At 41.6% G+C, this 70,854-nt stretch overlaps 1 protein-coding gene across 2 annotated transcripts; it reads left to right on the top strand.

Moving 5' to 3' along the window:
* The first annotated feature begins 10,220 nt into the window (after positions 1-10,220).
* Positions 10,221-34,885, top strand: tut4 (terminal uridylyl transferase 4). 2 transcript variants are annotated; one of them, XM_034080514.1, is made up of 30 exons: positions 10,221-10,356; positions 11,706-12,253; positions 12,340-12,482; positions 12,938-13,054; positions 13,158-13,335; positions 16,075-16,163; positions 16,289-16,340; positions 17,113-17,182; positions 17,440-17,566; positions 18,019-18,138; positions 18,563-18,745; positions 18,851-19,025; positions 19,106-19,611; positions 21,792-21,942; positions 22,123-22,209; positions 22,674-22,777; positions 22,897-22,954; positions 23,049-23,152; positions 23,247-23,336; positions 23,734-23,847; positions 24,684-24,761; positions 24,899-25,067; positions 25,158-25,205; positions 26,141-26,223; positions 27,352-27,467; positions 28,696-28,850; positions 28,969-29,066; positions 32,712-33,255; positions 34,112-34,279; positions 34,384-34,885. In XM_034080514.1, exons 2-30 carry the CDS (start codon positions 11,773-11,775, stop codon positions 34,470-34,472), a joined length of 4,497 nt encoding a protein of 1,498 aa, XP_033936405.1. In that variant the 5' UTR covers positions 10,221-10,356; positions 11,706-11,772; the 3' UTR covers positions 34,473-34,885. The 2 variants fall into 2 exon arrangements, with proteins under 2 accessions (XP_033936405.1, XP_033936407.1); XM_034080516.1 differs by having other exon boundaries at positions 11,677-12,253.
* The last annotated feature ends 35,969 nt before the right edge of the window (positions 34,886-70,854 follow it).

Raw genomic sequence — 70,854 nt, 5'->3', positions numbered from 1 at the left:
AGGAGTCCAGAATGAAGACGCCAGCTTTGGCCCCAACCCATGCCAGATAGGCATTCACAATCTATGAAAACACCAGTATCTTTTGAACTCATTTTCAGAATGATCAGTTTGCCCTTACATTTTTCATATACAGTACGCTTACCTCTCCCTCCAACTCCTCTCCCGGGGCCAAGACCAACAGATTGTGACTGTATATTTTGTATGGGCCATATTTGGCCCACAGTGTCTCTCGTCTCCTCCCTGACCATATGTCTCGGATTACTATAAAGAAAGGCATGTTAGTTATGAATGAAATGCATACTTTAAGGTGTACTTTGTTTCAGTTTACTTACAAGTCTCTACATCAGAGGATGCTCCTCGTGCCTGGCACTCTGTTGTGGAGGTGGGTGTGGAGGGCAGTGGAGCAGCCAGAGGAGAAGGATCCAACACTTTTTGTAATTTAGCAGGGATCCTCTCCTCTGGCTGGATATAGTGTTTCAAATGATCAATGTTCACTCTCCTTGTCTTCTTTCCTTTTTTTGTAGCAAGGTCCGCTACCTTCCCCTCAATGTTTAGGATCCTGAATGGTCCCAACATGTCTGCGTCTAGCTTTCCTCCTTTCCTCTGTTCCGACCTTTTGTTGCGTTGTAAAACCAAATCCCCCACTTGAAAATTGTCCACTTGCCCACCTTCTTTCTTTTTGCGGATCTTGTTCTGGCTTTTTGTTATGTTACTTTTCACCTCTGCGAAAACTGCCTCCTGTTTTTTGAGTCCCTCGAAGACTTCCTCCATTTGCACCAAGCTGCTAACTTTCTCTTCCGTTATCTGCCACAGAAAAGCGTTAGAATGTTGAGAAAACATAGATGTTTGAAATACTATGAATAATTAAAAAGGATGAGGACATTATCAGATCTTACTTCATACTCCTTGGGCACCTCTGACGGGTACCTCGCCTCCCTCCCAAACATAAGAAAATAAGGGCTGAACTTGGTGGTCAGCTGAGTTTTTGTTCTCAGAGCAAACATCGTCCCTTGGAGGAGTTGGTCCCACCGTTTGGGCTCACCCTCCACCAGTTTGTTCAGGGACCTAAATTCAGGTAAAGTACAAACACAAGAAGGTAAAACAGAAATTGGTTTCTAATATATGATAAAGCAGCTGATTTATTGACTTTTGTTGTATTTTTAGCTATCAATTCTGATTAGTTAATATAGGAACAGTAATGTTTGTTATTCTATGAACAAATATACCTTTGTATTGTGCCATTTAGTTTTTCCACCAAACCATTTGTTTGTGGGTGGTACGGCGAACACAGGCTTCTTTTGATGGCCAGCTTCTCACAAAGGTTATAGTTCACCTTCAAGTGAACATTGGGACAAACAGGAAATAAGTTTGTTAGCACAGCACAGTTACATAATGGGGAGTCATAATTCTTCAAAGTAGTACCTTATTGCAAAATGCACTGCCTTGATCTGTTAGCAGTCTTTTGGGTGCACCAAATTTGTAAAAAAAAATCAAGAATACACTTGGTCACCTCATCTGCTGTTTTATTTTTAAGTGGGTATGCCTCTGCCCATTTGGTGAAATAATCAACCATTACACAAATGTACTGATTGCCACCATCGGTTACTGTGAGTTTACCCACTAGGTCCATGCCGACAAGCTCCAGAGGCTCTGTTACCTGAGAAGAAGAAAATACACATGAGCATTGCAGTACATTACTGTTGGCATGTTTGAAAGCTGAAACTGTCTGCAAATGTGTCCTGTACTTCAATAGGAGTGTACTCTTTCTTCTCTTTGATAAAGGCCCTCTTTGACTGGCACTGGGGACACTGAGCAATCTGAACAAAAAAACACACGATACACTTTTATGTGTTGCACTTTTGTACCATAATGTGTAATTTACCTCATTATTTTGAACTCACCCACTTGCGGATGTCCTCCGTCATGCCAGGCCAATAGAACCGCTGAATGATGGCCAGATGAGTTTTCTCCATTCCAGCATGTCCACCAATTAGGCTGCAGTGGAACTCTATGAAGAGCTCGTTGGCTTCTTCACTTGATAAGACCACTTTTGCAAGGTGCATACTCCCGTTTTTTTTCCTCCTGCATATGTAGTGCAGGTCTCCGTCTGGTATTGAAATGTGATAATTATACATATTAACAGTGTTATCAAAGCAGATGATGTTCTGAAGACCACATGTCTGAAATGGTTACCTTTAATCCTGAAGGACTCAGCTCTTCTCTTGATACCAAACCTTTGTTTGCTAGTCAAGCCTTCAGGATATATATGACGGATATGGAAATCCAACAGTTCTTTCACCATGTTTGCATCCATGGTTTGCTGGCCCTCTCTAATATGAAGCCCTACACAAATGCTGTCCCTCCAACACACACAGGCAAACAACTACTCACTAAATTACCACACAACAAACAAGGACAAACAAACAATCACATTCAGTACTCACGCACAATCAATCTTTCTCTGTCGAATCTCACTATTATATCGTTATGTATCTGTCTCTCTCTCTAAATGTCTCTCTCGCTCTGACTCTAAATGTCTCTCTCGCTGTCTCTCTCGCTCTAACTCTAAATGTCTCTCTCGCTCTGAATGTCTCTCTCAAAATGTCTCTCTCGCTGTATCTCTCGCTCTAACTCTAAATGTCTCTCTCGCTCTCAATGTCTCTCTCAAAATGTCTCTCTCGCTCTAACTCTAAATGTCTCTCTCAAAATGTCTCTCTCGCTGTATCTCTCGCTCTAACTCTAAATGTCTCTCTCGCTATGTCTCTCTCGCTATCCTCATGCAGTTGTGTAATTTCCACCAGTTTATATAGCCCTAGAGACAATCAAGGAGCAGATCACAGTTTGTCCCAGGTGGTCAGCTGTGGCCAGCTGTGATCGATCCGTGTGATGAACATGTGCTTCAGTTACAGTTTTCCGTTACAAAAGTAACGGAGTTACAGTAATGTATAACCTTTTGCTGTAACGAAGTAATGTAATGCATTTCTAATGAAATGTGGGTAATATATTACCCGTTACAATTCTCAGTAACGCAGTTACAACACATTTTAACCCGAAATTAAATGGTATTTTGTTTTTGAACCATTTACCAACATCGCAAGATATTCTGACACCAGAGACAAATTGTGCGGGTAGATTAGTAAACCTGGCGTTTACCCTTCAGGCTCATCAAGATCCAGGCTGTCGGATGTTCTTTCCCCCATGACCGCCTCGCTGCATAAATATCCCGCTTATTACACGGCCATACTAAACAAACAGAGCCCATTCCGTGTTCCTGTTATTGTTTACTTCCTCTCTGCCTTCTTCTGGTGATTTATCTGACGTTCAGCGCTCCGTCTTTTAACCTCTTTTGCTTTCTCTTTCTTGATCCTCCTTAGCAACCTTCATTGTAGTCCTTGACAGTGGTCTGTAGGCTACTACTGTATTAACAACGTGTCACATGTTGGAGTATTCAACTAAGCCGTGTAATACAAGTTGTTAGTAGCCTTAAGGGCCTACACAGTTGTTATGCTATACCACATTGTCCTTCACTGGATGTAGTGTAAGTCATTACATTTCAGAGACAGTAATATTGTAATGTAACGTAGCCTATCACTTTAAAAAGACAGTAATAAGTAATGTAGCTACTGTATTACATTTTGGAAGTAACTTGCCCAACACTGCAGATGATCCAGTCATCTCGATGCTGCTTTCGGGCTGTGAATAAACAACTTGTGTTTTACTTTTAGGCTGTCTGAAGGTATGGACAGCTATCAAAGCTACTATACATCACAATAAGAACGATGTAAACATGTTTTATATGTATTCAACGTGTGCCCCGCTGGACTTATGTTTCTGTGGTTGACCGCTGTGACATATCAGTATAGCCACGGAAGATAGTTTGTGTGATTCATTCCCATGCATCAAGGTTATTTTCATGTATGTAATTGTTTTTCCTGCACAGTGTAGAGTCTTGTTGTGATGAGAGGGATACAGGTATTTCATAAAAAACGTGATCCCTGGAGAATAGGTAGGCTACAGCATTGATATCACAATTTAATCGGAGCTGATCACAACCTGTCATGAGTGATCCAGTCATCTCGATGAGCGCTCGGGCTGTGAATAAACGACTTGTGTTTTACTTTGAGGCTGTCTGAAGGTATGGACAGCTATCAGAGCTACTATACATCACATTAAGAACGATGTACAAATGAAAGTCGGACACAATTATATAATTTCAATGATTTATTCAAGTTTGCAATATTTTGAACAGGCATCCACACAGTCACCTACTTTGTAATGTTCGATACCTCCCTGTAAGCGTCACGATATCCACCTCTCACCCACAACCTCACATACGAGTACTGAATGTGCATCAAAGTGATCTTAGGAAGGCAGATATAGCAAAAGATGAACGTAAACGACAAACGAGGCGATCGACATGGTAAATCAACAATGGGTCCTCAATGTACACGCCCCGGATTCCTATGACGAAAATAATAGAATGTCGCCAGTTGTCATGACTCACGTTATACTGCAACACCGGCCGTCTTTCCTGCGACGGCAGTTTTTCTGTATTTCCTTTCTCCTGTAATATGACTTGATCGCTTTAAACTCCGCACACTGAGCTCTGATTGGTCAGCAGGCGGTGCTTTCACTGAGTTGAGCTCTTAGCCTGCAACCTAACCTGGTCCCGACCAGGTTAGCTGCTTAGCATAAGTTACCATGGAGATCTAGCCTGCTAAAAAGAGAACCAGCTTCGGATGACCGGAAAGCCGGAGTTTTCCCTGAATTTAGCCGGCTAAGCGAAAATCCTGCTTCGCAGTATACCCCCCAGATGAAACAGAACTGTAAGCAGATTTTCTTTTTCTTTGTGGATATTTTACAAATCACTCCCCTTTCAAACTGTATTCTTGTTTATTAATACTTTTTTTTTACTGTCATATAGTATTTTATACCTGTTTACTTTATTCTCTTGTTTTTTTACAACTATAATGATCATATAAAGATGTGCCTTTACCTCACTGGTTGGAGAAAAAGCTTCTTATATCCGTTAGCATAGCTAGCTAACCAGATGCTAATAACAACAAAGTTATTGACTGTATGATCAGTATGACAGATGAACAGATCGCCACCGGGCTTTCAGCTAAAGACACAGCCACGCAGAAACTGCGGCATGTGTACGGCTCCTTATGTGTACTGCAATTGTTGGAAGTGCCGGAGCGGCGTTCTGGTGCTCTCCAGCATAACTGCACCCCTCTCAGACCAGAGCCCTCTGTGTCAGACGAGACATATACCACGTGATGACACGTTAGGCTCGTGTTGTGTTCAAGGACCCTGACCTTGGCCAGGAAAAACAGCCGCTCGTTTGTTTAATTTTTTTGCGGTCTAGATTTCTTTAATGTTTTTCTTTTTTTCGTGTGTACATAAATTACCTCGAGGGCCGTACCAAATTGTCTCGCGGGCCGTATACGGCCCGGGGGCCGGAGGTTCCCCACCCCTGGTCTAAGTGAACGGTGACTGCAAAAACTACACTGCGCATGCTCAGAGTATTTTCCTATTTAATGTGTGTGGCAAAAAATAATGACCATAGGGGCAAAGTGCTGCCATCCCCACCATACGTCATCTCACATAATTCAGAGCTGATTGGCTGTAAGTACGTGTGCCGCGAAAAGTGTGTTGTGTGAAGAGGAGGAGAGAGAGCTGCAGTGAGGCGTCCTAAAACCAGGAAGTAAGCTGCGCATGGCTTCCCTCCACAAAAAAGCAACGAGATTTCTCCATAGGATTTTAGAAAATAGCTCAAAATAAGATCTGTGGGAAACGTAGCTGTTAGATAAATGTACGTTTTGTTCAGCCGGATAATATCCACATGTCTACCCTACTTTTATCATTTTCGAATAAAAAATCTATTGATTAGATTAGATTTATGGTAGACTTTTGAAACTACAAGAAGATAAGGAGGACTTTTACAAAAAAGTAATAGAGATTTTTGTCCAGAGGGATAGGCAAATGGACTTAATCTTCAAGTCAAGGTAAGACTGCAATTTTATTGAAAATGGGATCTTACTAAGAGAGAACAATTCAATATTTAAATGATAAAATTACATTTGTTTGGGTATCCTTCTGTTGAACTGTCTGTTTAAAAGTAATTGAAGCATCAGACAAAAAAAGCTTTTGAAAATAATATTATATTTGTAAACCTGAAGAGCCAGTGCCTCACCAGCCATGAACCTCTCTGCAGAAGCTTATATATAGAAACGCCACTGAATATATCCATTATTACAGCTCCGTGGGATGGCAGTAAGGCAATATGGTCCGTTGTTATTGTGCATCCATGGGTAAAGAGAAACTCATGTAGTACTGAACACGTAACATGAACGTACCGGGCGGCGCGGTCCCGTGGGTTAGATGCGCGTTCATAATGCCGAGGGAAATAACTCTCAGAATAACGTTATTACAACTTGAGGAACGAATTTTTTTAATAAGGGCTATACAAACGTTCATATTGGGTAGTTTATTTAGTTTAAAAAAAAATATCCAACGAGTTACAGACCACTCTTTCCCCATGTAAGTCAATGGGAAAAAGTGTTTCCGGGCCCAGCAACCTAAAGGAAGTGTAGTACCGCCGTTTGACCAGTACGAATATTCTCATCAGACTCCGGCGCACTTCCTGGGGGCTTGGGCTGGGCACCGTGGTCAAGTTACAGACCGGAAGTACACCACTTCCTGATCTGCTTCCGGCTGACTTTCAAAATAAAAGACTCGTTGAAGGATTTGTCTTGGGCTCTTTTACACAAGGAGTCAATGGTTGCAGCCAGAGCCATATAATAGAAGAGTTACGACAACGGAAGTCCAAAAACGGTTATCGTCACGTGGTTCATGTAGACGAGGATCGTTCCCCAGAAGTTCATGGCAGGCAATGTGAATGCATTGATAACAGAAGATAGAACTACGATTTTTGGTAATTATTAGTGAATAAAGGTTTTGATTTGCAATATTTATACAACAAATCGATATTTGTATGTATTTACATCAATATGTTTTAAAAAATAAAATAGAATTTGCTAATATTAAGTGATAATATTAGGATTAGTGTGAATCAATCAATCAATCAATGTTTATTTATATAGCCCAATATCACAAATGTTACATTTGTCTCAGTGGTCTTCACAGTGTGTACAGAATATCAGTATGACAATACGACACCCTCTGTCCTTAGACCCTCACATCGTACAAGGAAAAACTTCCAAAGAAAACCCAGTTTAAAGGGAAAAATGGGAGAAACCTCAGGGAGGTGTGAACAACTAGTTTACATGTTAGGCTAACAGTGCCTTGGTTAAAGAGCCTGTTGCTGTTTATTTATAGCTTTGAATTCTTTCAAACCAATATTATCTTCTTAAACTTGTATGGTAGTCAGGAGCATCACTTTCTAATGTTTATTGATACATTTAGAGGGAGGGGATCTAAAGTAATGCTTTAAAATTCAGATTAGATTCATTTCTACCATTTTCTTAAATTCATGGTAGTTTCAGTAATCCCATGGTAATTGAAGACACAAGTTATCTAAATGACTAATGTCATCTTTATGGCTTTCAGAAAGGACAGGAGACCGACAGGTGACTATCAAAGGACTAGCAGCAGCAGCATGATGATGATGATGATGATGAAATGTGTTGTTTTAGGAACATCCATTGAAAATACATGGAATTCAATAAACATTGAATAGCATATCATGCAGTTTGTCGATGCCTTTTCCTCCGTGTTGTCCTGGTTTGCTGTGCTGCCTCCTAGTCGCCACCATGGTTTGCTGTGCTGCCTGGGGATGCTCAAATCGCTCAGAGAAAGGAGTACGAATGTACGGCTTCCCCACTGACACAGAGCGGAGGAAAAAATGGCTGGCTCAAGTCAGCAGGAGCAATTTCACGACCAACAGCAACAAAATATGTGATATAATTATATACAAACACTGCATTTTCACTTTTTCACAAAACGAAAACCACACCATTGGGAAAGCTTAATGTTTTGTTTAATACAAAAAAACAGGGAAAGGCTTGAAAAACACTGAATGTTGAGACTCAGGGTGCAGGGTGAGGGTCTCAGTGCAGGTATTCAGGCTCCATTGAATCCCCCTCTGGTTCTTGTGCTGAAAGAGGGATTAACAGACAGGAGAAAGGGTTATACACACACAGCACACCTATTGGATGGGAAATGCGGAGGAGATAAGGTGTTTACTTATATAAAACAGGAGTATTAAACTTACCTTGTGTTTTCACTCTCACTTAAGTCCCTCTCCCTTTGCCATCAATCCAAAATCAGCTGAGCTGCAACATTATACAGACAGGTAATAATCAACAGAATCACAAGGACACAATAGGGCTCTGCTAAAAACACTCACTCTTACACGCACCAAAGTTATATTTATCTAATATTTAACTCCCTCCACCCCCGCATACAATCCCGTTTAGAAGCCCCTCTTCTCTAATTCAACATGTTGGACGAAATGACATTAAGAGAACGGAATTTACAATTAAAAGGCTGTTCAACGTGTGTTCCTAACTTGCTTCGGTATGCTAGCTTAATCTGTTATCTGTAAACGTTCCCTAAATCTACTAATTTAGGGATAATCCACTGACATCCTTTAATACACATGTTAATTTGAATCAGATGTACTGATAATATCTGCAATATAAATCTTTAAACTTCTTCTTACCTTTAAAAGTCCGTCACGAACGGTCTATTATGCTGCAACTCTACAGCTCTGCTAGCCTTGGCGCTAAAGGCCCTGACACACCAACCCGATTTTGGGAGTCAGAGGCCGTCAGAGGCTGTCGGGCATTCGCGGCGCCGTAGTCAGGTTGGTGTGTCCCGCACCGTCGACCGTGACACGCCTTATTTGGACTGCCAGACCCGATGCATGGCCGATTCAACATGTTGAATCGGCCATGCATCGGGTCTGGCAGTCGGACCAAATAATCACTCTGATTGGCTGTTCAGCTAGCAAATCAGTGCATGAGAAGCGAAGCGGAAGTGAGGGACGTAAACAAACGATTTAAGAAGGCACACACAGACTGCTATTCATTTTCATCTCATCATGGCGATCTGGAATGATGCAAACGAAGACCTGCTCATCACCTTGATCCAGGAGAGGCCAGCTCTGTATGATATTACGGAGAAAAGATACTCTTCTTCTTCTCTGTCTTCCGGTTGTTGCCTCTTTTGAATGACGAATACACACTACTGCTGGTAAGGAGAGTTATTGCCACTCACGCACTGAAGTCGGTGCGGTGTGTTCCCGTGCGACACATGGCCAAAACGCAGGAGAACACGGCCAGGCAACAGCCGACTTCAGCGTTGGCTAGTCCTCTGGTGACTGCTTGGTGTGTCAGGGCCTTAACTTCCGGGGAACGATTGAGAGGCTCCACGATCCGCCATTGCTGTAAAAAAGTGGTCCATTGGAGTGAACGGAGATGTCGTAACTCTTCTATTGTATGGCTCTGGTTGCAGCCAGTGCACTGTAAAAAGAATTGTTGTTGTTTAAGTCAGAGAAAGTCTAACATTTTATAAAATATCATGACAAATGTCATTACAATGTAAGGGGGAATTTTTGTAAATAAAGTATGCACTCCACATAGATTTTTTCCAGTGATTTTTTTGTTGAATTACAACAATTTAAATATTGAATTAATACTTTAAATGTGCATTTTTGTGTCAAAAAAACAATCATTGGTGTTACTTTGTTTTTGAAGTGTCCCTGTATATTATGAAAAAGTACACTTTTTACTTTTGGCAAAGTGTCTCAACATTATAAACTGATCATTGCATAATTATTTTGAACTCTTATTTAAGGAGTGCTGAATAGAGAGAGCTGGAACTCTAACAACAACGTTTCACTCGCAGCTCATTAGGCAAATGAAGGCATGCATGCCATGGCCTACTTTTTCTTCAGGGATACAACAAATGGACACAAGCCAAAAATACGAAACAAAACCTAATCTCAACCACTAGCTGTGTGTTCATGCATAGACTAGGACTGATGCATAGAATGAAGTGGTGAACAATACAATGTAATACTTGTTTTCGGACCACAAATAATTTGGAAAAAATTATGATTTTTCTGTCCCTATTTTCATATTTGGAAGAAAATAAAAAGTCAAGAAATGTAAATGCTGTATTCACTGTTAAGATTTTCTGAGCGGTATTTGAATCCAGCACGCCCCTCTTCATCATTACTGGCATTCCCACAATGCAGCGGGGTGATGTATTAACATGGCGTCAATGGTTGCTATTTTGAGCAGGGCCGTGGGATTTGAAAAACATTATGTCTAACAGAACCATGGAGGCAGCTAAACAATAATCCACAATCAACTTAAGAGCCTGAAAGTAAGTCAATACGTGCTCCTGTGTGTTGTTCTTGTCGAGGGAGTGTTTTCTGTGTTTAGTTACTCGCTGCTATGTGGCAGCTGGGTGCCAGTGTTATTTATCTGCCCGTTAACGTTAGCTAGCTCAGCCGGACGACCGGGGGCAGCTAACGGTAGCTTAACAAGGACAGCTAAAGGGTCCGCTGGAAGTCACCGTGAATCGTTCCTATAACAGAGGAAATGCCTTTCGGTTTTAATGGTGAGCATTACTTTTAGTCGGTAATGGCTGCTTTCGTGGTGAACGCCTCTTTCGTTTCTGTTTTGGTAGTGCAGCTAACCTTAGGTCACGTCGTCAGTCTCCCCATCAGTTTCGTTTCGTCTGAACTACCTGAAATAAACATTAGCCATTTCTCCAAACAGTCACGTTCGAGACGCCTAACCATAACACAATATTTCCCTGGATTTATCTCTAAAACACCGACCATGTAAGGTTTTGGTACGGAATACACTAAGTTAGGGGAAACGGTCTTGAACACAACATCTGTAACATTACCTGTCTGCTCAAGAGATGTGTTCTGTTCAGGGCTCTCCGTTTTACCTTAATAAAAGCCGCTCTTCTTTAATGATATAAAGTCAGTTAAACGCGAGAAATGTTATGCTAAACACTTTTTTAAAGTATGTTTAATAGAGAAAATAAATAAAAAGTGCAACTTAATTATAAATACTCGTTGCTTTCATGACTTTAAGAAACCACATAGACGAGATAAAGATACATTGTAAAAATTGTATTTAACCAAGATCCCACTGCTTTTCACAAATACAGTTGGACATGTTAGTGAGGTGTAACTTTTCCATGTTTGTCAACCTCAAAATTACTTCTGACGACACCAACACTTACATTTTTCCATGTTTTGTTATATTGTAACCACACCATGTAATTCAGTAGTATGTGATTTTTAATTAAATGGTTTATTATTGAACATACCAGTATTATCTATTACTATTTAATCAAATTCCAAACACTTGTTCCCCCATTGGAATAATAACAATTTAGTAGATGCAGAAATACTGTCTGAAACATTTGTACAAAACACATAATCACAACTTTTACATTTTGGTTAGCCATATTATTTTTATTGTAAGACCTATACTTTCCTAATTTTCATTTGAGCGTTTCTTCTTCTTTTTATATTCATTTCTGTTGGCATAATAGGCAAATGTGTACCAACCACAGTAAGACACGTGAAATGTAAATCAACTCGTGTATTTGGTTAGTTGGCATCACCTGAATTGGTAAACAAACCATGCTGTCCAAATATATTCATGCTAATTAAACTTATAGCTATAATTTCCTCTCTTTTCCTTACCAAGGCTTTAGCGGACCTGCCTCTGTCGTCGTCCTCAGCGTGGTGTTAACTCCACCAGCAGGACAGGAGGAATGGACGAGTCCAAAAGTCCAGTAAAAACAAAACTGTCTCAACCGAGGGGACCCAAAGCTTCGTCCGCTGAGAAGTCTAATAAAGAGGCTCCTGCGCAGAGAGAGGCTCCCAAGTCTGCAACCCGCAGCAAAGAAAACCTCACTGCTACAAAGGATGAACATAATATAGGCAGTCAGGGAAGCCGCGGGCCAGGCAAGACTTTCACAGACATTCCCCAGGACAAGAGGAGAGGACGGCCCCCCAGGACAACGAGACTGACTGGAAGAACAAGTTCAGGGGAGAGGGGGAAAGGCAAAGCTCCAGGCTCGCAACAGAAGCTGGTGGCATACACTCCGGACTCCAATGTGTCTTTATCTGCAGACAACAGCCCCTTGGCAAACAGAGAAACCAGCTTTCCTGTAGGGCCTGGCACATGTAAAAAAGACTTCACAGAGCAGGCCAGAAGCTCAAGTGCAACTCCAGCAAAGGAAAAGTCCTATGGTAGGTTCTCACAGTTAATGTTCTTAGAGGATGAATCCTTCTTTATTAAATACTAGTGAATTAAACGTTGTCTCTGTTGTTTGTAGGGGGGAAAGCTGCTGCGTTGATGCATCAGCCTGTTGAAGAGGTGAGGCCGACTGTTGAAGAAGGGCCCCTGACAGAGCAACAGCTGGGCCTCCAACAGGCAGAGGAGCGCCTCTACAGAGACTACATCCATCGCCTGCTGAAAGTGAGGAAACAATGTAGTCACGCCTGATAAAGAGCAAACATATCACATGACACAGCTCATGTCATGTACTGCATTAGTGCTTCATAATTATGCTTTGTTACTTAAAAAACAACATCTGAGATGTTAAATGCCTTTTTATTTTTGAATCCAAAGTTCTGGTACGGCTGTTATATCTTGAGACAAAATAAAAGATGGGGAACTAGAAAATGTAAGGATGGAGTCTAAAGAAGTCTTGCTCTTTTTGTGAAAAAGGTAAATAATGGAGAAGTAGCCCTTCCTTTTTTTCCAATCTAATTTCATCATCACCAGCCTTTGTTTTTCCTGACCTATGGATTTGTTTGTTTTATCTCCACCTTGCAGGAGCAGGTTGGATCAATAATGATGTCAAAGTGACAAATCCAAAAATGTAAAGAGAACATGCATAAACTAAACTTTTTGCCTCGTTGTTTTCACAGCAGTCCATCGAGTACCCAAACTATCAATACTTATGCAAGCTCTGTTCGGTGCACATCGAGAACATTCAAGGAGCACACAAACACATCAAAGAGAAGAGACACAAGAAGAACATCATGGTATGAGAGCCTCCAAGTGTGTGTTGTCCCTCATCCCGTCATTCACGTGCTTTATTTCAAATAGACACGACGTATTTAACATTTTCTCTTTCTGGCGTGTCAGGAGAAACAGGAGGAGAATGAGCTGCGTTCCCTCCCCCCCCCGTCTGCTGCCCAGATGAGGGCCTTGGACGCAGCAGTCCTGGAAACAGCTACACAGTATGGCATCTCAGAGGAGGACTTCGAGGTTCGGAAGGCCTTGGTCATCAAGATGGAAGAGATCATAAAGAAGCACCTCTCAGGTTGTTTGCTGTGATGTCACCCAGTCTTGTCTATGTTGCCTGCAGCTAGGGATGTAAAGGGAGGAAACGCTTAGGAAAGTTTAAAGCTGGAGGGTGCACTTTATGTGTGGCTTTGTAGGGAAAACATTCCTATAGCTTTTAGCATAATGTATGTTTAGTTGTCCCCCAGGGGATGTTGCGTTCCCCTCTCTGTCCTCAGCCCCTACCACCAGACAAGCATGCACTTCATAAAGTAACCTGTTTGAATCATTATTTCATAGATAATGGTAATTGTTATCCAAATGCCTGATATCATGCACATAGAGGTGACTTACAATGTTTTTTTGGGGATGAAATACTGTAATTTAAGACTCCCTGCAATACCTCCAAAGTGTTCCAGAGCTGGAGAGGAATTGTTGCTCACCGTTTAGACTTCTTCTACCTACTAAGCCTTAGCAACAGTCATTTAGCTGTGCGTATAACATTATTAATTGTTAGCAATGTTACATCTCTGAATTGCTTTGCTGGTATTGTCAGACTCTAACTTTTTCACAATCCTTCATTTTTTGGGTTCCTTTGAAATGATGCAGTTGTTATCAATGATTGTCTCAGGCTTTCACAGACGGGATGTGAAGACGCAACTGAATTTGTGAAACAGCCAATAGGAACAGTTTCTGACATTCCTGTCACAAGTTAGATTTTTAAACCAGAAATCAAACCAAGAGCAGGTGAAGAAGGCTGGTTTCTAGTCTAGCCAAAAAAATATAGCTTACCCAGCTTGAAGTGCTGCGGAGATCAGACCACGCTAGTCATTACTGATTTTCCAATATGTTCTCTTTACTTTCTATTTCATTTTTCATTAAAACAGGCAACAGATACTAGGGATGTAACGATACCAAAAAACTCACGGTACGATATTTATCGCGATAATGAAAAATAAAGAAAAAAAATGTGAATTTTCTTTTACTTCTTTTTTTTTTCTTTATTAAATAATAAATCTGATTTGTACAGCATTTCAGTAGGATAGTAGTATTTTTTAAAGTGTCAACAATATAATAATCAGACCCGGCAATAGAATAAATCGTCACTTTAGTTTTTCAAGTAACTCAACTCTAACTCACTCACTCAGCATCATCAAGGTTATCTTTTAGGAATATGAGCATGTCCACATTTCCAGGTAGAAGCTGGGATGTTTGGGCGTTTGCAAAATCCCCTGCTGTGGAAAAAACTCTCTTGCTTGGTACTGATGTTGCTGGGACAGAGAGATATGCTTTGGCCATGGGTGACAGCAGTGGGTCAAACTGTGCATTGTCTCTCCACCACTTCAAAAACAATACAGTGTTTGCCAAGAAGGTGAGGCTTATTGACAGGGCGAGATATATATATATATATATATATATATATATATATATATATGTTTGTAGCCTTTATTTAACCAGTTGAAGCCCCTTGAGATCAAAAGATCTCTTTTTCAAGGGTGACCTGCAGGACATTAGTTACACATGTAACATAAAAACAACAGAACAACAATACGGATGACATACAACATAATGTACAGGGTACAGTTTACAAAACTCTATTTACAGTGACAGGTACCATGAGTATCAAACAGCATGTCACCCAGCCGAGTTCTAAAATGATGCAGGGGAACCAAAGTGCTCAGTTTTAAACAGGTTTGCAGACTGTTCCAATTTAGTGCAGCTGCACATCTAAAAGCTTTCTTCCCTAAGACAGTCCTAGCACTTGGCACATTTAATAAAACAACATCATGAGATCTCAGGCAATACGTACTTTCAATTCGTCGAGACATCAGAGAGCAGATATAAAAAGGTAGTTTACCCAACATGGCTTTATAAATGAACATGTACCAGTGACTGAGCCTCCGTACAGTTAGTGAAGGCAGACAGGGGACAGTGATGAGTAAGTGCTTTACAGTTAGTAACACATCTCAGAGCGCTGTGATACGCAGCATCTAACTTTTCCAGGCAATGGGCGGGTGCATTCATATAGACCAGATCCCCATAGTCCAGCACAGGTAAAAAGGTCACAGTGACTAGCCTTTTCCTGGCCTCAAGCGAGAAACAGGACTTGTTTCTGAAAAAGAACCCTAGCCTAACCCTCAGTTTTTTAAGCAGGTTATTGACATGAAGTTTAAAAGAGAGACAATCATCAAGCCAAGGTATTTGTAACAGGCAACAACTTCAAGTTGTGTTCCTTGCGTAGTTGCAATATCAAAAACAGGCTCTGGTGTCTTTTTTGCTTTTGAAAAGAGCATTACCTTGGTTTTATCCACATTTAAAAGAAGCTTTCATTCAGAGAGCTGAGTCTGAATAGTGTTAAAAACATATATATATATATATACTTTTGGTACTTTTCAATGTTTCTAGGTATGTACATGTAGCCCTGTAAATACAATGTCCTTTTGTGTTATCTGTTTTATGTTCATGTTGTAACCTACTTGCTGCCATGTTGGACAGGTCTCCCTTGAAAAAGAGATCGATGATCTCAATGGGACCATCTGGTTAAATAAAGGTTTACAAAAAAAAGATTTTGTCAGTCTCACAACGGTATTGAGACTTTTATTTACCGCGATATATCGTTACATCCCTAACAGATACACTTAAACAGACATGAAAGTATGATAACGTGAAAACCATTCACAGATTTAAAACAAAAACAATTGTGAAAAAAAAGAAGAAAATCCCCCAAATGATCAATTTAAAACCCAAACACTAAAATATATTTTCTTTGATTTTCCAGCTTGTGCTCTCCGTCTTTATGGTTCATGTCTTACCCGATTTGCCTTCAAGACGAGTGATATCAACATCGATGTCACCCACCCCTCCTCAGTAAGTCTGCTATTACACAGAATGGTGATATTATTTCTCTATAAAAGAGGACATTCTAAATCAGCCGTGACATTTAGTCTTATATTTGATGACTCACTTTTTCATTTCACTTTTAATCTGTTCAGATGACACAACCTGAGGTCTTGATTCAAGTGCTGGAAATCCTCAAGAAAAGCTGTAAGTTTTGCTCGGTGCATTTTATATTCTCCGCAGGCTTACATACGATTAATTTCTACTTAATTGTGTGAATTTGTTTCTCTGGATTATTGTATCTATCTTGATGTTATTTGTCTGTTAGCAGCAGCCCAATTAGGTCTGGGCAACATGAAGACCATCTAATTCCACAATATTTTGACCAAAGAGTATCTTATCAATATTGTGATGATATTGTAGGGGTTTAAAAGTATTAACACAATATAAACTCAGATAATTAGTCACTGTGGAACACTTAAAATCACAGATGTCAAAAACAGAAGAAGAATTTGTCTACTCTCCCAGAAAAGGTGACCGAGTAAATAAATGATTTGTTTTGTCCTTTCACAGATAGATAATTTGACAGGAGATGGTCTATCATTACACCCAAGTGTTTTTATGAACAATATACAGATATTAAACCATTCTCCTGATATGACACTAGATTTTAGTTAGCTAGTTTTAAAGAGGATACATTACACTTAAGTTCTAAAATATTCTGTAATGTACCAGTTATTTTAGTAGTTGTCTTTACAATAATGTCAATAAATCCACTTTACAGGACTAACCAATCTTTACATTACATACAGAGTTTATAGCCAGGTCAGATGTACGTTTAAAGGGTCCTGAGCATGTTTCTCTTTCCTTTTTGTTATGTATTAACGATCGTATTGTATCGTATGGTCAGCCCTTCTCACAATTATTGTGTCTTTTTTAACTCAAGCTCATTAACTGTTTTTTTCTTTCTCCTCTCTAGCGGAGTTTTCTGAGGTCGAATCAGATTTTCATGCCAAAGTTCCTGCTGTGTTCTGTCGAGATGTTGGCAGGTGAGTGGCTTTAAAACCCCTAACCCTTAGTCAGTTCACTCTAATTGTTTAAATTATTTGTAATTCATGTGTATAAAACACGGTAGTTACTTTAGTGATAGCATGTAGTTCTCAGTAACTTACAGAACTAACTCTTTTACAGCCAGATCAAAATTAGAATACATCATTGATGCATATTTTCATGTTTTATGGCTATATCTTTAAGATTTTGATCCAACTTTTCATTTGGGTCTTCCCTAACTTGTGTTCCTGTGCAGCGGCCTGATGTGTAAAGTGAGTGCCGGTAACAACGTGGCCTGGCTCACCACCAATCACATGGCTGTCCTCTCTAGACTGGAACCCAGGTTGATCCCTCTGGTGCTGGCCTTCCGCTACTGGGCGAGGGTAAGGCTGCGACTGACACTTACTCCACAGCTGAAATGCAAAAAGATTAAAAAGCCACTTATAGAGTTGGGCAGGAATGAGTGCTCAAACCAGGAACTGCGTAACCATTTGATCACTTTCGTTTCCCTAGTCTGATGGTCAATGGTTTCTTGAACGTGTTTCACTTTAGATGCCTGAAATAAGATCTGTGGTTAACCAAAGCTTTAGAGATGTTGATGTTTTGTTTTACAACATATAATACATCACTATTGATCCCACCCAACACTTCACTGATCCCGCTGAACAAACGTATCGCTAATGTGTGTTGCCACAGAGCGGTTTCTTTTGACCAATTTCCCTGTCGGCCTACACAAATAAGTCATCACTGCACCTCTCCACAAACCCTACTTGTTTTAGTAATGACCAACAGACATTCATTGCATTTTCCCCCCCCTGCCTGTTCATCTCTGCAGCTGTGTCACGTTGACTGTCAGTCTGAAGGAGGCCTCCCCTCGTACTCCTTCGCCCTCATGGTCATCTTCTTCCTGCAGCAGAGGAAACAGCCCATCCTCCCTGTCTACCTGGGCCGCTGGGTAGGTAAACTGTTGGCTATTTCAGGTCCTTAACATTCTCCATACTTACTGAAAGGGATGTTTTTAATTTAGTTGAATTTGTAATTCTTACTTGCCTCGTCTATTTTTTTTTGGCTCACATTTAATGGTCGGCTTCAAATCGGCTTTAGCTTCTTTGACACTGTAGGGGCCGTCAATTGAATGTTGTAGATGTAAATGTGCAGGAGGCACGCTCAAATGCCAGACCAACAGCTGCGCCCGGAGATAAAATAAGTTAGACTTTTGGAACATACACAACGGTGTAGGGCTGTACCCGAATATTCGTTCGCTGGAGTACTATTCGGGTTTCAAAACAAACAAACTTTTTCAGAGCAGGACAGTCGTCACCTCTTTGTGTAGCGCTATTTTTTTCCCCATATTATTTTAAAATGAATTCCCCTCTTAGATTGAAGGCTTCGATGTGAAACGTGTGGACGAGTATCACCTAACTGGAATTTCGCTGGACTCGTTTGTCCGGTGGGAGCGCAGACCTCCGAGCTCCACGGACAACCGAAACGACAACCGAGGAGAAGGCAGACCCAAACCAGAGCAGAAAAAAATCGATGACTCTCATTTCTCAGAAGGCTTGGTGAGTCTCACTATTGACATTTGATTCCGATTTCACGGCATGTGTTTGCAATGTGTTTGTTGGCACCCTGCTTTTAACTAACTCCAATACCGTCCCTTTTCAAAGACGCGCCTCACCTTGGACATGGGTAGAGATGTGACGCTGGGTCAGCTGTGGTTGGACCTCCTTCGTTTTTACACACTGGAGTTTGCTCTTGAAGAACACATCATCAGCATCCGCTTGAAGGAGCTCCTCTCTAGGGAGGGGAAGAACTGGCCTCGCCGCAGGCTCGGTATTGAAGGTAAGAGAACACTGTTGGAAAAGTCATCTAACAAGTCATGAGAAATATCAGAAATTCACACTTTTTAAATGTATTTTTAGATCCTTTTGCCTTGAAGAGGAACGTCGCACGAAGCTTGAACAGCCAGATGGTGTTTGAGTACCTCCAGGAGCGCTTCCGTACGGCTTACAAGTACTTCGCTTGCCCTCAAAGAAGGGGCTGCGGGGGGCGCCAGAGAGGCAAGAAGGGAGGCAGGCATGGAGCAAAGTTAGAGGAGGTTGACAAAAAGCAAGAAGATGAGAAAGTTGAAAGAGCGTTTAAAGAAGACGAGGAGCCTGACAGTGATGATGCAGATGGATCTGATCCGTCCAGAAAGAAGGATGAGAAGACTTTAGACGACAGGCTCACAGACATGGTTTTAAATGAGGGGGGTAAACCTCCCTCCCTCTGCCCCAACGGCCTGCTGGACAGTGACAATGAGGAAGAGGAGGAAGAAGAGGAGGAGGAGGAGGAGGAGGAGGAAATGAGTGTTTCAGATAAAGAAGGGCCTGTTCTACCTGAGGATCTTCACTATGTGTTTGATAAGATGATTTTCACCGGTGGAAAGGTAATAATCTCCATTCACCCGTAGTGATGATGCGGTTTTGAACGGTTTGTGATAGAGGTAATTTAAGATAAGATACACCTTTATTAATCCCCGTACGGAAATTCAGAGCAGCAACAGCAGTAAGACTGAGACGCAGGATAGGAAAGGTAAGAGTTCACACAAGGATAATAAGAAAGAAGAGTTCAAAGTATGAGGAACCGTATAAATACAAATTAAGGATTGTTTACAGATATGAATATATTAAACATTTATACTTATCATCAGCACCCAGAGTTCTACAATACCTCATACTTAAACAAAGACCAGACAAAAACTGATGTTTATAAATGTATGTGTACAAACCATACACTTTATATGGTAAATTGCTACTGTCTTTATGTCAGATCACGTTATGTTGAGTGCAGACAGAGAAGCTAGCATGATCGATACATTTTGGGTCAAGTCAACAGACTTGTGACTTGCTAGATACAGCTTTCACTGTGCTGTGTGTCTTCGAAGAAGTTACTTTGGGCTATAATGCAGGTTTGTTTTACTTTTTTACACTTTGTTGTTCTCCTCCTTTCCTCTGTGTGTGTGTGTGTGTGTGTGTGTGTGTGTGTGTGTGTGTGTGTGTGTGTGTGTGTGTGTGTGTGTGTGTGTGTGTGTGTGTGTGTGTGTGTGTGTGTGTGTGTGGTGTGTGTGTGTGTGTGTGTGTGTGTGTGTGTGTGTGTGTGTGTGTGTGTGTGTGTGTGTGTGTGTGTGTGTGTGTGTGTGTGTGTGTGTGTGTGTGTGTGTGTGTGTGTGTGTGGAATCAGAGCGGAGGAGAGAATTTGAATGTGCAAATAGGGCTGCAACAAACGACTCATTTGATAATCGATTAATTAAACGATTATTCGGATCGTTAAGGTTTTAACTGTACTACTACTTTTATCGATCCGGTCCTTTAACGGTACTCTTAACAGTTCTTTTGAAAAAAAACAAGGTAGGTTAACTAAATAAATTGTTAACACAATTAACATTGCTTTTTATTTAAATAAATAATATTTCACATCAAAAGAAACAACAGTGTTTTAAGAAATCATATTAAATAATGTGATGACAGAACTGGAAACAGAATAGCTGAAACTTTAACAAAATACATAACTCAGTTACCTCTAATCATTAACCCATGTTTGTATAATGTAGTTAACTCTGTGTGTTGCTGCTAGCATACATAACACCTGACGTGGAAACGTTACTCGTGGACGGGGCTACAGGGCTGCTAGAAAGACAGTCGAACCCGGTGCATTCCTCTGTCTGGATGTGGAGCACTTTTGCAAAAAAAAAATTAGACAAATTGCTCGTGTTACCGCCCCTTACATGCTAAACTCTTATTGCACTTTTGGCAACGAGCATTGTCCACATTGAGACGGGTAAAGTTTAACCACACCTTGGAGCGCTTCTCTCTGCCATCTCCGTCGTGTGTGTGTTGCATGGATGTTGCAGAGCGTGTGTGTAAATTGCCCCGCCCCCTCGCACACAGACAGGGGAGAAATCTCGTCTGGATTGGAAAGATCGAAAATACATAATTTTGTAGTCTTATTGCATATTAGAAACTGAGTTGGCGACACTAAAACTGCGATATAATGTTTATGTAGCAATAATACATATAACATATATGTTTTAAATGTCTCCAGTACCGATAACGTTGGAACTTAACTGCCTGTGAAACACACGTGATGACGTCACCAACGAATCGACGACTGAATTAGTTGGCAACTAACTTGGTAATCGATTAAGTCGATTAGTTGTTGCACCCCTATGTGCAAAGCAATGCAGTGGACACTGAAACATGCACATAAATTGGATAAATAACATAAGCGTTTATTTTATTTAATAAAAGAGCACATGTTCAATGTGAAAAGTGACCGTAGATAGATTATTTCAGTTTCGATTTGGCATATATATGTTCCGTTGCGCCACCGCAAAAAGGTGTTTTATATTTTTATATATAAAAAAAAAAACCTTGACATTTAATGGGGGCGCGGTGTTCCGTTGCGGTGGCGCAGTGCCCCCCCAAGACAATGGTAGGGGAAACACTGCAGTAACACATGCAGGATTGTTAAAAACATTTTGGAATGATGCCACTATTTTGCTCTTACTTTTTAAAAGCCGTCTTGTGTAATCATGTCATTCATGCTCTTCAAACATTTTTCCCTCAGCCTCCAACTGTCGTGTGCAGCATCTGCAAGCGGGACGGCCACCTGAAGGACGAGTGTCCTGAAGACTTCAAGAAGATCGAGCTGAAGCCCCTGCCTCCGATGAACGAGCGCTTCAGAGAGATCCTCGATGGGCTCTGCAGATTGTGCTTCTGTACGTCATCAAAATGCATCTCTGACTTCTCTATCAATTTCCTTTTTTATTCTGAGATGTGTGTTCACTTACACATTTTGAACAGCTGGCATGAAAGACAAAGACATATTTTCTGCCTACATTAAAATCAATCAATTTCCATACCTCTGTATGATTGATCTTTTATTTTCTTATTTGCAGTTGAATTGTCTCCCTCACACGCTGAGCAGCAGAAGAGGGAGCAGATCCTCTGCAGCCTGGAGAGGTTTATAAGGAAGGAGTACAACGGTGAGCATTAAGTACATGCCTTTTTCTTTTCAGTGGGTCAAACCAGCCCATCATTTGGTCACACCTCCTTTTTGGTACAATATGGTAGGTGGCCCTTTCATCCTCAGTGACTTCGGAGTTGGAAACTTCTCAGATATGGACCAAAGCCTTTATGCATGTTCCTCCTATAAAAAGAGAATCAGGCCTTTATTTCTAATGCAATCGTTCATTCAAAAAGTAAATAGAAAAGCTGCAGCAGTCTGTAAAGGGTCACCAGTTCAAGTCCTGATCGGACCGTGTACAGATTGTATTTGTGGCTGAAGAGCTGATGGTTCACCTCCTGGGAAATGCCGAGGTGCAGAACGTTTGCAGAATTTGTTGACAGAATATCTTATTCTCATTAAAAGGATTTCCAATCATGACGGAGAATGCGTGTTTGGTAATTGGATAGAAATAAGAACCTCTCCCTGTGTCTGTATCCTCAGATAAAGCTCAGCTCTGCTTGTTCGGCTCCTCTAAGAACGGCTTCGGCTTCCGTGACAGCGACCTTGACATCTGCATGACTCTGGAGGGCCATGACACTGCAGAGGTAGGCCCACTAAGCAAACACACACTGCCATGTAATGCAACTCACGTATCCGTAATGGGATGAGATATGTGACCCTTACATTCTTTCCGTTAAAAATCCATTTTGATCTGTCCAAACAGATGCTGAACTGCAAAGAGATCATTGAAGGACTTGCGAAAGTGCTTAAAAGGCATACAGGTGACTTAATGTTTTACTGATTATGTCTTTAATAATTGTTCTTTTTGTGCCACAAACGGACTGGTTTTTATCTCCCATGTACCCAATATCACAGGTTTGAGGAACATCTTGCCTATCACAACAGCTAAAGTGCCTATTGTGAAGTTTGAACACAGACAGAGTGGTTTGGAGGGAGATATTAGCCTTTATAACACGCTGGTGAGTGCACAAGAACCTTGCTACGGTGCTATCGAACATGCTTTGACAAGCTTTTTATTTATTGAAAGTGCTGTCGTCGCAATCGTCCCTGTAGGCTCAACACAACACCAGGATGCTGGCTGCGTATGCAGCCCTTGATCTACGCGTGCAATTCCTCGGATACACGATGAAGGTCTTTGCAAAGGTATGTGAAAGTGAACAAACTGAGAAAGGAACAGTTCTGTTTGCAGTGGTCTGTGTGAGTTCTTCCCCAACAGAAAGGTGTCTGTCTTCATTTAAAGGATATTTAGGAGCCTGGAAATGTCTGATAACTACATCATCCTGTAAAGAATTTACAAATTGCTGATGCAACTCTATACCTGGATAGAGTTGCATCAGCAATTTGTAAATTCTTTACTAAATGTATGTGTAAAGTTCCTGATCTTCCAACTAGTGGTTCACTTTTTATGTGTGCTACATTAAAACTCCAGCGTTAAGCCAGTATATTCATTTGTAACAGCCAGCCCTTGTCAATTAGAATTAGAATCTTCTGAAAATCTTTTGTCCCCTGCTGTGTTGCTAACCTGCCTCTGCACTCACAGCGCTGTGACATCGGGGATGCGTCCAGAGGAAGCCTCTCGTCTTACGCTTACATCCTGATGGTGCTTTACTTCCTGCAGCAGAGGCAGCCGCCCGTCATTCCCGTCCTGCAGGAGGTACCAGTCACCCATTTATTACCAAACCCTTTTAAACTCAGAAGAAATTACGCTTTTCTAACAGGGACAGTACACAAAAAACAGAGGCCCTATGATGCTTTTTGGGGTCTTCCCTTCCTGTAGTGTCTTATATAGGTTTTGTGCATGTTAATTGTCTATGTAGGCTAAAATCATGAAGTTCCCTTCCAAGGGAGTTGCTCTCCCACACACTCTTCTCCTGCCATGAAACGCCTCCATTGGACTCCTTTTATTTACGTTTGTAACATAGTGACATCACAATGTAACATTAGAGCTTTTACTGGCTAAGGTTTGTTTATTTATACGCACATTTCAGACACAAAGGCAATTCAATGTGCAATAACACATGACAATTACAAACAAAATGAATTGGCTAATGCACCAACACATTGTCCGCTAAGGGGTGGTACATCTCTAATTGGTTGATCAATCACAACAGAGCCAGCCATCAAGCCAATCTGAACAGACTGGGCTCTGGTTTCTGACAGAGAGTGAAAAGAGGTGCTGCAGCACAGGCAGTATGAGAGAAATAAAGAGCTTTTTGAACATTAAAGCAAGGAGACATGTCACAGAAGAGGAACAAATATGAACCTGAAAATGAGCAAAATAGGGTTCCTTATTTTAAGCAATAAGCATTTCTGTAAATGTGCCAAAGTCACCCTTAAACTATATATAATGTTTTAAATGTATTAGAAACTTGCAACATAACGAGTCACAAAACGGAACATGCCAATTAAAAGAAATAACATAAAGAACATCCACAGACGACCCACCTGTAAATCAAATGAAATAAATATATCTGTCTGATGTCTCTTTAGATCTTTGATGGGAATGCTGTCCCTCAGCGCATGGTGGATGGCTGGAATGCTTTTTTCTGTGATGACCCGGAGGATTTGGTGAGTTGACAAGGGTGTCCTTTGGTTCAGTATTGCATTTCTGACATTATCTATATTTAATCAGTCTGCTTTCATATATGTTCAACTATATCAGCCTCAATCTGGAAAATGTATTGAGTGCGTTTCTTCCGTCACAGCGCCGGCTTCCGCAGCCAAACACAGAGTCTGTCGGAGAGCTGTGGCTGGGACTCCTGCGCTTTTACACTGAAGAGTTTGACTTCAAAGAGCATGTCATCAGCATCCGCCAAAGAAAACGCCTCACGACCTTTGAGAAACAGTGGACCAGTAAATGCATCGCTATCGAAGGTGCTCACACTGATCCCTCCGTCTTCACCTGCTTATCAGCGTAGCACGCTTGGTCTTCTTTTGTACTTACTCTTCTGTTCTTCTCCTCAGATCCCTTTGATTTGAACCACAATCTCGGTGCTGGAGTTTCTCGCAAAAGTAAGTGATGATTCAGATATTTCTGGTATTAAGTACTATTTAAAGGGGCCCTATTATGTTTTTACAGGTCTTCCCTTATTTGTAGTGTTTGATATAGGTTATTGTGCATGAAAATGGTCAGCAAAGGCTACAATCCCAAAGTTCCCTCCAGAGAGAGTTTCTCTCTCCCTGAAATGCCTCCATTGGAGTCCTTTGTTTAGCTCAGTACCATAGTGACATCCCTACGTAATACTGAAGCTTCTACTGGCTACCGCTCCAACCCATTGGATGTGATAGGCTAAGGGGCGGGACCATCTCTAAGCGATTGACCAATAACAACAGAGCCGGCAAGCTAACCAATCAGAGCAGACTGTGCTCTGGTTTCAGACAGAGGGTGAAAAGAGGTGCTGCAGCACAGGCAGTATGAGAAAAAGAAAGAGCTTTTTGAACATTAAAGCATGGAAACATGTCACAGTAGAGGCACAGTTAAAAATATGAACTTAAACATGTGTATAATAGGACCCCTTTCAACACGAAATGCAGTTCATGGCAGGGAGAAATAAAAAAGGCCCTATAATTTTATAGCATACTTTATTATTTTGTGAAAAAGCTGTTTTGATGCAGAGATTGTTTTTCTCAATGCATTGAGAGAGCTATTGAATTATCTAGCGTAATTCCGAGGATTGATTTTAATAACTTGTATCTACGTGAAACTCTGCGCAGCCGTATTATCTTAAAAAAAATACTCGGCATGAGCAGATTTTCAGAATAATATGCCCAATAATATCGACAAATGGTCTTGTTCTGAATGTCCTTAGTTTCTGTGATTAATCCTGTTCACCAATAACCAATTTAAGGATGTTTTATTATGCTGTTTGATTCTGTGCACTTGGGTTCTGGAAGAGTGATCTGTGTCGCCTCTAAACCTGTGAACATGTTCCTTTTGCTTCCTCTAGTGACTAATTTCATCATGAAGGCCTTTATCAACGGGAGGAAGTTGTTTGGGACTCCATTCTTGCCTATCCCTGGCACTGAAGTGGTACGTCACTAAATGGCAGAGGTGTGGACTCGAGTCACATGACTTGGACTCGAATCAGACTCGAGTCACCAATTTGATGACTTGAGACTCGACTTGACAAAATCACAAAACACTTGCGACTCGACTTGGACTTGAACACCAATGACTCGGGACTTGACTTGGACTTGAGCCTTCTGACTTGAGGTGACTTGATCATTTAATTCAGAGGTCTCCAGCACGCCGATCACGAGCTGCCGTTAGAAGAGCAGCCTCCCGTCGGGGAGAGCAGAATCTCCAGCCGCTCCTACTCTTGCTGAGAATCCTTGCAGGCAGGGGCGGGACTTTATTTAGCTGGGCCACCATGCGGCCAATCATATGCGAAGATACACTAGGATCATACCATTATGTGAAAGAAGGGTGGGGGGCACAGCAGGTGTAGTGGTACAGGCCAGCTGCACAGAGCGACGGGGAGACGGATTTAAATGCAAGTGCGTCGGAAAAAATCAAGAAATTAGCGAAAACCGAAAAAAGAAGCAGCATCTGGCTGCTTTTCAGTGATACTGGAGAAAGCAAAGCTGAGTGCAGGATTTGTCAAATTAAAATAACCTTTTTTGGTTACCTTTATTTTGGTAACCACTCAGGATTTACTGTCAGAGGTGGGAGAAGTTCAGATCTTGTACTTGAGTACAAAAGTACCAGAGTTTAGGGAATACTCGGTTACAATAAAAAGTAAAAGTACAAAAGTATTAGCATCAAAATATAGTTAAAGTACCACCTGCAGAGGGATCTAGATTCAGGTGTTCTTTTCCCCATAGAGACCGCCTCGCTGCACATTATCCCTGGCATAAAGATTGATTGTGGGTCCCTTATAACATGTTGCACACAATGGAAATACACATTCTGGTTACCTCAACATCAGGGATCTTATACATTGGACTTGGACTTGACTTGAACTTGCCCAACCTGACTTGAGACTTGACTTGGACTTGAGCGCAAAGACTTGAGACTTGACTCGGACTTGAGCGCAAAGACTTGAGACTTGACTCGGACTTGCAAAACAATGACTTGGTCCCACCTCTGCTAAATGGACATAGTAATGTGTAAGCTGTGTGCTCTGTGTCCTGAGCAAACCTTTGTGTTCTGCCGCAGGACTACTTCTTTGACTCGAAGGTGTTGACGGACGGCGAGTTGGCGCCCAACGACAGGTGCTGCAGGATCTGCGGGAAGATCGGCCACTACATGAAGGACTGTCCTAAGAGACGCAGGTTGTCCCCTGTTCGTTCATGGAAATATCTCTCTCGTGCCGCTAGAATTCCAAGAAAAATATATGGAAACTACTGAGAAGTAATAAATATGTTATGAATTCATATCACTTCTACTTGGTATATATATATATATATATATATATATATATATATATATATATAATGTATATGAAGATTTTTAGAGGCATAGAACTACTGTTTTATAAAATAAAAAAAAATGTATTAGATATTTCGATGTCCTGAAATATCAGTTATGATCAGATGGAAGCCTCCTTTCTAAAGAGTAGATTCACTCACATATATGATACTTACTTAATTAAAGTATCATTGTAGCTTTCCAAAACATATTTTTAGGTCTACGGTAATTTTCTTTCTAATTGTGTGTTGTCTTTTCCATCATACAGTTAGTGAAAGTTATAACAACGCATGTGGATTCTACTTTCTTAAATGTAACCAAGCTGTTATAGCTTTTATATATAGAAACTGAACTTTTGTCATTTAAGTTTATACATTGTTCCACAGTTACATCGGCTATGAGAACATTTGATGTTTTTTATTTTAAATTGTTGACATTATTAGTCCAAACAAAAGACCATCAACATCGGACACATAAAAATAGGCTTTAGATATCAGCAATACCTCAAATATATAAGAAGGAAACCTTAAAAACAAAACAAAATTCTGAATATTTAAATCAAATGATATAACTTCGAGCTTTTTTTACATAACTGTTTCTTCTCCAATTATCTTTCCCTATGTGAAATGTTCTGATCACATTTAATTGTATAATGGTAATTCCTCTTTTACTTTTAATGTCTTTTTTTTGTTTTTCCTCTTCTTTGTTTTTGTAATTGACTCGATGTCATTATCATCGAGGGTCCTGGGAGCACATGACAGAAGAGTTAATCCCAGAGACAAAAGTGCGATTGAGAGGAAAAGGCTTCAGAAACAAGTAGAGGCCAACATAGTAAGGTTAAACTGTTCAATTGGCGGATGCTTTCTTTCTTTTATTTATATCTCTATGGCAAAGATGATAGCTCAAGGTATGTTAAAGCCAGACAAATGTTTCAAACCTTAAAGGAGTTGTTTAACTCTGTGTATTTCATTCAAATCACAACCTTGTTTGTTGCAAGAATGTTCTGGTAGAATCAGTGATATCAAGGAGAGCCTGCGTCGTTGTCATATATTCTTCCCTTTTCTGCTCTGACCTTTTTTCTTTCTTTGACAGGATTAAAAAGAAGGAAAATGAAAAAGACGAAGACGTAAAAGATGAGGAGCGTGAGCCAAAGGACAGACGTTGTTTCCAGTGCGGGGACATGGGTCACGTACGGAGGGACTGTCCTGAGTACCGCCACCTCAAACAGAGGACCGGCGGAGCGCCAGGTAACCACAACAGCTTTGTAATCCAAGGTTAACTTTCCTTACACTTAAAATAATACACAGCTCATCTTCAAAGCTTTATCAAATATGACCGTTTTTATGGCTTCTTCTTCCTCCCCAGCGCCTCACATGGTACGAAGTGTGGTGAGCTCCCAGTCCATCCCCATCCCGAAGACAGCTGCAGACTGTCCCGGGAGGACCAGACAGCCCTCTGAATGTGTGAGTACAATCACTGAAGTTAGACACTGCACTAGGGTCAGATCAACCAGATACAAAAATACTAGGGCTGTCAAACGATTAAAAATTGTAATCAGATTAATCACAGCTTAAAAATTAATTAATCATGATTAATCACCATTCAAACTATGTCCAAAATATGCCATTTATTTATGTATATTGTTGTGGGAATGGAAAGATAAATGAAAGAAGGCGGATATATCCATTTAACATACAGTATCTATGTTTATTATAACATTTTTCTGCGTGTCAAAATGAAAGACAACCCACACACCTATCAATCATCAAACCGTGGGGTCTTAATTCATTACGTGTTGATTTCTATCAACGGGGGAGTACTTCAGGAAAGTCGACAGGGGGGGGGGGGTCTAGTGGAGCGTTGTGATCAGCTGTTTTAGCGCAGTTCTCCAGTGATGGGGGGAGTCTCCCTCCGCAGCCGGTTGGCGTAGTTTTGGCACTATTCCGTTGTACAGACCGACGTTAACAGCAGCCCTGTCTGTGCACATGGAGACCGACTCTGTCGTCCGGTGATCTAACCGCCTTCTGGAAAAGCTTCACAAGTACGTCGGTACGCAAATGCGCTTTGTGACACAAGTGACGGTACGCATTTCAGATTACGCACATAACCTGCGTAGCAGTTATGTGCACCCCTGTACTACAGCAAAAGTATTCTCCGTCAGGACTTCCTGCAACAACACCACGCCGTTATCAAAGATGTTCTATTGAGAAGACAATCACTACGTGACAAAAGTTTTCAAAACCGTGGCTACTGAAATCAATCTTACTAACTGCTGTCTGTGCAATTTACTCCGCGTGAGTTGGCGGACTTTATTTTGCTTACTTTAACATCATTTTTCATGGTGGGGCTAAGCCATTTCTTGGTATGGGTGTAGCCCCAGCCATACCCTGGCGCTGCCACTGGTGGCACGTATGGGGCGGGCCATTCTGCACATACGTTAAATGTAGGGATGGGAATTTGAAAGCAATTTTATATTCGAATATTCGACCCCCCAAAAAACGGTTAACCGGTTAACCAAAATGTACATATCCTATAAAAAAAAAATTGGGTAAAAAAAAAAGTTCGGAAATTTTTTCAGACTTTTTTTTTTACATTTTTCTTGTTCAATAATTTTTTAGAAATACATACATCACAGTTTGACAGCTATAGGCCTACAGCTTTCATGTGTGGAGGTGATTCACAATCAGGCCAGCTGTAGAGAAGACCCTCTCAGCTGGAACAGAGGTTGCGGGTATAGCAAGGTATATATAAGTTTAATTTGGCATAGTTTGACCTCTACACCGCACTCACTAACATGGTCGAAATATTTCCACACATTACTCCTTTTCCGCCATGTCTGTTGTGTAGGACTCTTCTTAGAGTGTAAATAATTACTGGACTATGACTGGTAAAATATGTTGAATACCGGCAAAACTAAATCTCTCCTGTCAAAATGTCTATGTACTTTGCTGCCACACACGGTTGCCAAGCAGCGCTTATTGTTGTTTAGGCTGGCCACTCATGTGTTGACAGGGGGCGGTGGAGCACGCTCATGAACTGTTAGCGCCGGAACCTCGCAACGGCTGCGGAGCTCATTTGCGCCACATTTGGGCCTAAGATGAGGTTTGAGTCTGCGTGATCTGCGTGTAGGGAGGGGCAGCAGCCATATCATTGGCTAGAACTAGCTAGATCTGATGGATTTAGACATAAACGCGAGTGAAGTATAACCGGACACGAGAGAGAGAGATTAGCACCTGCAGCTCTGCCCGCTGTGAGGGACTGGTGAGCTGAGCAAAACACACCTTTAGACTTCACCTAACACATTTAGCTATGGCACAGTTGTATATATATACATTGAATTATTCAATTTGATAATATGTAATCAACTTAGGCATCACTCCCCAAAAAAAAAAATGTGATAAAAAAATTAATAACTCATATTCGAATACCTGAATAATTTCGAATATTCGATTAATCGTTCCCATCCCTAGTTAAATGCGTTAAATATTTTAACTAGGGCTGTCAAGTTAACGCGTTAATAACGCGTTAACGCAAAAACAAATTAACGCCACTAATTATTTTAACGTGATTAACGCATGTGTATTTTTTTCCTCGGCCGCCCCGTAGTTTCAGAGCGCATCGAGTTTAAAATACCGTCTACAAGCTGATGCTGCTGACAGCCCCGCTCCTGCCGCCCGCTTGCTGCAGACCACACTTCCACGCTCACCGGCAGGCACCGACTGGCCATCGGGAGGACCGGGAGGGTGTTTGTATGTGTGGCCCGAGCGAGAGAGAGACCTTACGTGCATTGTTGTTGTTAGCATCTGGTGCTAGCTAGCTGCGCTAACGGATATAAGGAGCTGTTTAAAGGAAAACACAACTGCGCCGAGCACTTGACTTGATGCAGGAAGCCAGACAGTGGGACATTGTAGGAGAAGTCAGCACACTCATGATTGCAGCAACATAATTGCAGCTTCCAGGCAGCTCCCGTTCGAGCATATGCCTTGAGTTGCACATAGCTCCAACGATCCATCACGCGCGCGCACACACACACACACACACACTTTGTATTGTATTATTGTATGAGAGGTTCCAGGTTGTTGTGTTTAATATTCATGAGAATATTTGTCATTGTTCAAATGATAATAAACATCAGCATAAAGCATATTTGTCCACTCATATGTTGATAAGAGTATTAAAAACTTGAAAAATATTCCTCTAAGGAACATTTAGAACAGATCAAAAATGTGCGATTAATTTGCGATTAACTATGGACAATCATGCGATTAATCGCGATTAAATATTTTAATCGACTGACAGCCCTAATTTTAACGCAATTAATTCAACATTTTTATTAACGCCGTTAACGCGATAATACATACATATGTGAAAATATTTCTCACCCTTACCCATAAAGATGAATGTCTCCATCTAAAGACGAAGGAGGTGAATGACATTTAATTTGTTGGGCCCCTGAAAGTGAAAGATTAGTTTATACCCAAATTAGATTTGATTTTTTAAATGTCCATCAAGAAACTGAAGATGTTTCATTTCTCAGAACGTCATCATCACCCGATAGAGGCCTAAGACGTCAGTTAAATGTTATGTTGCGCTTCTTATAGGGGCCTTATTATGCTAATTGGGAGTTTCCCTTTCCTGTAGTGTTAAAGATGTGTTGACAAATCTCAACAGAGCTGCAGCTAACCAGAGCAGACTGGGCTCTGGTTTCAGACAGAGGGTGAAAAGAGGTGCTGCAGCACAGGCAGTATGAGGGGAAAAAAGACCTTAAAGCAAAAAAGTGCAATCCATTTAGCAAAGAAGGCGCGAAAAAAACAAGATGACAAATAATGTATCTGACGGCATTGCTTTTATGATTCTGATACCATGCCCTGATAATGCCAATAGCTCTTTTTCTTTTCTTTTTTGAAATGTGTCTTGTAATCATGGCATCAGATTCAAATCAAGTTTGACTGAGCTGGTGCTTTTAAATCTCAGTTGATTCTTGATGCAAGAATGTTTCAATTTGGAAATATTACATCAACGCTTTTTTGAATTGACCACTATTTGAATATGTTTAAACTTTGAATATATTTGAATGATTTCTAATCCTTTCTTTCTTCTCTCTACAGTCTGATAGTCGTCAGACCCCGCCCTACTCCCCTCAGCCCACCGCTGTCCCTCAGAGTTCCTCCCCGCAGCCCTCCCACATGAAGAGCAGTCCTGCTGGTCCCCAGAAGCAGCCCGGAGGCCCCCCTCTCTCTGTTCCCCCTCTCTCTCTGTTCGGCTTTCCCCCCTCCCATCCAGGCCAGTTCCACCCGGCGGCGCTCACCGCCCTGGGGCTCCTTCCCTCGCACCAGTCCCAGGGGCAGCCTCACCACCCTGTCCACCTCTCTTCCCCCTCCTGGCCCATACACGGTCCGGTCCTCTCCACGTCCTCTCCCAGCGGCCCCTCCCCGCCCGGCCTCAAATTCGCCCTGCGTTCGGCATCAGGGAACGGGAGTCCCACAGGCTCAGGGGGCAACGCCGGCCCATTGAACCTGAACGACCCCAGCATCATCTTCGCCCAGCCGGCGGTGAGGCAGCTGGGCATGGGGCCGGGCCGGGAGGGGCACTGGCACAACCATCTGGCACAGGCAGGGGCACTCATGGGCAACGGCACTGTGGTCAAGTCAGGTATTCACCGGGTGGTCTCTGGGGGGCACGGTCTGTGTGTGACTCTGTCTTTGTGTCTTCCTGTTTCTCTATCTTTAAAAGCTGATTTTTTTTAAGTGTACTTCAGATCAACTTATAAATGGACCTTGTAGCAACATGGGCAACATTAATCTAGTTTGCAGTTGTAAAATAGGGATTAAACCTGATGGTAGGTCACAGTAACTTGTGAGTGAACGCAGAGCCTTTGCAGCACTGCTGTAGATATGTTGATTAAAACTAAACCTGAAATATAAAAAAAGTAACTGAAATGCATCCAGGGTTGGACAGTTTTCAGAAGTTGTAGGGTAGCATCAATTTCTATAAGACTCAGGGAGTTTTGGTTGCAATTCTACAAAGAACAGCAAAAGAAAGTGAGGAGCTATTCAAAATGAATTCAGCACACATATAGAGCTTTAAAGAGGTAAGTAGCAGTTGTTTGGGGATGAGGGTTTAATACACCACGAGTGATGGGACACTATTGGGTTTACTCAAACTGGGATGTTACCAAAACGAAATAGGTTTTATTTAAATGAACATTGTTTGTTTTGCTAGATACATTCCCAGTGGGAAAATGGGTTTGTGACAGTTTCTCCATTTTAAGAATGAAATAAATAAATGTTATAGAAACATAGTAAGAATGTGCACCAAAGAATTAGATAAATGTAACCGTAACATTCAAAGTTGAAGTAGAATCTGGCACGTTAACTACTATATTTAACGTATATTACAGGATGTACAGTGGAGTAATGGTATTAATGCTGAATTGCACAGTTTGAGAGGGTTTGCCTGCTGAAGGTGAAATCTGTCCTCATAATGTGCTTTGATCTTGTCTCTACAGAGTCAGGCCACCCCGGCCAGTTTGTGGGTGTGAACCCGGGCCCTCGGATATGGGAGCACAATAAAACTCCGCAGTACGCCCTGTCCCCACCCTGGCCCTACAGGATGCCCCAGAACTTCATCCAGCAGGGCAACGGAGGCTTCCAGCCCGGGAAACCCTTCGGCCAAGGTCAGACATGATACACATTTATTTTACTGTGGCTTACATACATATATTTATTCCCCGAGTTATCTTTTGGTTCTGATTTCTTTTGTCTTACCTTCTTTCTACAGGGTCCATGGTGCTTCCAAATCCAAACTTCCCAATGGTCCCCCACGTTCGACATCCAGTCAATCTGAACTTCCTCCAACAAAAGAAGTAATCTTGGGTTTCCTTTTTAATTAGTTTTATGATCGGTAACAAAACAAAGACAAATTATGGACCCATCCCATAATTTGATCAGACGGATTTTTCAAAAGAAATAGATTTTCTCATTTTTGTACTGTTTTTATTTCCTGTCTCATTACATTGATTTGTGATACAAATGTCAAATATTTTAATACCCCCATTTTTGAGGGGGTCCAAAAAAGTCTTTTTATTTTGTGTGTAAAGTAAGGAGGAAAAATATAAACCTTTATTTTTATTAGCTGTATTCATACTTTGCTTGCAATATGAAGGCTTTGAATAGACGTTTGTTTTAAAAACAATCTTAACATGTCACCCTAAGTATGTAGTGCCAAAAGCAGGGATAGCAAGAAAAAAGGGAACAAAAAAATAAAGAAAAAAGCAAACGACTATTTTGTGTTGTGTGTGTTCATTTCTTCATTGTTGTGTTTCTATGTAATGCTTCAGATGCACATAACCTACACTTACATGGCTATGCTATGTGCGCACTTAGTCCGACATGCTATTAAAATACTTCAATTATGATAATGGTTATACAATTGTAGATTAGCAGGTTAATTATAATAGTTGTGATCTTGAAAATCTGCCATTGTAACAACCTTGTTGCATGTCACCTAAGATTAATGATGTTAACACTGTGAATGAGTTCCTTCTTCAGCTTAACTGAAACTGCGGAGGGGTAAAAAAGAGAACAAATTGCATCATAAGCTCATTTGCATAGAGCAGATACAGCATCTGAAATGTTGGTTTCATCATGCACCTTATAATCTGGATTTACTGCACTTTGCTCGTGGAGTTCCTCAGGGAATACAGAGTTTACCTACTAAAGTAGGCAAGTGTGATCAAGGCCATATAAAACCATCAAAAACTAAATGTGTTGGCACTTCGCTTTGATTTATTGTATTCAGTTTTTTGGGGTACCTTTCTACCACAAACTTGCTCTTTGGTGACCAACGTTACATAGGTAGCGTGATTACAACTTGGACAATTCCATCTGCTGAGGAAGACTTGATTAAAAGCTCTGGCAAGCATTTGTGGGATGAACAGCAGAGCTGAATATGTGGGGTGCGCCCATGAAAAATGTGACAAGTGTTATTTGGTGGATTTGATGATTGAAGTCTGATAAATAAAGACATATTGGCAACAATTTATTGATTAACAATTGATTCATTTAACAAGCAGCCTCAGTAGTGTGTGGAAGAACCATACACAGCCACAACAGCCTCTCCTCCTCACACTGCTGTGGAATGGCATACCATTCTTCAACCAGCATTTGTCCCAAGTCACCCAACGTGGTTGTGTTGGTCACTCTGGAACGGACAGCAGCCCAAGCTGATCCCACAAGTGTTCAATGTGGTTGAGGTCAGGACTGCAGGCAGTTCATTCCATCTTCTCCACTCCTACCCTATCGGTGCAGCAAAGCCTTCTCTGCGTCTTCTCCACACTGTGACCCTACGATCCATGTGCTGTAGGCATAATCTGGACTCATGGCTGAACATAATGATCCTCCACTTGTTGAGGTTCCAGTGCTCTGAACATAATGTTCCTCCACATGTTGAGGTTCCAGTTTAAGTGGGCCTGATGGTGAAGGGCAGTCATGGAAGGCCTCCTGGCATCCGTACGAGACCGGAGAGTGGCTGCTGTTTGGCATTGGCAGAGGAGATTTGTCACATTTTTCATGGGCGCTCCCCACATACTCGGCTCTGCTGCTCATCCCACAAATGCTTGTTCCTCACAAATTTGGTACCATTAGAAAGGTAAGAAAACAGGCTTTCCAACGGTATAAGATGTATTGCCAAAATGCATTGTTACAACATAGAAATCATCTACCAAACACAAATTGCCTTACTTTTTGGGTTAAGTTTATTTTACACCACTTATCTATAGTCAGTTAACAGTGGGATGAGTTTGAGCAGACTGCATCAACCAGATCTGACTGGGGGATTCCAAGGCACTCCCAGGCCAGCGTGGAGATGTAACCCCTCCACCTGGTCCTGGCTCTGCCCCTCGTCTCCTAACAGCTGGTATTGGCTGGAACCCCTCCTTTGGGGCCAGGTTGCATCCTTACCAGAGGCCTGAGCCACCTCAACTGGCTTCTTTCTACAGGTAAGTTAACTTTTTGTTATTACAGAAGTACATTACCTTACATACAGTTAACAATATGAATCTGTTGCAATGCAGCTTTTGGCCACAAGTGGCAGTACAGTCCTCACTGCTGCCCAGGAGCACTGAAGTCAGTGAGCAAGGAAGAAATCCAGCGCTATCTTTGATTTTACACACGTTTGTTTCATTCAAGACACTTCTATCTGTTGTATTTTGTTTAACTTACATCTTAATACTTCTTTTTTTTTTTTTATGAATTATGCCATGTTTCCATCTGAAAGCTGTCCAGGATGAATCACATTTACAAATGTTTCATAATAAACTGCAGTGTTAAAGGTGGGGTAGGTAAATTTGAGAAACCAGAGCTCTCGAGATCGCCAGAATTTGAAAATACACAACCGGAGAAAATCTGCCACTTCCTTACAGAGCCCCTCCTCCAACATACACGAACGCGCACATGACCAATGAGGGCACGAGATAAGTTTGTGCACAGATGGAAGGCTGACAGGCAGGTAGGCCATCCAGTTACTTTAGCCGGGCCGGCTAAAATGATTGGTCGTGCTTTTTACAGTATTACGGCTTCCACAGATGAAATCTTTTCATGGATTTTTTGTCAAAGCACTTAAGATATTCATTGCTATCGGGATGTTAAGAGCATTCCATGGAATATAACAAAAAGTGTATCTCGAGCCGGTTTCTCAAAATTACCTACCCCACCTTTAAGAGTCTGTATCAAAAATAAATGTCAATGTTTCTAATAGTTGCCACTATATTTCGCTTTAATTCGTCATAATAATGGACATTTTTAGGACCCCAACTCTCAAGACTGAACAAATAAAATTTTTTGTATCTGTGTAGTTTTACTTTTATTTCTAACTTACCTTGATTTTTGCATCATTAGAAGACTCCCAGAAGCTGAGAAAAAGTTGGTTATATCAGTAATACACCTTTTGTCCAGATATATGGGCGAGTGGTCTCGGATCGATGAACGTGTGATGTGGAGCTGCCACAGTTTCTCTGTTGATCTCAGAGGAGAGCAGACAGCTCCTCTCTGACAGCCTTATCTCTGTCCTCAGACACATCTTATGGAAGAATATGTGGGGGTTTATCTTCAGTTGTTTGTGGTACATGTGATGCAGTTTAACAATGAATCTGTGATGTGGATCATAGAGGTGGAAGATGCACTTTAATCTTGAACCTTAAACGCTTCATTATGATTGGATTTCCTACAAATTAGAAACTTAAACTGAAATTAATCCTTAACAGACCAAAGCAAATCAGTAAGCTCTACATTTAAAGTGGTTAATTTAAAGCCATAATTATGTTCCCTAATATTGTAAATAAAAGGCAACCTGAGATCAAATGTAAAGATTCAGAGAAGCCTGATTTTATATTAAGGACTTGCATGTATTTTTCAATGTTGGCTGATCATTGTTTCTGGCATTTGGTTAACACTCAAACAAATGTGTTTTATTCATACAGGGCTTTTATTGTTTGCAGTAAAGAAAAATAGAGATCTAACAGCTGCTGAATGACCTTCAGAAAAGTCAGAATCTGCATGTTTGTTCTGTGTTCTAAAGCCACGAGTAATTGACAGCGATAAAGTGTCATTGAGAGCTGTCTTTTAAGGTTACATTTAAATGATAACTTGTTCTGTTGTTACCAGAGCTGGGATCAGAGCTGTGGAGTCTTTAGGGGAATGTAGGACCTGCAGTGATCACCAGAGGGCTCAATCACACACAGCCTGACACAATTAATACCAGGGAAGTAAAGCCTCCATATTTCTGTGGTTAAACTCACCTGGAAGTGACCTAAAACAAGCAAATGTAAGATTATTAACTTCATAAATAACATGTAAATTATGAGATTTTTTGGTGTCAAAGTATCCTTTATCAATCAATCAATCAATGTTTATTTATATAGCCCAATATCACAAATATTACATTTGACTCAGTGGTCTTCACAGTGTGTACAGAATATCAGTATGACAATACGACACCCTCTGTCCTTAGACCCTCACATCGTACAAGGAAAAACTTCCGAAGAAAACCCAGTTTAAAGGGAAAAATGGGAGAAACCTCAGGGAGAGCAACAGAGGAGGGATCCCTCTCCCAGGACGGACAGACGTGCAATAGATGCCGTGTGTAAATTGAAAAGATAATTCATTTGCAACATAGGTAGTCCAAATGTTTGGAAATGCATGTGTGTATAATAGGAAGATGAATCCACGAGGATATCCATCCAGTACCTATGATCCAGGACCACAGCCACGACTCAAGATCCAGGGCTCGCGATCCAGGACACAGGACCGCAGGATCATCCATGACTCCGGATCCCAGCATATATAGACACCAAAAAGAAAGAAATTTGGGGAAGCTGGGTTAATCGGAACATGAGAGTACACAGGTATAGACAGAGAGAAGGAAGAAGTAAGATGTCCCCCAACAAACTAAGCCTATATCAGCAAAACTAGGGGCTGAATCTAATCAGCCCTAACTATAAGCTTTATCAAAAAGGAAGGTCTTAAGCGCACTCTTAAAAACGGATAGCCGTTTGTTGTTGGTCTGCCGCCCGAACACAAACTGGAAGCTGATTCCACAAATGTGGAGCTTGATAAGAAAAGGCTCTTTTACTTTTAGAGACTCTAGGAACAACCAACAACCCTGCATTCTTGGAACGCAATGCCCTAGTAGGACAGTAGGGTATAATGAGTTCTTTAAGGTAAAATGGCGCCTGCCCATTAAGGGCTTTGTAGGCGAGAAGAAGAATTTTAAATTCTATCCTGTGTTCTATAGGGAGCCAGTGTAAGGCAGCCAGAACAGGAGTAATGTGGTCCCTTTTCCTAACTCTGGTTAGTACACGAGCCGCAGCATTTTGAATCAGCTGAAGCAACTTGACTGACTTATTGGTACTCCCTGATAATAAGGAGTTACAATAATCCAGCCTAGAAGTAACAAATGCATGGACTAGTTTCTCTGCATCGTTTTGAGGTAAGATATGCCTGATTTTTGCAATGTTACGTAGATGGAAGTAGGCGGTCCTTGAAATTGATTTTATGTGGGCGTTAAAGGATAAATCCTGATCAAATATAACACCAAGATTCCTTACAGTCTCACTGGAGGCCAAATTAATGCCATCCATAGTTAGTATATCTTTAGATAATTTGTTTCGTAGATTCTTCGGGCCAAGTACAATAACTTCAGTTTTGGTCATGTTTAACATAAAAAAGTAAGGTCATCCACGTTTTTAAGTCCTTAAGGCAGTCTTGAATTTTATTTAGATGATTAATTTCATCAGGCTTGATTGATAGATATAGTTGAGTATCATCCGCATAACAATGAAAGTTTGCAGAATGATTCCTTATAATATTGCCTAACGGAAGCATATATAATGTGAACAAAATAGGTCCGAGCAATGAACCCTGTGGCACTCCATGGCTAATTCTGCGTGGAAGATTCATCGTTAACACGTACAAACTGAGAGCGTTCAGATAGATAGGACCTAAACCAGCCTAAAGCAGTTCCCTGTATGCCAACTAAGTGCTCTAGTCTTTGCAATAGGATATCATGGTCGATAGTATCAAATGCAGCACTGAGATCGAGCAAAACAAGAATAGAGACAAGTCCCTTGTCTGAGGCTATTAGAATATCATTTGTGACTTTAACCAGAGCTGTCTCTGTGCTATGATGTGTTCTAAAGCCAGACTGAAAGTCTTCAAATAAATCATTGTTTTTTAAGTAATCACACAACTGTTTTGCGACCGCTTTCTCAAGAATTTTTGAGAGGAACGGAAGATTAGAAATAGGTCTATAGTTGGCTAAAACCTCTGGATCGAGGTTGTGCTTTTTAAGAAGCGGTTTTATCACTGCTACTTTGAATGATTGTGGAACATAGCCTGATAATAAAGACATATTCATAATATTTAATAAAGAAGTGCTAATTAATGGAAAAACTTCCTTCAACAGTGTAGTTGGAATTGGGTCTAACATACACGTTGATGGTTTAGAAGAGAGAATCATTGAATTTAATTGTTCAAGGTTATTCTAGTTTACCATCTAGTGTAATATTAGAACTTACGTTTCCGGGAGCTGTTGATAACACTATACTGGTCAAAGGCAAGAGGTCATTAATTTTGTTTCTAAGAGAAACAATTTTATCGTTAAAAAAGCACATAAAATCATTACTACTGAGTGCTATGGGAATAGAAGGCTCAATCGAGCTGTGGCTCTCTGTCAGCCTGGCTACAGTGCTGAAAATAAATCTTGCATTATTCTTATTCTCATCTATTAATGAAGAGTAGTAGGCTGCTCTCGCTTTACGCAGTGCTTTCTTATATTCATTGAGAGTAATATGCCAAATTAAACGAGATTCTTCAAGTTTAGTGGAACGCCATATCCTTTCAAGTTGTCTCGACTTTTGCATTATTTTGCGGGTTTCGGCATTATGCCATGGAGCTAATCTATGTTGTTTTATTTTCTTCTTTTTCAAAGGAGCAACAGAGTCTAATTTTATTCGCAGCGCATCTATAGCACTATCAACAACATGATCAATTTGGGGTGGTGTACATTTTGTATAAGTTTCCTCCCTTACATGCAGACATGCTATCGAGTTAAGTATTGGTGGAATCTCTTCCTTAAATTTGGCTATAGCACTAACAGATAGGTTTCTGCTGCAAGCGCTTTTGACTAATGCTTTGTAGTCTAGTAACAGTACTTCAAAAGTTACTAAGAAATGGTCGGATAAAGCAGGATTATGCGGTTCGACTAATAGTTGCTCAATTTCAATACCATAAGTCAGAACAAGGTTGAGTGTGATTATAGCACTGGGTTGGTTTATTTACACTCTGACAGAAACCAACAGAATCTAATATAGAGTTAAATGCAACAGTAAGGCTATTTTTATCATCGTCAACATGAATATTAAAGTCACCTACGATAATTACTTTATCTGTTTTAAGAACCAAAGTTGATAAAAACTCAGAGAATTCTGATAAGAATTCTAAATAAGGACCTGGTGCACGATACACTGTAACAAATAAGATTGGCTGCAAAGTTTTCCAGGTCGGATGCGTAAGACTAAAAACGAGGCTTTCAAAGGAGGTATAATTTAATATTGGTTTAGTATTGATAAGTAAACTTGAGTCAAAGATTGCTGCAACTCCACCTCCTCGGCCCGTGCCTCGAGCAATATGAGTGTTGATATGGCTGGGTGGAGTGGCCTCATTTATGCTGACATATTCTTCATGTCTCAACCAAGTTTCAGCGAGACAGCATATATCAATATTATAATCTGATATTAAATCATTTATCAATATTGCTTTAGATGCTAGAGATCTTATATTTAAGAGACCACATTTAATCTTCCTGTTTTGTTGCACTGTAGTAGTTGTTACATTTACTTTTATTAGGTTATTAATATTATGTATGACACCTCTATTAGGTTTTACCTTAAATTGTCCTTGGGCAGACACACACACCGTTAATATTGGGTATTTTATTGGGTTCGGGATTCCTATGGATGACTGCCTAGGAGAGAGCACAGAGAAGCGTGTAAGACTGCGACTCCGCCTCCTGCTCTCAACTCCAGTTTGTCATGGATTAAGTCCACAAATCCCTGAAATGTTTGCCGAAATGTGATCTGCACCTTCCAAAGTAGGATGAATGCTGTCTCTCTTAATCAGACCAGGTTTTCCCCAGAAGGCTGTCCAATTATTTACGAAGCCCACATTGTTTGCTGGGCACCACCAATGCCCCTTTCACACCAACAAGTTTTCAGCTCCGGCTCGGAGCTGGAGCCTGAAAAGTGCCGGTTTTTCCTGTTCACACCGCAGCGGCGCCGCCTCTTAGCTCCGGAATCCGGTTCACTTCCAGCTCCAAAAAATTGTCGGTCTAGAGAGGCAAGAGCTTCGGAGCCAGAGGCCCTGACACACCAAGCCGTCACCAGAGGACTCGCCGACGCCGGCTGTTGCGTCGCCGTGTTCTCCTGCATCTTGGCCATGTGTCGCACGGGAACACACCGCAAAGACTTCAGTGCGTGAGTGGCAATAACTCTCCTTACCAGCAGGGCGGCGGTAGTGTGTATTAGTCATTCAAAAGAGGAAACAACCGGAAAACAGAGAAGAAGTACAGACCGTGATATAAACAAACAACAAATAGCGTGTGCGTTCCATTTTCACTCTCGTCCATCGAAAACATGTTTCGTGCGGCACTGGAGCTAGATTTGGGTTCTGCCCGCTCTGTATTAATGTCATGTTGACAGGTTATCATCATGTAGGCGTTGATAAAAGCTCATTCTAATGTTGTGTTATGTGTGTATGAAGGTGCGAAATAAAGTTTTGCATTGCCTATCCTGCTATTTGTGTTCTTTTAATCACACAGCGATAAGAAACAATAACAATGTGCTTACATAACTGTCAGTTGCAGCCCTAGCATTAGTATTGTTTATAGTAACAGCTACAACATTAAAATACTTCTAGGCAGATTGAGGAGGATAATGGGAGAATGAACAGAGAAACATCCATCCAATAATAACTTTATTTGTATCGCACCTTTCATACAGGGGATTGCAGTTCAAAGTGCTTTACATCAGTAAGAAATAAGATATCAAATCAGTGTAAAACAAGCAGCAAGAGCAAAGCATAAAGTGGGATCAAATAATGCAGATATATTATATATATATATATATACAGTTGCAAGAAAAAGTATGTGAGCCCTTTGGAATTACCTGGATTTCTGCATAAGTTGGTCATAAAATGTGTTCTGATCTTCATCTAAGTCACAACAACAGACAAACACAGTCTGCTTAAACTAATACCACACAAACAATGATATGTTTTCATGTTTTTATTGAACACACCATGTAAACATTCACAGTGCAGGGTGGAAAAAGTATGTGAACCCCTAGGCTAAAGACTTCTTCAAGAGCTAATTGGAGTCAGGAGTCAGCCAACCTGGAGTCCAATCAATGAGACGAGATTGGAGGTGTTGGTTAAAGCTGCCCTGCCCTATCAAAAATACACACCAGTTTTGAATTTGCTATTCTTAAGAAGCATTGCCAAATGTGAACCATGCCTCGCACAAAAGAGCTCTCAGAAGACCTACGATTAAGAATTGTTGACTTGCATAAAGCTGGAAAGGGTTCCAAAAGTATCTCAAAGCCTTGATGCTCATCAGTCCACGGTAAGACAAATTGTCTATAAATGGAGAAAGTTCAGCACTGTTGCTACTCTCCCTAGGAGTGGCCGTCCTGTAAAGATGACTGCAAGAGCACAGCGCAGAATGCTCAATGAGGTGAAGAAGAATCCTAGAGTGTCAGCTAGAGACTTAAAGAAATCTCTGGCACATGCTAACATCTCTGTTGACGAATCTACGATACGTAAAACACTGAACAAGAATGGAGTTCATGGGAGGACACCACGGAGGAAGCCACTGCTGTCCAGAAAAAACATTGCTGCACGTTTGAAGTTTGCAAAAGAGCACCTGGATGTTCCACAGCACTACTGGCAACATATTCTGTGGGCAGATGAAACCAAAGCTGAGTTGTTTGGAAGGAACACACAACGCAATGTGTGGAGAATCTAAAGGGTTCACATACTTTTTCTTGCAACTGTATATATATATTAATCCCAACAGGCCACCTTGTTTATGGTTTGATTCAGTTTTAGTAGAATATAAAATACATGAATGAATGATGAAATGAGCACAAAGTGCAGACATACTATAATTATATTGAGGTACTTGAGACTAATCCTGCAACTGTATAGTTCTGCTCCACAACAGTTCGAGAATGAAGAAACCATCACGTATGAAAGGCTACATGTGAATAGAGGGGCAGAAAAACGGCTTGCACATTTACATTTCAATCTTGAACAATGAACAGCGGTAGACAGTATCTCATTTAGTATCATCATCCTGCGCTTCACCGGAGGCCTTCGAGTGCCGAGTGTGCTTGGCCTCTCTCCGAGCGGTGCCGGTGTGGTGCAGATGGTGGATTCTGCCAGGCAGGACTCAGCATCAAAGTGGAAGGACTCCTCGGTGGTGCTGGTCGAGGTTTCACTGCTGGTGCCACCGGGGGTTGATTCTGCAGCCACCTTCCTTACATTTTTTTAAATAAATTCACAGTTAGTTGCATGGCTTCTTAAAACTGTTTACTAAGCATTCATAACAAAACAATACCCTGAAATGTGTGTGCCATTAGTTTGGGGTGTGGTCAAGTGTGAGAGGTACATTGTAGACACATTGTGATGCTCTATTCAGATGCTAAAGACATACTTCTAGAAGATTCAGAACACTACAAAATATAAAGACATATTTTATCATGTATTATTATAGGATAAGATAAAAGCGTTATTGAACCCATGGTGAATTTCATAAGCTACCCAGCAGTATATCATGTAATTTCAATTAGCTCCTCCTTTACCAGCTGCAACATTAAGGTGATGAGCACATCAATAATTATAACAGAATAATATATATATTATTAGGTTGGTGAGGTTGAGCCATCTCGCTCTTTCCTGCACCACCATGATCCCCATTGCCTTGCCCGTGGCCTGGACGGCGCAGCGTTGGACACGGAGACAAATGTCTGTGACCGCTGCCATCTCGTTCAGAGTGGCTGCCCCCGGGTTACCCGACAGGTCCTCGCAGAGCTCCGCTTGGTAAGTAGCAGCGAGGACACATTCAGGGCCCTGGCGAACAACGCTGCAGCTTTGTAGGACCTTTAGAAAAGGGTCCCTATTATGCACATTTTCAGGTTCATATTTGTATTTTATACCTCTACTGAGACATGTGTCCATGCTTTAATGTTAAATAATGCTTTATTTTTCTCATACTGCCTGTGCTGCAGCACCTCTTTTCACCCTCTGTCTGAAACCAGAGCCCAGTCTGCTCTGATTGGCTAGCTGGCTGGCTCTATTGTGATTGGTCAACCGCTTAGAGATGTCCCACCACTTAGTGATTGTGTTCTCTGGAAAATACTTATTTGGTATATTCAACTAAACTGGCTAAAACAGGATATTCAGGGAGGCATATCACACTCCAAAATGTAGGAACAAAGTACAAATAGGAAGGAAACTTTCAAAAGCTTTGACTAAAATCAATAAAAAGCCATCTTAAAAAAAAATGAAGAGAAGAAAGAAAATATATGTATGGATATAGGGAGTTTTTGGGGTATATTTATTGTAATATACTTCGTTTTCTTTTTACAATATATTGATCCAGTAGTTTGCCATGACCATCATCATGTCCTTTTCTGTAGGAGAACTATTAGGCTAATTCTGAGCTACATATTTGTATGTTGTGCCTCTACTGTCACATGTTTACTTTAATGTTCAAAAAGCTCTTTATCTTTCTCACACTGCCTGTGCTGCAGCACCTCTTTTCACCCTCTGTCTGAAACCAGAGCTCAGTCTGCTCTGATTGGTTAGCTGGTCGGCTCTGTTGTGATTGATCAACCACTTAGAGATGTCCCGCTCCTTAGCATATAACGTACAATGTGTTGGAGCTCTAGCCCAATAGAAGAGCAAGTGTTACATAGTGATGTAATTATGTTATGGAAGTAAACAAAGGAGTTCAATGGATGCGTTTCAGGCAGCGGGGGTGGGAGTGTGTGTGAGATAAACTCCCTCTGTAGGGAACTTTGGGATTTTAGCCTTTGCAGACCATTTACATGCACAAAAACCTATATAACACACTACAGGAGAGGGAAAACCACAAAAAGCATAATAGGGCACATTTAAAACTTTGCTAAAATGTCAGCAATATTTAGGTGGAGGCTTCAAATAAGCGGAGTTGGTTTTCTTCCTTCCTGAATTGAATTTATTAACTTTGCTATGTAAGTGTTATTTAAATTGTGCAAAATGAACCCTAAACCCATTACCCAAGTGCAGCACTTTGGTAATGTACATACAGTTATTGCTTTCTAGCTCTGTCCATGTGTCCAACTCTTCTCTTTATATGCCTCTAGCCAACAGTGAACAAGGGTTGAAGTTAACTTTAATTTTGCGAAATCATTAATTAGAAAGATTTTTCTAATTAAATTTCCACGAGCGATAAGGAAACAGCTTTGATAAGAGGCCTGAGCGGAGATAGAGGGCCTAATTACATTAATTACTCTATACCTGGAGGAGAAACCTGAGTCAATAAGTTCTGCAGCCCTCTAATCTTTTCATAGAATAAAGCCGGAGGTGGACCATTGTACGGCTTTAGCCCGGGGGCTGGCACACTGCCAGGCACAGCTCGGCTACTCTCCGTTTGATTTGCAAGAATTAAGTTATTAAAGGCTCTTAATAACTTTGGAAATGGCCGCTCATTTCTCATGGCATTGTCAGTCCCTCCACATCACAGACTTTTTTAAATGACCTGCTGCAGCTCAAGTGTGAAAGTCACACATAACGTCTCGATCCTTCTGATCAAACGAACAGCAACAAAACAGCTGTAGGAGGTTTGCTGCTGTGAGAAAAGAGGCTGATAGAAGAATCCCCAAAGGTCCATCTGCTGATTCTGTGAAATTAACATTAAAATGCCGCTCTGTCATACTGACAGCAGCCCAGGCAAGCAAGAGCACTAAGAAATACAATGAATACTATTTTCTTACATATCAAGTCCTCATACTCCACTACCCCCCCGTTGACATTCGCGATACAGAGGGCTTCATGGGAACTTTGAGGGGAGCCAGAAGTTGGAGTACCAAACACTGACTCCAGGTACTCATCTGAGTACCTCATTGAGAAAGTTGTGTGCACCCCTGCATATATGCATACTCAAATAAATGGTAGCTTCATTTGTTATGCTTTTCAGAGACAAACAGAAACACCTATCAGTAAGTAGTATGAAGTGTTATGCAGTATGTTGGCACCTCATAAGCTTTTGTTGTTATTGTTTTATGAAAGTGGATCGAGTAAACAAAGTCCTAAGTTCCTCTTGGCTTTACTGAGGTCCTGCCCTGAACTTTACAGTTAAATGTTGATTCTCACGGCTCTCGTTAATTCGCACCTGTACCTTAACCCCGCCCTCCTCCACCTCTCCACTTCCTCTTCTATAATGGCGCATTCTCACAAGGTTAAAGAGATTAGAAAGTAGCTCAGTCGCTTTTCAAGTCAAGTCTTGCGGCTATTAACCTAAATCTGTGAACTACAAAAAGACCAAAGCCTCTTCATACTTATTTTCCCCCGACACATTAGCCTTAGTATGAAGACACTGTGGTGATCTTATAATCATTAACCTAGGCCTGAATAAACAACTCTCAAGCCACTCAAATGAAACAAGTTTAAGATACAAAATAACTTTCTGTGCACGTTTGTTCAGTGAAGTTTCAATGAGCAGGATGATATGAAAGTTATCACTGAAGTGTGTTCTGTTAATTCACCTCTGTGTGTCTCACAGCTCTGACTGTCAGCCTCATTTATGCACTTGGCCGAGACGATCTTTCCGCACACAAGCCTAATTGATTAGCAGCCCAATTAAAGAGCAGCGACAGGGACCGAGGCTGGAGGAGAAGGTGACAGAATCACGGCGCTCTCCTCTTCTCCGGAGTAATTATTTTACTGAGGTTCTAAATCGGGTTTGCCTCGGACTGATAATGGATGTCCGTGCTATCTAAACATGCCCCCAAAAGCCAGCTCAATCCCTCAGCAGAGATAAAGCGGACAAATTACACAAGCAGGAAAGTGCAAAGAATGAAAAAAAGAATTCTTGAGGGGATTTATCGGAAGCTTTTGATTGTTTGTGTTTGTACATGTTCTTGTCACTGACTGCCCCTCCATGTTTGCTGTGTAGTGTGCTGTGCATGTAAGAAAAAGCCAACATTGGAGATGCATTTCAGAATGATAAATTGATCATTCAATTCAATTCAATTCAATTCAAAACCTTTATTTATCCAGGTAAAATCCCATTGAGATCAATGATCTCTTTTTCAAGGGAGACCTGCAGCAGTAGGTTCCACAAGAAGACATAAAAACATAAACAACAGAACAACAAAAGGACATCATACAGCAACATGTACAGGGATTACAATTTACATATTTAACCACATGTACAGGTACCAACTGCATCTGATTGTGTAGCATCCAACCGAGCTTTAAAAACATGTAGTGGTACTAGCTTGGTAATTTTCCATTCTTTTTGCAGACTGTTCCCAGTTAGTGGAGCTGCACATCTAAAAGCTTTCTTCCCTAAGACAGTCCTAGCACTTGGCACATTTAATAAAACCACAGCATGCGATCTCAGGCAATAAGTATTTTCAATTCGCAGAGAGATCAGGGAGCAGATATAAGATGGTAGTTTATCCAACATGGCTTTGTAAATGAAAAAGTACCAGTGACTGAGCCTCCGTACAGTAAGTGATGGTAAAACCGCCTTGGTATACAGGGTACAGTGATGCGTAAGTGCTTTACAATTTGTCAGAAATCTCAGTGCACTGTGATACGCAGCATCTAACTTGCTCAGGTAATTGGCAGGTGCATTCATATAGACCAGATCCCCATAGTCCAGCACAGGTAAAAAGGTCACAGTGACTAGCCTTTTCCTGGCCTCAAGCGAGAAACAGGACTTGTTTCTGTAAAAGAATCCTAGCCTAACCCTCAGCTTTTTAAGCAGGTTATTTACATGAAATGTAAAAGTGAGACAATCATCAAGCCAGATACCCAAGTATTTGTAACAGGTAACCACCTCAAGCTGTACTCCTTGCGTAGTTACAATATCCAAAGCAGTCTCCGGTGTATTTTTAGCTTTAGCTTTAGAAAAGAGCATTACCTTGGTTTTATCCACATTTAAAAGAAGCTTAAGCTCAGAGAGCTGATCCTGAATAATGTTAAAAACAGCCTGTAATTTAACAACAGCCTCGTTAATCGAGGGACCTGCACAGTACATAACGGTATCGTCCGCATAAAAATGTAAGGTTGCTCCTTCGACATTTTCACCCAAACTATTAATATAGATAGAGAATAATAGCGGACCTAAAACTGAACCTTGTGGTACACCATTAGTGATGTTTAACCACTCAGAAGACAGCCCATCAAACTGAACACATTGGGACCTTTCAGAGAGGTAGTTCACAAACCACCCCACTACAAGGCTGGATATGCCAATACTGAGTAGCCTCTGCTTCAAAATGCGATGATCGACGGTATCAAAAGCTTTGGATAGGTCAACAAATAGAGCTGCACAACTCTGTTTATTATCTAAAATACTCGCCACATCATTCACCACTTTCATTGTGGCAGTGATGGTGCTATGTTGCTCTCTGAAGCCTGATTGATGTTGAGACAGGATATCATTTATACATAAAAACTCCTTTACTTGTTCACTCACTAGGCGTTCAAGAACCTTAGCCAGAACTGACAATTTAGAGATGGGTCTATAATTGTTTAATAAGGTGGCCTCCCCTCCTTTTAGTAGTGGCAGGACATAAGCTGACTTCCATACTTTTGGGATTTTGTTCGTGCTGAGGGAGAGGTTAAAAAGAGTAGTAAGAGGTGGAGCAATAAAATCTCCAGCTATCTTTAAAAAGAAAGGTTCTACGTTGTCCGGACCAGCCGGCTTTTTAGGATCTAGCTTGGTTAAAACTTCACGAACAACATCAACAGTAAAAGGAGTAAAACTGAAAGGGTTGTCACCGACTGTGGTGTTCACAGAAGCAGAATTAGAAACAGAATGAAACAGAGAGCCACAGGACACAAAATGCTCATTAAAACAATTTAACATTGTAGCCCTATCCGATATAGAGCCAGATGCTGTGGTAAGGCACGGAGGTAACTCATTACGGATATCACCGGTGGATATCGATTTTATGGCTTTCCAGAATGTTCTAGGGTTGTTCAGGTTCTTTGTGGTAACTGACAGATAATACTTAGATTTAGCACTTTTGACATGTGAAGTGAATCTATTTCTTAGCTGCCTAAAACGCAGCCACTCTACCTCTGAGCCTGATTTCCTAGCTTTTGCCCAGGCCTTGTTTCTCTCATGCAGGAGACTAGACAGCTCAGCAGAAAACCAAGGATTGTCTCGTCCCTTCACTCTAAATGTACGCAGGGGTGCATGTCTATCAATGATCTCCATAAAACCAAGATAAAAATAAGACCATGCAGTCTCAACATCAGCACACAAATCGATTTTTCCCCAATCAAACCCAAACAGATCATGTACAAAACCCTGCTCCACAAAATGTTTTATGTCTCTCTTGATGATAATACGTGGTTTAACCTTTTGGACTTTTGTGTCCCTAATTGTGGCTACAACACAGTGGTCACTCAGATCATTCGCAAATACTCCCACAGCTGAGTATTTATAGGGAATATTAGTTAGAATGAGATCAATTAGGGAGGATTTATTTGGGGACTTAATATTAGGGCGAGTAGGACTGTCAACAATCTGAGTAACATTTAAAGAGATACAAAGGTTTTTAAAATCCAATTCAATGGGTTATCTCTGTCTTGTTAACCTTCACCTGCATGCAAATGATGTGTTGGATTAAACAATGGGGTCCGAGCATGGCAGGCACTACATCTCCTGACCGGCTGTGTGGAGAGACACATTGATCAAAGCGTCATGTCCAAGATCTCCAACACTCCCACCGCGCTCCCAGCAATCCATCACCGGCCCCTCCTCTGGCCCAGGTGGCAGTGTCATTTACATTTTTTATAAATGCCCCACCTGACTGGACATACCTGCACAGGAAATGTGTGACATTATAATGTCCTTCAACAGTCCAATGGTCACAAGGACAAAAAAAGTCGCCCACCACGCTTCTTGGAAACCTACAAGGCTGTAATGCCTGTTACACTCCAGAAAACAATTATTTTTTTATATACAAAATACATTTTAACCATCACCCACTCAGATGACATTTGAATGGCCCATAATGGCAAGCAGAGTTTAACCATTTACCTCTGAGCAACACATTACTGCAGTAGTCACGGTATTCATCGGTGTCAGCCTTGACACTGCCTGATTGGCAGTGATTCAATCTGAATTGGCTATTACTAGTTGCCTTCATTGATTGGTCAGGATTTTTTGAAAATGTTTTAGGAGTTAGGGTATAAATATATGGGTAAACCAATCACAAGCAGAATATGGCAAAGTAGAGGCAGCGTAGGATGGGTTATACCTTCGCCAAAGGTTCGCACTTAATAAACTGTATACATGTACAAAACATACTATATGCTCTTCTGTAAGCCAATAACAGACATTTTAATTTTACATCACTGTTCATATAGAAACGCATTCAAACACTTGAATGCTTGAAAACACACATGTTGCATACACTTAACAAAGGCAGACTGGAATTAAATACAGCAGGAAATGAGTTTTCGTTGATGTGTATGGTAGAGGTCAAAGTGGAAAAATATATCCCTCAAATATACAAATATAAGTAAAAAATGTATTCACTGACTAGAATGAATGGACCCGTGGTCAGCCAAATAAACAGAAGAATAAACCATGAAATGTAATCAATCAAAGGAATGTATGTGTGCAGGATTATAAATCTCTTGGCAGGATGCAGCGTGACCATGCCTCTCTATTAAGGAGGTGTCAAATATGAAAGGAGGACTGTGCTTCAGGGAGCAGCGGCGACACTCCACTCTCACTGTTACCCGTGTTAAAATGCAAATTGCTTTTCCTGACCCCTCTGCAGTGGACAGGGAGGGCCTGTAGCTTTCAAAGTGACCTGCTTTTTGCTTCAAGAGGCTGCACACTGTGATGCAGCAGGCAGGCGCTGACAGGGCGAGACAGCTAAGCAGATAATATCGTCCATGGCAACAGAGCAGCAGGCAAACCAGACAAAAACACCAGAATATAGCCCCAGACTTCATAGCTTTACGAATTACAAATCTGCAAAGGAATGGTGTAGAAACAGAATTCAGCCAGTAACTACAATTGTTGCACTTGACAATGAATGACAATTGTGGGTTCTTGTTTTATTTCTATCACGTTGTAGCATACATTTTGAAAGCAGTGTCAGTGATTTTATTTTCCATTGTTTATTTTAATTTTGGATGAACAGAACATATTCAATATTTTTCCCCCTAAAAACAGCAGTGGCAGTGTGTAATCAACCTGGCATTTAAATGCTTACAATTCTAGATAAAGAAATACATATTTGGTATTTTTTAACAGTACTTGAATAAATAAACCCACTAAAAAAGAATAGTAATTTTAGGTATTACGAGTGGGAGTTTTGCTATTTAAACTGCATCAAAATAACATTGTTGCTAATCCTTCAAATGTATGAAAAAGTTATGGATATTTGACAGCAATGATCAGGGCTCACGCTATTTTTTTAATGCATACATCTGTGTCCTCTATACACAGGTGTTACTCATTTCATTAATCAAGGCTGCATTGCTCTGAGGTGTGTTAGCTGCTGGGCTCTTGTTCCTTCTGGTTGATATTGCAAAAGGAACGCTCTTCATGCTATGAGCGGTGAGTCAATCATAGAAATGTATGTTTTCTTTTCAAAAGAGCTCTGTTATCTTAATTAGGTTTTCCAAGCAAAAGTTAATGGATTGATTGATGAGTGTTCAAAGGTTTCTTTCTGATAATTATTATATTTAATCTTCACTCTTTTACAGAAATGATTATCAATGGTGTGGAATCAAGCTGGGAATAAAGGAGTCTTTCCCCACCAGAAGATGAAAGCAGGTAAATAAAGCTTTTTATGTGAAGGAGTTTTATTGTTGTGGAACGTGCTGAGAGACCCTGCAGCGCTATGCTAACCCAAGAACAGCACATTATCAGTGATAAAAACATGTTTTATATATAAATGTGAAATCCATCAATGGTAGACTAAACACTAGATGGTTGTTTGAAGCTAAAAGTTCTATCATTTTGGAAAAAATGTGGATTCCAGCAGTTTTTCAGATTGATATAATTTGGTAAATATGAAGGTTTACAAGACTGGACACAAGGGCAACAAGTTCCACCTATCAGCACCTCTAAACCATTATTTAATCCTAATAAAAGTATGAAAATATCAATTTGCATGTTGTTATGCTATGTTATTTTCATCTTTGATTTTTTTGTTGTTTTTTTATCTTTTAAACAGAGCTAGGCTAGCTTTTTCTCGTGTTTCCAAGGCAAGGCAAGGCAAGGCAAGTTTATTTATATATTCCACTCTTTGTTGTAGGCTTAGTTAGCCCACTATTGACTGTAGCTTTATACACTTCAGAAGTCAGTTGTCTCGATATTCTCATCTAGCTATTGGCAAGAAAGTGTAGGTAACAATGAAATGCCTTAACTCTCCCTTAAATTGCCAGACTAGGCTATGGGCAGTTTAAATAAACCTTTAATTAAAGGGATAGTGGAAATTGAACCCCAAATAGTTTCGTTTTAACTTATATACAAGCATAATTACGTACCAAAACAATCACACCTGATTAAAAAAATATAATAATTGCCTTACGCATGTTAGAAGCACTTTATTGCAGCTTCCCCGAACTTTTTTAGAAACGAAATTATCGATTCAGCCAAATCGGAAGTGAGGAAAACTCAGGAAGACGAAACGATAACAAACAATGGCGTCTATGCAGAATGAACGTGGAAGGGCAAATATACCAGACAAAGAAGAAGGATTGTACGAGGTATACAGTGATGATAGCGAGTCAGAAACATCCTCTTGGCTTTCCTACGAAAATGTAGTTTTAGGAACTGAATCTGAATCCGGTTCAGTAAGCGACGATGGTGAGAATATTGAGCCAGACGATGGACCATTACGTCCTTATTTGTTCGAGCCCGAGCCCGAGGTGATGGAGTTAGATCACGGCATGGGCAATGGCGAGGATGACCAGGACCAGGCGCCAGATGATGCACCCCTACGCACAAATAATCTTGACTGGTAGGTCCATCCATCCATCCATCCATCTTCTCCCGCTTATCCGTGGTCGGGTCGCGGGTTCCAGCAGTTCCAACAGTTCCAGCAGAGAGCCCCAAACTTTCTTTTCCCTGGCGACATCAACCAGCTCTGACTGGGGGATCCCAAGGCGCTCCCAGGCCAGCGAAGAGATATAATCCCTCCACCTGGTCCTAGGTCTACCCCTTGGTCTCTTCCCAGCTGGACGTGCCTGGAACACCTCCCTAGGGAGGCGCCCAGGTGGCATCCTAACTAGGTGCCAGAACCACCTCAACTGGCTTCTTTCGACGCGAAGGAGGAGCGGCTCAACTCCGAGTCCCTCCCTGATGACCGAACTTCTCACCTTATCCCTAAGGGAGACACCAGCCACCCGGCGGCGGAAACCCATCTCGGCCGCTTGTACCCGCAATCTCGTTCTTTCGGTCATGACCCATCCTTCATGACCATAGGTGAGGGTAGGAACGAAAATGGCCCGGTAGATAGAGAGCTTTGCCTTCTGGCTCAGCTCCCTTTTCATCACAACGGTGCGGTAAAGCGACTGCAGTACCGCTCCCGCTGCTCCGATTCTCCGGCCCATCTCACGCTCCATTGTTCCCTCACTCGAGAGCAAGACCCCGAGATACTTGAACTCCTTCACTTGGGGTAAGGACTCATTCCCTACTTGGAGTGGACAGTCCATCGGTTTCCTGCTGAGAACCATGGCCTCAGATTTCGAGGTGCTGATCCTCATCCCAGCCGCTTCACACTCGGTTGCGAACCGATCCAGTGAGTGCTGAAGGTCGCAGACCGATGAAGCCATCAGAACCAAATCATCTGCAAAAAGCAGTGGTGCAATCCTTAGTCCACCGAACCGCAGACCCCCTCCCCCACGACTACGCCTCGAAATCCGATCCATGTATATTACAAATAGGATTGGTGACAAAGCGCAGCCCTGGCGGAGGCCAACCCTCACCGGAAATGGGTCCGACTTACTGCCGAGGACCCGGACACAGCTCTCGCTTTGAGAGTACAGAGATTGGATGGCCCTGAGTAGAGACCCCCTCACCCCATACTCCCGCAGCACCTCCCACAGTAACTCCCTGGGAACTCGGTCATACGCCTTCTACAAGTCTACAAAACACATGTAGACCGGATAAGCGTACTCCCAAGCCCCCTCCAGGATCCTTGCGAGAGTAAAAAGCTGATCCGTCGTTCCACGACCAGGACGGAATCCGCATTGTTCCTCCTCAATCTGAGGTTCGACAATCGGCCTGACCCTCCTTTCGAGTACCTTGGAGTAAACTTTCCCGGGGAGGCTGAGTAGTGTGATGCCTCTGTAATTGGCACACACCCTCTGATCTCCCTTTTTAAAAAGGGGAACCACCACCCCGGTCTGCCACTCCTTCGGTACCGTTTCCGACTTCCACGCAACGTTGATGAGACGTGTCAACCATGACAGTCCCTCAACACCCAGAGCCTTCAGCATTTCAGGGCGGATCTCATCCACCCCCGGGGCTTTGCCACTGTGGAGTTGTTTGACGACCTCAGTGACCTCCCCCCGGGAGATTGGTGTTGATCCCCCGTCATACTCCAGCTCTGCCTCTAACATAGAGGGCGGAGTTGTCGGGTTCAGGAGTTCCTCAAAGTGTTCCTTCCAACGCCCTAACACTCCATCAGTTGAGGTCAACAACGTCCCATCCTTACTGTACACAGCTTGGATGGTCCCCTGCTTCCCCCTCCTGAGGTGTCGGACAGTTTTCCAGAACAACTTTGGTGCCGCCCGAAAGTCCTTCTCCGAACTTCTCCCACACCCGCTGCTTTGCCTCGGCCACGGATGAGGCTGCTTCCCTTCGGGCCTGTCGGTACCTTGCAACTGCCTCAGGAGTCCCCCGGGATAACAAATCCCTGAAGGCCTCCTTCTTCAGTCGGACGGCTTCCCTGACCACCGGTGTCCACCAGGAGGTTCGAGGGTTACCGCCCCTTGAGGCACCTAGGACCTTGAGACCACAGCTCCCCGCCGCGGCTTCGGCAATAGAGGCTTTGAACACCGACCACTCTGGTTCAATGTCCCCAACCTCCACAGGAATGCACAAAAAGCTCCGCCGGAGGTGCGAGTTGAAGGCCTCCTGAACTTGGGCCTCCTCCAGACGTTCCCAGTTCACCCGAACTACACGTTTGGGCTTACCAGGTCTATCCAGAGGCTTCCCCCGCCACTCGACCCAACTCACCACCAGATGGTGATCAGTTGACAACTCCGCCCCTCTCTTTACCCGAGTGTCCAAAACATACGGCCTCAGGTCCGATGATACGATAACGAAATCGATCATGGACCTTCTGCCTAGGGTGCTCTGGTACCACGTTGTCACATTTATTATTGTATATGTAACAGCCTTATGGGCATTAATTACATGAATACATTGAAATGAATTGTTGTGGGGTATCTAATATTACTTTGTAAGGGTAAAACCCCAGCTCGGTTCAATATACCAAATCCAGTGAACAGAGATAACAGTACTCGAGTTTTCAATTTAGCTTGCTGCAAGGAGAATCGGCGAGCGACCTGCAAATGTACACTCTCAACCAATTCCGCTCGCCTTCTCTCAGTGCAACCCTTTTATTTTCAACAATACAGTAACATGACAATCATGTGGTGATGACCAACACCAATATATGTTAGTGTGTATCTTGTGACTCTGTCATGTGAATTTGTGTGTGTGTGTATGTGTGCTCCTGAACAGACTGTTCTCTGTTCCTCCCTTCCTGACTAAGAATCTTCTTAAACACATTTATGAGAACACATTATGAAAACATATTTATCCTTCAATAAACTCTAACAATTGTATACTAGCATGATATACAGCTAGAGCCAATCGGTCTTTTGACGTAGTAGGGTCCTAATCCTAGGCTAGCCAGGCTGCCTGTCAAGTGTAGGCTGTACTCACAGCACTGTTAGTCTATCATGTCTATATGATGACTGTAGTGTACACATTCGACACTGTGTACCGGATTATCGGATGACGAGGCCTCCGGTCGCCTAATCGACAGGCAATAAATGGCGTTGTACACAATGGTACAGGCTAATGATGCATTAAATCAGCCAGAAAACATAATAAAATACTCACTTCTTATGTATTCCACTTTCAATTTGAGCTAGAGACAGAGGAATCTCGAAACAATCGTCAGTAAAATGGCGGGAGCACACGACTGCCGAAGTACTCGTCAGCTTCGGCTCCGTGAAGTTTGCCCGTGTTATCTGAACAAATTTCACCAACTGACGACGAATAGCTGGGTTTCTTGGAAACGCATGCGTCGAAACGCCATTCTCTGCATTTGCTGTCGCACTACAGCCATACAAAACACATCTATTCACCATAATAAAGGTCGGCTATTCACATGAAAATTCTATTGAATGTCCGCCATTGGTTGTGCCCGTCTTCCTTTGTTTTCGTCATCACCCGAAGATTCCCGACGATTCCCGAAGTATTTCGTTTCATTGAGAGGGCGTGGTCGGGAGCAGTAAAATTGAAAATAAAATGAAACTAGGCGCATGAAATTAAAACAAATTGTTTATTATGCTTAGTTTTAATAAAAATCCATAAGTTTAACCCAAAATTCGCGGATTTCCACTATCCCTTTAAGTTATAAAAAACATGACCAACAAACATTTTCATCCTTTAAGGATTGTTTTTCTACTCATTTAAAAAGTATTTTCAAGCGCATTGCACCTTTTTAGTTTTTTTGTTTGTATGGTAACTGGTGTTCTGTTCCCATTTTAACATAAAGTGAAATTTGGAAAAAAAACATAACTCAACAGTGTTAGAAGCTTACAAAAAATGTTGTAATAATGAGCACCGTTAAATCTGCGGACTAATTTCTTCACCAGTAGCTGAAATAATAACTAAGCCACTTTCCTATCATAGACACAGTGCAGATTGCAAAATAAAATATTAAACTAACACAACATGTCAGTGGGGAGAGAGGAAGGCTGCAGTTTAAAGCAGACTGACGTAAATCTGCTCAGAATTCCTAGAGCTGACAATCGTCTGCAGTAGAGGGTCTTCCTGGGCTTCTTCTCCTGCCTCTTATCTGCCTGCCAGAGGACACCCAAGAGACTCACACATGTGATACATGTGTGAGTGCTGAGTGTGTGTGTGTGTGTGTGTGTGTGTGTGTGTGTGTCTCTCTCCAGAGACTTTCTATATTCTATCCTCCGATTTCACAGAGATGAGTTATAGAAAAAGGGAATGATGACAGTAAAACCGGAACATAGTGAAATAAAAAAAGCCTGTGGCCCAGTATTTTGCTCATGTTTCTAATGCACCAAATGAACGCTACGCCAACATGTTCTTGTACAATTTAGGATCTTTATCTTAACATTTTATACTGATATGAGTGCTAAGCATAATTCCATAAAAATGCCCCTATTTTAGTCAAGAGACACTCATTCCAATGAATACATTTTTCCTAATTGTTTTTAATTTAGATTTTTAGGATAAGATTATGCTCTTTAATGGGAGCGCCTAAAGACTGAACAGCAATGAGGATATGAAGGTAGATATGGTGCAAAATGCGAGTGTGTAAAACCTGATGTGAGCACTTGCAGAAAAGAAATCTGAGTTTGTGTGCATACATTTAAACTTGTATAAAATATCCACGTAACTGTGAACCAAATGTACACTTGTATAAAATATCCACGTAACTGTGAACCAAATTTGAAGTCACAGAAGAAGAAAAAAAGTGTTGTAGCTTGTAGAAAAAAATGAACTTAGTGATGAAATGTTCACTTGCAGAAAAATACATATTTTTTAAATATATTTTCCATTACAACTGCAACTTGGTTATTACAACCTCTCAAATCAGTCATTACAACTTGACAAATCTGCTCTGTGGCAGTATAAATCGACGAATCTGCCGTCTTGACTTTTGCTACACTTCTTGAGATAAATGTGTCACAAAAGTAATTTTCACCTATAGATGTGGGGGGAGGGAGGGGGGTTGGAGCGAAGGGGCGGAGCTATCAGAACAACGAGGCTTGGGTGACTGGAGAGACTGCGGGGCTAACGGTTCGTGTCGCTACCAGTCCGCTGACATGGCGCGTCAATCAACGGTAGGTTTTGCCCATTACTTGCAGAGTATTACTTTGAATATTATTATTGTGATTGAGGATTAAATCCGCTTTGAAGACCACCGTTTTATATCGTGCAGTTTAGCGTCAGTTAGCCAGCTAACGCTAGCTTTGTTGAGTTTATGCTCGCTAAACAAGTAGTGGCTGTAGTGCTAGTGTAGTACTGCTTTGGCACTAACGGTTGATAACCGTTTATGAAAATAAAACCTATTGAACTGAAATAATGACACGTTTTATAATTGTCTTGGGCTCCTGCTGTGTTTTTAAAGCCTTTGTAAATTATCCAAGCTATTTTCTATTTAGAACGAAGACTTCAGAATCTTAAAATCCTTTGACGTTTGTATGCAATTGTGCTAAATTCAGCTCTGGAATCAAGCAAATGTTAATGTTTGCATGACATTAGTTATTTATATTTTGCCATCACTTAATTATACATTTAATACATTTAAGTCAAGCTAAGGTACATGTGATGGTTGCTAGTTAGTGCTCTTACCTGTGAGGCCTCCTCCAAACAGCATAATAACCAGACTATATCATTAAAACTAAGTACCAGTTCTAGATCCTTGACTTTAGACTAACAATTCAAGAGACAACATGTATTTAAAGACCAATATTTATTTGAAGGTGCCTCTTAACCTGATATATTAGTTATACAGTAATAGTATTGACAATCTAAAAAAACTGAGCAACTCAACTGTCAACTTTATATTTCTTGTCCAGAGAGCTGCAGAAACTTCAAGGAGAAACCTCCGTGTGATGGACGTCCTGTCTGTTGGTGTGGAGAGGACTGAGGGTCTTTCCTCAGCGAGGAGGACCAGGCCTGATGGAGGAGCCCATGCTGGGCACAGCTGATACCAACTGCACAGGCCTAGTCTGTCACTTTATTTGACTAAATGTGTTTATTTATACATTTAATAGGTTTACACTTTCTGTCCATATGTGCTTTTTATTTAAAACATTTTTGATTAACTTTTGGTTCACATTTCAATAAATTGTATTTGTATTTGCACTCCTTTTGTCCATTATTCTTACTGAAAATGTTAGATTACACATTCACATCTGACTGAAGATTGGCCCCATTTATTTGTGACGTTGCAAACTCTCCGGTACAAGGCACAGGTGATGTGAAGCTCATAAAGTGAGGCAAATAGAAATAATCAGCTGATGGAGTGTAGATGTGGAAATAGCTACATTCGATCAGCTGACTGTTTTTACAATAAAAGTAGTTTCTTAGTGAATGTCCTGTACTGGTCTTAAAATCTCATAACATCAGCTTTTACATTACATTACATTGCATTTAGCTGACGCTTTTATCCAAAGCGACTTACAATAAGTGCATTCGACCTGGAAGACACAACCTTGAAGAAAACAGAATCATATAAGTACATCAGGTTTCATAGAGCCAAGTATTTCAAGTGCTACTCAACTGACTATAGATAAGCCAGTCCTTTATTAGTATATAAGTGCTTTGTTAGCAGTTCTTTGTTAGTAATTCTATCGCTCGAAGTGGAGTCGAAAGAGATGAGTTTTCAGTCTGCGCCGGAAGGTGTGTAAGCTATCTGCTGTCCTGATGTCAATGGGGAGCTCATTCCACCATTTTGGAGCCAGGATAGCAAACCCACGTGTTTTTGCTGATGGGAACTTGGGTCCCCCTCGCAGCGAGGGTGCAGCGAGTCGTTTGGCTGATGCAGAGCGTAGAGCACGCGCTGGGGTGTACAGTTTAACCATGTCCTGGATGTAGGAAGGGCCAGATCCATTTGCATCATGGTACGCAAGTACCAGTGTTTTGAAGTGAATTCTAGCAGTTACCGGAAGCCAATGAAGGGAGCGGAGGAGCGGCGTGGTGTGGGAAAATTTAGGAAGGTTGAAGACCAGACGAGCCGTTGCATTCTGGATGAGCTGCAGAGGTCGGATGGCACATGCAGGTAGACCAGCCAGGAGGGAGTTGCAGTAGTCTAGGCGTGAGGTGACGAAAGCCTGGACCAGAAGCTGGGTCGCTTTCTGGGTCAGCAGGGGACGTATCTTCCTGATTTTGTAGAGCATGTATCTGCAGCAACGGGTTGTAGCAGCGATGTTTGCAGTGAAGGACAGGTTGTTATCTAGGATCACACCCAGATTCCTTGCAGTCTGAGTCGGGGAAACAACAGAGGTGCCGATGTTGATAGTCAGGTCAAGAGTGGGACAATCTTTTCCCGGAAGGAAAAGCAGTTCAGTTTTGTCAAGGTTGAGCTTGAGATGATGAGCGGACATCCAATGAGAGATGTCAGCTAAACAAGCAGAGATGCGGGCGACGACCAGGGTCTCTGAGCTGGGAAAGGACAGAATTAATTGGGTGTCATCAGCGTAGCAGTGGTATGAAAAACCATGCGGGCTAATGACAGATCCGAGCGAGTTTGTGTACAGGGAGAAGAGGAGGGGACCAAGAACAGAGCCCTGAGGGACCCCTGTAGTTAATTGACAAGGGTCGGACTCGGACCCTCTCCAAGTTACCCTGTAGGTACGGTCTTTGAGGTATGAGGTGAGGAGGGAAAGTGCAGAGCCTGAAACTCCAAGTTCTTGGAGAGTGCGAAGGAGGATCTAATGGTTCACCGTGTCGAATGCAGCAGACAGGTCCAACAGGATGATGACAGAGGAGAGGGATGCTGCTTTGGCAGTGTGCAGTTCATCAGTGACAGCAATGAGAGCAGTTTCTGTGGAGTGGCCTGCCTTGACACCAGACTGGTGCGGATCCAGAAGGTTGTTCTGATGGAGATAACAGGAGAGTTGTTTAAAGACAGCACGTTCAAGTGTTTTAGACAGGAACGGGAGGAGAGAGACAGGCCTGTAGTTTATAACATCAGACGGGTTGAGAGTGGGTTTTAATGTTCCTCTTGGATGTTCTTCTTGACCCTCATGCCCCTTTCACACCAGCGCCTTTTCAGCTCCGGCTCGGAGCTAGAGCCTGAAAAGCGCCGGGTTTTCCAGTTCACACCGGAGCTGCGCCGGCTCTTAGCTCCGGAATCCGCTTCATTTCCAGCTCCAAAAAATTGTCGGTCCAGAGGCAAGAGCTTTGGAGCTAAGAGGTGACGTCGCTTACGTCTCTCTTACGTCGAGGCGTGCAGGAAACTAAACCCACCTCCCATGGGTCGACTGTTATGCCTGCCTACAAGCAGTAGTGCCTATAAACACACTTTATAAAGTCAGGCAACACTAACCAGGCTTCGTGTGATTCTGTTTATTTGTGCCTTACTTTGACCATCCGTTCACTGTTATCGATCATTGTGGAGAGAGGCAGACGTGTTGTTTTGTATTATTGGAGCTATCGGATGCAAGTAGTCAGTTTAGCTTCGGTTGCTATGCTAACATCACCCGTTTCATACCAGAGAAACTTTCATAACAGCGTTGTGATACCAAACAGTGTCAATTCAGACTGACACACATTCACTTAGGCTAAGGGGAACTGGGGATATGCATCAGCTGCTTGTGTGAGTCGGACAGTGAATACTTTAGAGCGGCCGCTGCAGTGTGAGCTAACCGGGAGCTAACGGGAGAATACACTCTGTGGAAGAGCAGCCAGCACTGCAGCGGTCGGTAAATGCTGCAGAAACACATTAATAAACAATGAACCACGGCACTCTGGAGCAAAGTATAAGGTTGGAGAAGTCGTTATTCAATTTATTCTGGCTTCGTGTGATTAAAAGCACGATCATCGACCCGACGCAGTTGTTGTTGTTGTTGTGAGCTGCCGTTGGGGGGCAAATCAGTGATGTAAACGGTGACGTCATGACGCAGCAAGGGCAGCTCTGGGGCGCCAGTGGGCGGTGTGTACAGAGCGGGAGCTGAAAAGGGAAACCGGAGCTGAACCAGAAAAGCTCCCGCTCGGAGCTAGAAACTGAAAAGCGCTGGTGTGAAAGCCGCATCAGAGAAGGAGAAAATGTTGAGTCGTGTCTTTCAGGCGTATCCTTTCCTAACAAAAATTACAGAAAACAGAAAACATATTATTGCAGAACAAGTGTGTTATTTATGAAAGAGGTGTGTTTGTGTGTTTAGTGGCTGTAGATATAATTATTTTTTAATTGTAATCAGATTATGAATGAACAGTATGAAATTCATTAACATTGAAATATATGTTATTATCAAAATAATATTTAACTGTTACAAAACGTAGTGCAACTGTAGAAGCTTGCTCTGTTGTCTCACTGAAAGGATAACTTTTAACACGTTTTTACTGACAATATTGAGAGATAAATAGTAGCAGTTCTCACTATGTGTTAAATATCTTTGCCTTCAATACATTAAATTAGAAAGCTGACAAAGTCATATTGCTAAATATCTAAATGTAACTTTTTGCATGGAAAAACCCCTCAACTTCACTGATGTGTAGGTGATCTAGTATTTAGTATTGTTTAATGGAATGTATATCAGTGTATTAAAGTCAATACTTCATTTATTTAAACCAATATCTTTCTTGATTCTTTGTACAGTAAGAAAAGAGTCTTTGTACTAGAGATGTCCCGATCCGATCACGTGATTGGGGATCGGAGCCGATCACGTGATTTTCAAAAGATCGGAATCGGGAGAAAAAAATCGGGGATCGGGAATTATTATTTTTTTTTTTTTTAAATATTTTTATTTTTATTTAATGTAACAAAACAAAAATGACCATGTTCATGCCTTTTTATTTATTTATTTTTTTTTATTTATCCTTTATTTATCCAGGAATGTCCCATTGAGATACAAGATCTCTTCTTCCAGGGAGTCCTGACCAACACGGCACACAACAAGTTTCAACATAAAACAAAGGCATTAAACAAAAAAAACATACAATTCAAATATAAATACAGAAGGCCATTTGTGCAGTGGCAAGAAGCATAATCACCTTAAATCGCCTTAAAGTCATCCTGAGGCCTTAGTTTTGGTAATCACATCATGTATGTGTTGCTTCTTTTGGGCTTGTTTTCATAGACCTGGGGGGTATACTACGAAGCAGGATTTTTGCTTAGCCGGCTAAATTCAGGGGGAACTCCGGCTTTCCGGTCCTACGAAGCTGGTTCTCTTTTTAGCAGGCTAGATCTCCATGGTAACTTATGCTATGAATCTAGTTTAACCAATCCTGGATATGTTTTGAGTTATCCGGTTGACTTAATCCAAAACAAAGCCGCTCTTGCTAAACTGTCCTACAACGCTGGCTATCAACTCGTTCGCTCAAGCCAGCCGTGTCCTATCTAGTTAGGTGCGCGTTCACATAAAAGGGGTGGTATCTGGAGCATTCGACCAATCACAAACATGGAGAAGCGCACTGACAGCGCAGCGTCATACTTCCTGAATGAAAAGTCCACTATAATATTAGTCAAATATGAAGAAGTTAAACTTTAAACATCCATGACTTAAACACTTTATCCAGGATCAAAGCCACATAGTTGCACCTGCAAGGTGAATACAGCTGGTAAAAGAACAAGTGTTTGCATGCGTACATTAACAGGTTTATGATATCACTGCCCCGTCCAAGACACGAGTGGATCTGACTTTAATTACATTTGACTCGAGTGTTTCGTCAACTTAATGTGTTGCTTAAAATAATACTTCTGCATACTGTATGTGACACTGTGAGTGTTGCACAGCCAGATACGGCCCGGCTGACTCAGATAAGGAAATATATGATACATTATGATGCATGTGATATGAATGATAATGGGACACATCGACGTCTGCACTCACAGTGCCGCGGACTGTAGGCTACGTAATGTTACTTTGATCCGGTTACTTATGTTGTGGCATATATTTAAGTACGCTTTGTTAACGCTAATGTTATAATAGTCAAATTGCTCTGAAGATGGGAGGTGATATTCTATTCATTTTCACGTTCACACAGTCGGTGATTTTGGCCGGCCCTCTTTCCTGTATTTCCTCCGCACACTGAACTCTGATTGGTCAGCAGGCGTGGTGCTTTCGCTGAGTTGATCTCTTATCCTGGAACCTATCCTGCTTCGGAGCACAGACTAGGTTCCAGGATAAATCACCATGGAGATCTAGCCCGCTAAAAAGTTAGCCAGCTTTGTAGTACCGGAAATCCCAGAAGTTATCTTGCTAAACAAAAATCCTGCTTTGTAGTATACCCCCCAGGTTAGGTTGCAGGCTAAGAGCTCAACTCAGTGAAAGCACTGCCTGCTGACCAATCAGAGCTCAGTGTGCGGAGTTTAAAGCGATCAAGTCATATTAAAGGAGAAAGGAAATACAGAAAAGCTGCCATTGCAGGAAAGACGGCCGGCAAAAATCACCGACTGTGTGAACGTGAACATTAATAGAATATCACATCCCATCTTCAGAGCAATCTGACTATTATAACATTAGCGTTAAGAAAGCTTACTTAAATATCTGCCACAACATAAGTAACCGGATCAGAGTAACATTAAGTACAGTTTGCGGCATATCACTTCATAATGTATCATATATTTTCTTATCTGTGTCAGCTGAGCCGTATCTGGCACTGCAACACTCACAGTGTCACATACTGTATGCAGAAGTATTACATTAAGCAACACATTAAGTTGACGAAACACCCGAGACAAATGTAATTCAAGTCAGATCCACTCGTGTCTTAGACGCGGCAGTGATATCATAAACCTGTTAATGTATGCATTCAAACACTTTTTCTGTTACCAGCTGTATTCACCTTGCAGGTGCAGCCATGTGGCTTTTATCCTGGATAAAGTGTTTAAGTCATGGATGTTTAAAGTTTAACTTCTTCATATGTCTAATGTTATAGTTGACTTTTCATTCAGGAAGTATGACGCTGCGCTGTCAGTATGCTTCTCCATGTTTGTGATTGGTCGAATGCTCCAAATACCACCCCTTTCATGTGAACGCGCACCTAACTAAATAGGACACGGCTGGCTTGAGCGATCCACTTGATAACCCGCGTCGTAGTATCGTTTAGCGAGAGCGCGTATGTTTTGGATTAGGCCAACCGGCTAACTCAAACATATCCAGGTTAGGTGGACCAGCTTCGTAGTACAGGTCCCTGGTTGTTTATTTCTCTCAAATCTGGCAACAGAGTGGGCAGGGCGCAGTGTCTAATAGTAGCAGTAAGCTAACAAGAGGCTACGATCAGCTGGTGACACGGGAGTCGGGACAGAGAAAATGTCAGGAGTTTGGAAGTATTATAAAATTGAAAGCGAAGGCAGTGTAACAGCCAGAATGCAATGTTTGCAAGGAGGCGGTTCCGCGTGGTGGAAAGAACAGAGCTACGTTCAACACGACCAATCTAATACGCCACCTGAGAAACAAACACAAACAACAACACGACGAGTACACAGCGGCCACTCAGGTAACGGCACTGAAACAACAGACACTTTCAGAGACTTTTATAAGGAAAGAGAAACTGCCCCAGAATAGTGAAAAGGCCAACAAAATAACAGCCAAGATAGCTGAATTCATCGCGTTGGATGACCAGCCGTTATCTGTTACCTTTTTTTCTCTTAACGCATTGCATAAAGATCGGTATCGGCAGATTGTCAAAATCAAATGATCGGAATCGGATCGGGAGCAAAAAAAGGTGATCAGGACATCCCTACTTTGTACCTGTGCTGAAGTTCACTGCTGTGAGGAGTCCAGTTCTGTCCCTCACTCTCTGGTCCAGCCTGTCAGTATCACCTGGACACCTTAAACCAGGGGTTCTCAAAGTTTTTTTTGAGTGAGGGCCAATTTAGGTACCCAATATTGGATTGAGGGCTGCCCAAGAAAAAACGGAACACAAAATAATTCCAAAACAAATCCTGTCTTTATTGTACTAACCAATTACCGCAACTCGCGAGATGCCTAGTTGCCATGCAACCAGTAGTCTAGTAAACTTTCCACAAGCTGTCATTCATAATTTAGGAATGACAACCCAGGGGGCGCAGTTTTACCATTCTTAAATTCCATTCTAATTCTTACTAGATACAACCATGGAGGATTAAAATATAACGCATGCATTTCAGCGTGTCACATTAACTATCGCGGGCCGCCAAAAACATTTCCGAGGGCCGCCATTGGCCCGCGGGCTGCACTTTGAGAACCCCTGCCTTAAACAAACAGATATATAGAGAACCGCAGTGACGCGTCCTAAAACCCGGAAGTAAGTTAGCATTTTTAGCACTTCCGGTTCCTTCGTCAAAAAAGCAATGTATTTTCTCCATAGGGTTTTGGAAAATAGCTCAAAATAAGGTCTGTGGTTGACACAAATTTAAGAGATAAATCACGTTTTGTTCTACGACAGTAGATACATCAGCAGTGACCCCACTGGTGATTTTTGAAGAGTTTACGTGTCTGAAAAACGATGGTTGTTACCGAGTGGCTGAATAGGACTACAGAAATGGTCGAGCCCGTTGTACGTCATTACGCCTACACACGTAAACACTCCCGCTAAGTTTGTTTTCCCCTGTGTTCTGCTTGAAAGCAAGTACCTTCCTATCTTTAGTAGCCTATCTGTAGTCTCTTTAGTATCTGTATATCTATATCTTAACATTAGAATCTCTATTTTTGAAATGGTCATTTTTAACACCGTAGTTTTATAAATTATAGAACAATTAATTACCAGTGTTTTCCAATTTTACTCGGCAGTTCGTTTCGTTGGCTAACGTTAGCTAAAGCTAGCGCTACTAGTTAGCTACGCAATGGTTTGTTGCTTTGCTCCGGGTTGCAGCCACAGGTCTTCGCATGAAACGTGCTCGTTCTATCGTTTCCCGGCCAATGTTTTCCAAAGGAGAGTCTGGATTCGTGCCATGAGGTAAGCTGACGTTACATTGTTGTCCATGTCACGGTGAAATGTAAATGATGGGTAGTGTATCGCCGTTTTAGAGATGGCACTGCTGAAAAGACCGCAACATAAGTAAAGATAATGAATACATCCTATTAAAACCTGTGTGGCTTATATGATAAGTCTAATTAGTACAAGCAGCATAACGTTTCACCATGTAACTAAAGATTCAAGTCAGGGAAATCAGTTTGACATATTGAACTAATAACAAATCACCTCTGCCTGGCAGAGAACTCTCTGCTCCATAGCTTCTCTTGGACGTAACATCACATGTACATTTTACATTTATATTCAATTTAATATTCCATCCCTAACATACTTTTGTATATATAATAACTTATATTTTGTTTTTCTTGTTATGCTGCTGCAACACAAACATTTCCCCAATTGGAATCAATACAGTAATATCTTAATTAATTAAGAAATATAACTATTATAATTAGTGTAGCAGCTGACACCTATTTTCAATATGGATTAATCTACCTTTATTTCTTTAGTTCAATTTTGATCTATAAAAATGTCAAAATAGTGAAAATGTTCACGAGACAAAGTGCAAGGTTATATCTTTAGATGTTTTGTTTTAGCCTATGTACTGTATGTCTTAATGCTCTTATTTGTGACGATGTGACTTCCATGAAACTAATATTTTATATCTTCCCAACAGACGAGCTGACAGGAAGCCTAACACTCTAACAACCACAACATTGCAAAGGCGAGTAAATGTAAATTAAAAACGATTCACAATTTCTTAATTTCTTCTTCTTTCTTGCAGTGAGGTGAAGCTGACCTTGCACTTGGTGCCAGTAAGGATGCTCCTCGCGCAGGCTGAATGTTACTCCCTCCTTACTGACACAGAAGCCCTTGATTTGCAATGCTTCACTAATTGTCATTTCCCTGGCTCCGTAGGGACACTTTACCTCCAGCACAGCGGGAGACCCTTCCAGACCATCTGGAGATGCCCCCAACACTCCTGATTGGGAGAGCCACAAACCTGACTCATGGACCTGCATCTGGGTTGCAGTGGTGAATGCCCTGACGCCCTCACATTCATTCATAGTCCCCCACTGTACAGACAAAACACCATCAAGGGCCTGCTGTTGCCCTAGCACCCTGGCAATAAGGGAAGCAGTCACACGCTTTGACCTCAGGACAGCTCCAAAGTTGCTGGCAGTCAACCTTCCTTTCCTGAACAAATGCCAGTTTGGGTTGGTTCGCTGACCAGTGTAGCCACCTGAATTGCCCTCTGTTGCTCCTCAGACAATGCCATGCTTGCCACAATTGCCTCAGGTCCCTGATGCCCAACAGATTTGAGAATTTCAGGAACAGTAAGTGTTTCTAAGCTGTAGTGTTCCTCTTCTGGCTCGGGGGAGAGAAGCCAAGACATTCCTGAGAACCTGCCCCCGAGTCTGTCCCTCAGCCACTCACGATCTTCGGAGGTGGGCTCTCTTGTCAGCGGGTTGAATGAGTTATTGGTTGGAGGAAATAGCTCCTCCACTGAATGCGTACGTTTAGCTGCCTTTGGCTTCTTCCACTGACGGGGTGTCAGTGCAGCTGAAACTGTGGATGGCAAAGATGGCTAATGCAGCCGCATGACTGCATTTCCATTCTCCACGTGGGCATTCACATTCTGTGGAGAGAATTTCCTCTTCTCCTGTAGATACCTGTGGTGGTGGGATTGTTTTATTATTTAAAATATATTTACATTTGTAATGCCTTCCCAATTATCCCTTTAATTGTTTATAGCCTACTGTATGTTTATTTCATGAATATTTCTGTGTTTTCTGGTGTGTAAAATTTGTAATCTTGGGGCCTCTTCTCTTTAACGTCTACATGCTACCACTGGCTCAGATAATGAAGAACAACAAAATAAGTTACTATAGCTATGCAGATGACACACACATTTACGTAACCATTTCACCAGGAGACTATGCTCCAATTCAAACACTGAGTAAGTGCATTGAACAAATCAATGACTGGATGTTTCAGAACTTTATCCAATTAAACAAAGATAAAACTGAGGTAATGGTTTTTGGAGCCAAGGTGGAACGTATAAAAGTTAGCGCTGAGCTTCAGTCTGCAATGTTCAATCCAACAGATAGAGCCAGAAATCTAGGTGTAGTCATGGACTCTGACCTGAGTTTCAACAGTCACATTAAAACAGTTACTAAATCAGCCTACTATCACCTAAAGAATATATCTAGGATTAAAAGACTAATGTCACAGCAGGATTTGGAAAAACTTGTCCCGTTATCTTCAGTAGACTGGACTACTGCAATGGTGTCTTCACAGGTCTCACTAAAAAATCTATTAGGAAGCTGCAGCTGATTCAGAACGCTGCTGCTCGAGTCCTCACTAACACTAAGAAAGTGGATCACATCAGTCCTGTTATGAAGTCTTTACACTGGCTTCCTGTGTGTCAAAGAATAGATTTCAAAATACTGCTGCTGGTTTATAAAGCACTGAATGGTTTAGGCCCAAAATACATTTCTGACCTCCTGCTAAATGATGAACCATCCAGATCTCTCAGGTCTT

The sequence above is a fragment of the Pseudochaenichthys georgianus genome, chromosome 4, assembly GCF_902827115.2.
Source record: "Pseudochaenichthys georgianus chromosome 4, fPseGeo1.2, whole genome shotgun sequence".
Lineage (NCBI taxonomy): Eukaryota > Metazoa > Chordata > Actinopteri > Perciformes > Channichthyidae > Pseudochaenichthys > Pseudochaenichthys georgianus.
The sequence above is the reverse complement of the archived record's forward strand: the minus strand, read 5'-3'. Positions and strand labels throughout refer to the sequence as shown.

Coding starts and splice junctions, on each gene's coding strand:
- tut4 (XM_034080514.1), top strand. CDS start 11,773: ATGGACGAGTCCAAAAGTCCAGTAAAAACAAAACTGTCTCAACCGAGG. Junction 13,055..13,157: donor GACACAAGAAGAACATCATG/GTATGAGAGCCT, acceptor CTGGCGTGTCAG/GAGAAACAGGAGGAGAATGA. Junction 25,206..26,140: donor TGCTGGAGTTTCTCGCAAAA/GTAAGTGATGAT, acceptor TGCTTCCTCTAG/TGACTAATTTCATCATGAAG.